This window comes from Nothoprocta perdicaria, unplaced genomic scaffold (genome assembly GCF_003342845.1).
Source record: "Nothoprocta perdicaria isolate Ctin4 unplaced genomic scaffold, notPer1 scaffold_60, whole genome shotgun sequence".
NCBI classification, from domain to species: Eukaryota; Metazoa; Chordata; class Aves; order Tinamiformes; family Tinamidae; genus Nothoprocta; species Nothoprocta perdicaria.
In genome coordinates this window covers 1,364,132-1,435,375 of record NW_020455866.1, presented here as the reverse complement: position 1 = coordinate 1,435,375, position 71,244 = coordinate 1,364,132, and the positions used below count along the sequence as shown (strand labels likewise).

Sequence of the window (71,244 nt, the reverse complement as noted above, 5' to 3'; positions counted from 1 at the left end):
GCGGCCGGTGCGCGGCCGTTGGGGGCGCGGCCGGTGCGCGGCCGTTGCGGGGCCGTTGGGGGCGCGGCCCCGCGCTCAACAAGTCGCGGACAAAGCGGCGGCGGGCGGGGAGGCAGCGGTAATGGCAGGGGGTGCGGGACAGCCTGCTCTTTCCCTCCCTCTCTCCTTCCTTCCCTCCTYCCTTTTTTTCAAACGCTGGAGGGAAAATAACGTTTGGGGGAAAGCGGAGGGGGGGGCTTTGGGGAAGCGGCTGGGACGGCCGCCCTTGGGGGTGCCGTGGGCGGGCGGGCGGCCGCGCTGCGYCCCAGGAGCAGCTCTGCGCTGAGCCCCTGCCTCGGTGGCGTTGCCGCCCCGCAGCGTCTCCCGCCACGGAAAGTTTGCCAGAGTTGGAACAGCGCACGGAGACCCACGGTGAAGACGGATTGTTTGCCTCGTCTGAATTTGGTGCTGGGTGTGCGCAGGCGGGGATCCCACAGGTTTAGGCTTAATTATTTTATCGGGAGGGGCTCTCTGCCATTACTCTTCCCTTGGGATATGCCAGGGTGGTAGAGTTCAGTCTGTGTGCGGGTCTACAGAGGATTTGTGTGATAGATGTGCAGTGATTACAGCGAATTGGTGTGCATGAAAGGGCAAAGCATATCTGTTCTGATTTGTTTTAATAGTCTGTGTAATGATGCTTAATTAACAGGAGCTGGAGGTGGCCTTGTTGCAGTGCCCTGTTGACACTGGAGTCTTTCCTGTATCCGTAAGAAAAGCAAATGGAGAGCAGCAGAAATCCAAGTTATCCCTCTGTTTCAGAGAGTTTGGTGCAGTGGTGACAGAGCARATAAATCTGGCCAAGTTTGGTCACTGAGCTCTCCAACTGTTTGGCGAGCTTGTCAAGTACCGTGACACAGCGTTATGGTCTGCATGGGTCGGGCCATCGTGACTCCCAACGCTGCCACCCTGACCCTGYGTTGCCACTGCAGAGCTATCGGGGTGGTGCTTGAGCCGCAGCCTGAGGACGATGGGCTCCGTCAGGGAGCTTCTGGGGCCACAGGTCTCCTGACGGTGACATTGCCGCTGCTGCAGAAACATAGGGTTTTCCCTAAGTTTACCCTCTGCATTTGATAGGAGAAGCAAGTAATGCTGAATCCTCAAATGGAGAACTGCAATCTGAAATACCACTTGGATTAYGTAGCTATTATCTGAGTAAAATAAGAGTTATCTGAATATATTTTTTTTCTGCTGCCACTCATCTGTTTTCAAATAATAGATGCGTTAACAAAGCCAAGGTAGTTGGGCTCTTTCTCTTGCACTTAAGAGCATATGTTCGTGTACGAACATGTACTTATTCCTCTGGAAACTAAATCTGCCTTGCAGGTGAGATGACTGAAGTAATGTGTATTAGGCTCCTTTTAGTACACAGAATCTTATTCTAGTGTACAGAGTCAAATATTCTATGTGTTATAGTTCAATAAATAGGTGCTGGCATTTGCTGTTCTTAGAAGAGTATTTCTGACTGTCATGACATGCTCAATTTTTGGTTCTGGTATTTACGTTTCTAAATAAGATAAAGAATGGAAACTGTTACAATTTAACATTTTAAAGAAATTAAAGCATCTTTGCTTTGTGTTTATTTCTTTAGGGAATAATAGTGTAGGAGTACATAAAGTTTAAGTGCTCTTTTGAACAGTTTTAAAAGAACAGATTAAAAGTGAATGAAGTAGATAAAAACAAATGCAGAGAACTGACTGCAAAACTAGGAGAGGACTATAGGCCTTGCAGAGCATATTTGTCCCTTGTTAAAATGGCATTTTAGGTCTTTTCATAAAATCACTCCCACAGGGTGCRTCACAGCAGCACAGTTCACTGTGGATATTGTGGATATGATGTCAAATGTATCGTGAACCTGCCCTGGAACTAGTAATTTAAAAAGGTACCTGGGAACTTCACAGCAAAGTGATAAGTATTTGGGCCATCAAACCTCACAGCCACATTTTGTTGTAGGGAAGTCTTCTGCTTGCCYGGGGTAGTGGCACTGGTTTCTGCTGCTGTCAAAGATGGGGAGAGAGATAGGAAGAGGTAGTTCCTGAAGACAAGTCTTTCCTTTCCAAGGCTCTTATTTGGGCAGAAAGAGCTTTTTGCTTGATTAGCAAGCGCTGTTTCATTTAGCTTTCATATATGCATGGAAATATATTCTAACAGGSTGTTTGCAAGATGCAGAGTGCTTCAAACACCAGATTTACTTGGTGGTGGAGAGATCTCAAAAACCCTTCAGGAGGTTGCATACAAGCCTAAAAGTGAGCTAAAATGCTCCCTCTTAGACTATTAATGGTGATAACTGTCAGTGTTACAGAAAATGAATTTATAATGTCATAATTCCTGGTCTCTTATGTGCCTGTTATGTGGCCTGAACCTGTTATGTGGGGCTTCATACAAACACAGAACAAACAAACAACCTTGCTCCATGTTCTTGAAAGTTGAAGGGTAGCACCCGAGCTAACAAGCAGCTGTTGGCAGGCAGTTTCTTAAAGGAAACTTTAAGACAGCAGATTAAAACCAGGAGCTCAGCCATGTGTCGGTAAATAAGCAAAGAATTTAATTTTTAAGTTTCARGCATCATATAGTTTCCTTGGTGGAAGCTGTGGCTAGCTTGATATGAAAGCAGTGCAGTTGACTTGGGATTTTTCTTCCTGATTAGAAATAAAACATTTGTACATGTATCTCTGCGTCTGTAGAGACACCTCATGGGAAGTGGTGAGATTGTAAGCAGTTGTTTTTTTTTTTTTCTCCACTCCCATAATAAAGAATGAAGGGAAATAATTTGCAGCATATTTTAATGTATTTTTTCCTTTTTTTTTTTCCCCTCCACAAACAGTGGTCATAACCACATTGTTCTTAAAAGGAACTGTATTTGAAAACTGTGGCTGTGTGAGAATCAAGAGGTATAATACAACCACTAACTTTTTTTTGGTCCTTATTTGTTAGTGTTAGACTGCTTGCAGTCTAGGATGAATTCAATTGAGGATGACCAATGAGTTGCCTTCCTGTATGCAGTAGATCCCATTAGGTGCGTGCAGCTCCATCTTCTTGTGCTTGAGAACTAAATGCGGAAGCAGCATCCTTCTTGGACCAGGCAGCAACATTTGCAACATGTTGTGCTGAATTTAGGGACTCATAGGCCATCTGTGCCTGGCCTGGCTTGTCCCTGTGCTGCTATTCCTAGCCTGCATTCTGWCCTGAGTTCACCAGGAAGCCTCGTGAGTCTGTAGATCATCTGGGTATGCTCAAATCACCCTTGACCAAACTGTTRAATTTGATCACTGAAGTGCACTGGAGTTTCTGAAGGCACCAAAGAGATCTTAAAAGACCATGGGATTAACCTGTGCCTCAAACTCTGCTGCTTGGTCACATCAGAGGCGGGGAGTTTGGCTGCTTGGACTATCGAGAGCTTGCTGGTCCCAACTGGTATCTCCTCTGGAAGCACTCCTTRGGATTGAGCAAGGGAGTGATGCTGGTTGGTTGTGTTTTTTCCATCAGGATAAGAATGCTTGTTGGTTTTCTGGTCCTTACCCTCGAGTATTTGTAATACTTTCAAGTCATTTATCGAATGACTTACGGCTAAAAGCAGTAAGCAGCTTGACCCTTCCTAGTGCTTGAGGTCAACCAAGTGCTGGGCTAAGAGAGACKGCAATCTCTATCTCTGTTTATTTGGGAAGATTAAATGGCAAGTGGGCAGTAAATAGTGTGTGTTAACTTCTGTGATGTTCCCTAGATTCCTGGCCTTGTGTTTGGCAYCCTGAACCGCGGGCTGTTGTGGAGCGGAGCATGTGAGCGTTTGACGCTACCAGCAGCGGTGAAGTTGCAGCTTGGTTGCTCTCACCATCGGGCAACTTGCCAAACTCTCCCATCTGAAATGATGCTTGTGGTGACATTTGTCTCATTGTATTAAAAAGTACATGTGTGGGTGGTATTTGTTGTTTGACAACACCACTAATGAAGACAGGAAGCTGAACAACTTCTGTTAGTGGAACTGTGGATAAAAATGCAGATCTTTTGGCTGTTGTTTTGATAAGGGGCAAAGACTCCAACCTCCATAAAATCCTAATAGAGCTGAAGTTGGTGGGAAAAAAAAAATCTCACTAAAATAAACAGAATGGGAATTTAGCTCAATTACTTAACTGCATGTGTGAATCCATTAGTCTCCTAAAACCTTTCCCCAACCCTGGTAAGTTTTAAATATTTCTGCTAAACACCAGGGGACAGTTACAATTACTGGACACAGAGAAGAGCTAAAATGTCTCCATGATTAGATACTGAAGTGTGAAATTATATGGCTCATCATTTTGCCATCTTTAGTTTGTGTGTTTTGGGGTTTTTTTTAGCATAATGGTGAAAAGGTTACTTGAGCTTTAGAGAGGCAATGCAGTTATGGCAAGCAGTCATAAGATCAGGTAGTTACTTAAAAAATTTTTCTGCTTGAGCAAATAAAGTGGCTAATGCTTGTAAAATACTGACATAGAGAAGAAATTTTAATAACCTTATATAAATTAAATGCTGTAAAGTTGTTAGCCAAACACTTAAGCTAACTTGACACATACCCCTTTGAAACAACCAAAGATACTGTATTTGGATTAAAAATGCCTTTGCATGTTTTTTTTGCAAGTCCTCTTTAATTGGTTGATARTATAAGTACTGTCAAAGGAAATTCTGAAACCAGTTTATTACTGCATTATTCTGTGGCTTCCATGCGTAGCTGTGGCTGCCGATCAGTGTTCTCACACGAGAGGAAGCTTCCCAGTCCCACCTCTCTGTGTAGTTAAATGTCTCTACTGCCACATCTCCCACGCAGCCAGGAAAACCAGCAGTGCCTTCACCTGGAGGCACACACAGCCTCAGGAGAAGCTCTTAGCTGGTAGCCGTGCGTGTGTCCGGGCACAGTGACATTGCTGCATCCTGCACCCTTTCTTGGCTAGCCCAGCTGCAGTTTCTTTCCCTCTCGGCCCTTCTCTGCACAGCCCAAGCCAGGCCCTTTGCATTAGAGCATTATGGAATGCCAGGACATGGTCTCTAGGTGCTGGAGAGATGAGAAGACCACCTTATTTCACAGGGTATTTCCCCGTCACAAAGCCACTTGGCTTCCCCGCCACCTATGCCACTTGGAGAAAAGGTGATAATTAGTTTAGTTAATTTTAAACTTACTGTTTGTGAAGCTAAGAATTGGAAAAACCAATTAGGGCTTCCCCTCCCTGGCTAAGCAAATCCCTTTAACTTCCCAGGAATTCAATGTTTAACATATTTTGTAGTGTTTAAAATGCAGTAAAAAGGTTGCTGGGTGAAAAATGTTTCTGGTGAATACGATGCTTCACTTCCCTGTAGTTCAAGGCTTTCCAAGCTAGTATCTAACTTTTTAGAAATTTTGGGACAGTATTTTTTTTGTTTTGTTTGTTTGCTTTTGTTTTGTTTTAAGCAAAAATAGGGTTTAAGTCCTCTTCTGAGATTTCTGAAAGCCTTCCAGAAGCCTTCTGTTTATGGCAGACAGCTCAAAGAGAAATTCAGCTATCCAGGTTTTCAGAAATTCAGAGAGTTGGAATGTATGCTTTTTTAATTATAAGCATTGCAACCAAATTCTGAAAATAGACTTATTCAATAATTAGTATTAATCATTAGTATTTTGTAATGATTAATGCATTTGGKCTGGAAAAGAGAAACTGTCAAACTTTCACATCTTTTTCCCTGTGATCATGTGTTAGAGGAAAAACTGCTGTACTGTGTGCAAATCAGTTCTCGTTCAGAACCCAAAAAGATGTATGCGAATGCCCATGAATTCCTAGTTTTCCTATATCTTTCCCTCTCTTTCAGTACTGTTGCCAGCTCACTCTGCAGTCTAACATTTATTCTCCTTCAGTCCTCACAGAAAATTTTGTGCATAAAATAGCATTTCTGGTATCTTAAGTTTGTGATTGTTCAGTATGGAGTACAAGAGATAATCACACTTGAAAGTCTGATACTCATCTGGGTATGGCTGGGTATGTGTTTTGGTCCTTCATCTGCATTTATGCTGTATAATTCATGAGCACCTTATGTCGGTGCTGAGGGGCACCCTTTTTGTGGGTATATTAATGTGTAGCCCAATGAGTGCACGTTAAAATGAAAGGATAGGAGCTAGGAGCTTCTCACTTATTCCAGCTGTTGCACYATTATCAATCCTTCCAACATAAATATTTAGATTTGTATTTTAATAATAGATATATACTCTAGACAGCTTTGTATTCAGTCAGGTGATGATATGCAGATTTTGTCCTAGCCAGGCTGAAAATGAATCCTGAGGTCCCACTTACCTATTGGAGAGAGCACTTGCAGTGACCTTAAAATGCAATTTCTTTGGTAGTGTTGGACAGCAGCACTTTACAGATACTCAAACTGAATAGATTGACACAGTTTGTGCGTAATGAGCAACCGCTTGTGAAACAACCAACTAAATGCAAAGTATACTCCAAAATGTAACAATGCATTGAAATTCAGGGCAGAGTCCTTCCAAGCATCACTGCAACAATCCGTCTTAGCTCTTTGTATTCCTGTATGAATGGAGATTTGTGGAGGAATAGGAATTTGGTTTGTACAATGCAGTCTTCCCTTCCAGTGATAATGCTCTTTTGGGATGCAAAAATCATATTCTTCTCATGTAAGAACTCTAAGAGAACTTGAACTGGAAATAGAACTTGAACTTGCAAAATAGAAAACTTGCAACTTGCAGAACTTGAACTTGCAAAATCAAAACTTTTAATCTTTCAGGGGTTTATTGTAAATATATGTATTTTTTACTTGTGCACTTATCTCGGTAAGTTTGATGTTTCTCACTCCTGCTTGCTATCCTTGCCTGTGAACTTTACTCATTATTTCTGTCTCATCCAGAAAAATAGGTAGAATTGTCACAGTTGCAGATAGGACTGACCCTGAAAATAGGCTTACAGCTTTTGACCWCTCATTTTGGACAAATAATATTCATTTAATTGTTGTTTGTGTGTGTGCATTAATGCCCCCCATTAATGCTGCTAGACTGAAATATATTGATTCCTATTTCCTCTCCCTCATCAAGCTACATTTTTATTCTGCAGCAGATCAAAAATGGTGTTAAAGCCTCATATCAAAAGAAKCTCATGACTTGTGTTGTCTTTCCAGGCTGAATTTTTATGAGTGGTCCATTCCACACAGCATGCTTACACCCATTTTAGAAAATGAAAAGAGATGGTCATAAAGCTGGGGTGGAAGAATTGCCTATAAAATAAGAGACATATTGTGGGTTGGCCAGTGCTGAGCTGACTTAKCGCTATTGGTTTCTTTACTCTTAAATGGAATTAGACCTACTGATTATGTAGTGACTCGAATAGAAAATAGGAATCCTCGTCTTTAATTCCTGTCTTTAGCTATATGGTTTYAATGTTGCAAGTACATCTAGTTGAAATGTTTTAATATGAACAGTGTAGATTTATCCAAAATAGGTACAGTGTGTAGAGTGATTTTCCTTTTAGAAAAGAAACACATGTCCGAGACTGGAAACCAACTAGTGCGGCTTCTGAGAGAGAGTGGGGGTTCTGGGAGCGACGCGGGCGCTGAATCCGCTTGTGGCTCCTTTGGGTGCAGTTGAAATATTAGGGTGGAGAGAGGAAAGGAAGTTTGGGGAGGGGAACCATGTGTGAATATGGCAGTGGCATCAGGAATGTTAGGATGAAGGTGTTTTCTTTTAGCAGCTAGTTTCCCAAAACGTATTCCTAGTAGGATTTTATTATGAATTTTGGATGCAGTTAAGTTTCATACAGATGCTTCTGTCTCCCCATGCAATATTTTTTATATGTTTTAGAAGTGCTCTTTCTTTTGTAAAACGAGCCCTTTCGCCTATATGAAATAAACATAATGGCATAAAGAGGTCGCAGCCTTGAGATGACTTAATTTACCCATCAGAATCCCGGGATTCTCAGCAGAGCTGGGAGGAAAGGCCCGAGTCAGCGAGCGTACCTGGAGGCCGGAGCGGCCGGCWGCGCTGCTGCTCCCGCCCCACCGCCCGGCAGCGGGACACGAGCTGTGCCCTGCGGAGCTGCCGCCCGCGGGGTGCTGTCGTGGCACGCAGGCGCTATCGCCGTGCGCCAGGTGTTAGCCTGGCCTGGGATCCCGTAGCTTCCCTGAGGGAGCTGCGTGGGAGCACGTGGCTGYTCTCACTCACGTGCTGCTCCGGGCCGTCCAGCTGCTTTCCGTTTGTGCAGTTCCATCTTGACACTGCCCACAGCCCAGTGTCTTGTTGGCAAATTAGCCTGGGAGTTGTTTGTAAGATGGACAGCAAGTATGTGCAGCATGTGACAGAGCAGTTCTTCTGCGTGCGTTGCTGTTAGCATTGATCTGTGTAGGCCATCGCAGTCTGTGTTAAAAATAAGGTGAGGGCTACCAATATTCCCATCTGTGTCAGCAGGTACTGCAAGAGAAAAAGAGAACTTTGAAAGAGCTTAAATGGGACTCGGTCAGTTCTTACATTGGAAGGTGTGTTTCTATATATGTGGGTCACATATACATAAGTGCAGCTAATGTTCTGTGGAGATTAATACTTTGTATAGTATAGGGYGTCTGGTAAAGGACAGTGAGTTATTTGAAAGTATTTGAAATATTTGAAAAGTCTGAAGAAAAAGYACTTTAAATTCCCCGAAACTTCTGTTGATGTTGAGCGTGCCCAATCTGTTGATGTTGAGCCTGCCTTAATTTGGGCAGGACTTTGATTGCAGCCCGTGGTCCTGTTGGAGTGTGTGAGTTTCAAGACTGACAACTAGGTTACTTAGGGTACCTAGGTTACCATAAGAGGTTATGGCTTTACCAAATGTAAATTTTTAGAGGCRGGTTAAAATGGCAAATGTCATGAGAATTATAAAGAAAAGTGTGGTAATCATTTAGTCTTAATGCAGAATATTAAACTTTTTGAATTAAAAATCTAATGAAACAAAGAAAAAAATCCTAAATATATAACCCCAACCTAAATATATGCTATTGTCTTGGCAACCTCAAAACAGAAGTTAAAATTGTTTCTCCTTTTCAGTAAAATTCCTGCCTAGAAACCAAAGCAAGCAGTTGCCTTCAGGTTTTGCGGGCACAGGTTACCAGACTCCCCAGGCGCCAGGTGTGTTGGGGTGGAGCTGCTCCAGCACCAAACCACGGAGCGCAGAGCACAACTGTTTCCTAGGGAAGAGGGAGAGATGACTCCGTGACCCTGAAAGTTCAGGTCTTTGAAGCGGTTCCTGAAAATGGTCTGGCTGTTAATGCTGAAAACTTGGGCTGGATGGGAAGGCCACCTAAAGAAGCTTTTTTTTTTTTAAAAAAAAAAAAAAAARMAAWAGAAAGGTTAAAGAGAGCAGAACCTAAGTAATATCCGCATGTGGGAACTGAACTCTAGGGGAAGGCAGGGAGACCAATGAACTGTCCTTCCGAAGCGGTGGCAGGTCAAAAGTTTCACTTATCCGATGACAGAGGAGGAGAGTTAGCAAAGAGATGGGGAGTAACAACACCAGTTGCAGATGGAAACTAAAAATTAGAGTTGAAAAGGGCAGAGCATTTATAACTGTTACATTTCTCTAGCCAGAATGTGAATTTTCAAGCAATGTCAGGTGCCTGAGGCCAGTTTACAAAGTATTTGGTTGGAAGCAAGTTGAAAATTACATRTAGCTTGAGGGTGGAATTATGCAGTGAACTACATAGAAAAGCAGTTACCTTGATATCATTCAAGCATGCCTATTTTTATAAGTCACCATGTGGATATGGAAAAAAATGGAAGATTTTATCAGCAGTAGATACTAGAGGCAATAACGTAGCAAATGCTGTGGTATGATGAGAGGAATAGCCACCCCATCGTCAAACAAGGTAATCCTGTATTTAACAATAGCTGCTCAACAAATGAGAGAAATGCAAAGTGCCAGAAGTAAGTTAAAATCAATTGATCTTATTATGTTAACTGCTCCCAGAGACAGGTTGATTTTGCGTGGACTAGACCTAATGCTACAATTTTGATGAAATTTGWTCTAGATTAATAGCACTACCAAAAGGCAGACATGAACAAAGTTCCTGATAAGAASAGTTAAAAAGCTTAGCTGGAAGAATATATTAAAAATTGGCTACGTTGTCTCTGTGCTATGAGTAATTGTGGTGTGGAGTTTAAGGACTAGTCTGTTGTCGTGGTTCAGTATCAAGGCATTTACCAAAACTCGCTCACTCGAGGTCCACTGGCACTGGATGCTTTCTGAAAGGAACAGCATCCCCAGCTGGCTGCGCATGTGGCTGGGTTTCCTGAGGAGCAGTTCGTACCCTTTCAGATATGGCAGATGCACCAAGAGGAAATTATTTGTGTTTGCTGACAAACTGAAACCTGCTGGACAGGGGACATTTGCAAGGCACTGACCAGTGAGTGACATTCTTGACTTCTGTTGTGACCACCTGCTTCTAAAGTACAAAAGGCCTTTTATTTGAATATTTTTCTTTATTCTATTAAGGGAAGGTTTAGCAAGATGGTGATAAATACTTTCAAACATGCATTGCACTGAGGAAGAAGGTTGATACAGGCACTGTGCAGACCTGGTCTTCATTTTTAGCCTTCTAACCGATGGACCTGAACTGCTTGGGCGCAGCTCTGCAGCTCTTGGAACACCTCCATTTGTGTGRGATGGGCATTTTTTCACCTCGACTTTTATACACTTGTATGGGTCTGACTGTTTATTATATTGTACTGAACTAGGAAGACCAAACCATCATTTGGATATATACAAGTGGCATATAGAAAAGCTGGAGCAGAGGGAGTGTGTGATGGTGCAGTGGGAGATGATGCTGTAATGGGGTGTGTGTGTGTGTGTGTGTATCTGTGTGTGTGTAAGAATTCAACCTGCATAGGCAGCTTCCTTTGGTGTGAGCAGTACCTTTCTCAGCTATTTACATTCATAAAGGGACTGATCSATTTTTGTTCTTGAAACAACTGCCAGAAGTTCTTCTGTGCTAACRCTGCAATAGGACATATGAAGTAATCTGTCCTGAGTGTTTACGTGTTAGTGATGACGTGTTTAGCTCTCAGAGCTAAACAAAGGTACTTGGCAAGACTGCATTGCTGTGAACTTAAAATAACTTGCACCATTTTTAAACCTGCAAAGGCTTGGAAGTAGAGTTGTGGGGAGAAGAACTTTACATATTTCTTTTTAAATTTATATCTGTATTTACATGCATATATACATATAATCATTTTTTGGATGATAAAAGGAGGTATTAAAGTACTGTGGCTTACATAGGAAAGGGTTTGTGTTTAATCTCGCTTGGCAGAGTTCTGCTTGGTGCAGGAGGAGGCTGCTGCYGCCCCGGGTAGACTCGGGAGCTGAGCTAGCTCCTCTGGGACAAGGGCAGCTGGGGTTTCTTTTGTATGAAGTTACTCAATACAGATGCRTGTGCATGAAGTTATCTATACACTGTGGCTTAAAGCATCCCAATTCATGTACCTTTTTGGATTAGTGTTAAGACAAAGCTAATTATTTTATCAAGCAGCCAAGAGCTGCTACTTTTCCTAGATTGTCCCCAGCACTGGGGAGAAATTAATGCCAGTTTCAGGATTTATGAAGGGCAAAAGAAAGGTGTTCTTTGATTCAAAGAGATAATTAGAGGAAGTTTTTCCCCTTCTCTCCTACTTTTTAGTAGAATTATAGGAAGGAGAATTTAATAATTGCTTTTAATTTTGCAGGCAGCCAGCATCAGACGTGAAATGACCTTCCCTGCATATCAACAGGAGGACGTAAAAACTGATATCAGTCAAAAACTGCCAGACCCACAGTTTCTCCTGTTTGCCACAAAGGAGGGAGATTTAAAAACAGCAGAGACCAAAAAAACAAGCAGAGTTCATGAGTATGAAAAGGAAAACACTCGCTCTATTTGTCTTCTTGAACAGAAGCGTAAGGTGGTTTCTTCAAATATTGATGTGCCTCCAGCAAGGTAAGGGGAGACTTTTTTGCTTTATTCTGCTTTTATTATTTTTTTCATGCAGTGTTAGACGCAAGTTTGATGACTGGTAAGACTGTTAATTCATTTCCAAGTAGTCCAAAGTCAATGAAATCTTGGCTACGTGGAGGAAACTTGTTGGAAGACTGCAAGAACCAGTAACAGGAGCTGAAATGGTCTGAAATGCAGGACTTTTGTGTTGTCTTTGCCCTCTGTGATGTGGGAGCTGTGCAGAGCCTGCTGTGCTTTAGTCCACTGACTAAAAKGAAAAGGAGCTAGAAAATAAGTAATCTAAAATATTCTGAACTCTRGGGAAGGACTGATTTGCTTTGACAGTTAGGGAAAGAATAAATAMCCTAGAAAATGCCAAAAATCAGTAGAAACTAAACGTATTCAGGAATACTAAGAAGAGCAACTACTGTCTTTGATGAAATACTGACAATGAARTGTGCACTTTATGTTGCAAGACAAGAAGTTGATGGGAGGTTATTTTGGTTGTTTGTTGTTTGTTGTTCGTGTTGGCATCAGTCTGCCTGCAAAGATGATCTTAGCCTACCTGGGAAATTTGCTTGTTCTTACTTTTCAGAGAAATGCCTTTCAAGTTTATTTTTTTTATGGTGCCTCTTTAAAAATATATAGTCAAACTGGATATTTGTTGTTTTGGATTTCTTTCTTTCTTAAAAAAAGAAAAAAAGACAGCAGAAACCAGCAAATTTTGCACTGCCCTCCAGAACTGGATCGTTGTTTTCCTAAAGTCTGAAGGTGAAGGTTTTGCTGATTTTGCTCTGGATCTTACAGATGATAGTTGCAAAAGAGACAAAACCCATGAGCTTTTAGACATTTGTTCCAGGTCTATCTCTGATAAAAAGCTAAGCGTTTAAGACTTGAAAAATCTTGGGGTACTTATTTGGTATTTCCAATGGTGATTAAATCTATAATGCTTGAGTATGAAAATTCACGCTTGTATATCTCAAAACACATGTGATTATCAGAAAATTCCTGTTGGAAGGGACCTGAGGAAATCATCTAGTCCAGCCTCCTGCTTAAAGCAGTTTTATAGTTCTGGAAACTCAGATACAGGGGTAAAGGGCTTTTTAGTCAGACCATGCAGAAAATCAGTCTGAGGAAGGAGCAGAGCTCCTGTGGTTTGTAATTTTTTCTCAAACACTTTTTATTGAAACTGTAGAGAGACAAAGACAAATTTAGAGACTAAAATTAATCACTGGACCATGGCAGATACAGGATCACATTCTTCTTTCGATATATTTGGGACGATAACTTGAACTGAGGTCTTCTGTGTGCAGGGGAGGCATCGTTAACCATCAAGTTCCTGGAGCGTTCAAGCTGCTTTGTAGGGCAGCTCCATAAAGTAAGAGTGTCAGAGTATATGTAGCAGGCCCAAAATAAGTGTTTAATGCAGGCAAGAGAATTTTAATACTGAAATGTAAACTAGCTTTTAAATTTTATTCTTGACTTTTTATATTTCATCTTCTGTAGTAACTGTAGACCTTGTTTTCTGTCTCTGCATTATGTGCTTTTTTGGGAGTATCTTTCGGGTAAGAAGAGGGGAAAAGTCAGGATTTTTCTCTTTCGCTTTATATTTTTGTCTACAAAAGTGACATATGACGTTGTCAATAGGATACTTTTCCATTTAACTAGAATCCCTGATTTGGGCATGACCTGCAGCTTAGATTTGAGTGCTCCAACATGGACCAGATCCACCGTATCTGAGTAGCAGACAGGTATTTCCTAAGGAGAGCGGTATCAGGGAAGCAACAACAGTGTGGCACTGTATGTGGGAGCAAGCACAGGTCTGCTGGCATTTGGGGCAGCTGCATCTGCAGAGCTTGTCTGGTCTTTTGGGTTTCCATTAGTTACTTGCAGTTTCTGCCAGAGGAAGCCAGCAACAAAAACATGCCAAGGCCTGGGCTGCCCATGCTGATGCTCACAGGCACGAGCCCCTTAATGGAGCACGCCCGTGTAGAGGCTCTTTTCCTTCACAGCAAAGTACATGGATGAATGCCTGAAAAGGGCAGTGGGGTCATCACTCCTTTTAGACAGAAGTGTTTTGAGATGCCATGTCTGGACACCCTTCATAAGTTAAATTTTAGTTCTGGAAGTGGTGTCTTTTTTCATGTTTCAGATAAGAGTAACTTGAAACACGAAGAAGGTTTGGAGTCAAGGAAGGGAGTGGGCAGTTGTCGTTCTTACTCCTCTGAGGGCTGAGCGTTTTGCTTTGTTTGTGTTTTGCTAGATGGTCTCCAAATATATGAAATTTGTTTTAGCCCTTTGCCATCACTTTATCCCTTCCCGGTCCTTCTGTATCCTGTCTCCCCACAAAAAGAAAGAAAAAACCCTCAAAACTTTCTAATTGCCTCACTTTTTATGCATTTACTTTGTGCTTCCGGAGAACAAGCTAAACCTTCGGTGATTAACCGGTGATAACCTTCTGTTAGTGTGAAATTAGTTCTTTGGTTTTCATTAAAAAYCTATATTTTCTATATTCTTTTGGTTTATTATATTCACTTAAGCAGTATTTAGCAGTGTCCTTAACCACAATCATAACCTACTGGATTTTTCGCTATCTTTCTTTAAAGCAGTTGCTTTATTACTACTTTTTTTCATATAACTGTGCTTTTTTCTGCTAATGAGTTTATATTTTAATGGGAAAATACATTATTTAATTGAAAATAAATAAACACAGTATCGTTAGCAACACTCTCTCCCATTGTCTTTTTATAGTCTGCTAGAATAGCTACAAACAACTTGTACCAGAATAAATTTAGCTGTATTTTCTGGTGATCAGCATAGGGAAACCAGTATTAGCAGACAGGCATTTTCATGCTGGAAGGTTTCCTTGCCCAGTTGCTGCAGGAATGCAGCCCTGGGCAACCTGCTGGTTCGAGAGTTTGCCCTTGATCCGCAGGGCCTGCCGAGCATGGCGGGTTATGCCCCGTGCTTCCCAACAGCAACACGTGCAGGGTCTTTGGGCCACAGCTCTCCAGGAGCCTCACTCGGAGATCAGAAGCAGCCTCAGTCTCGCTGTGATGCTCTCCCTAGGAGGACTTCACAATCCACTTGGAAGAGGAAGAACCTGATGCTCAAGTTGTTCTTTTCTGTTTATGCAGAAGTGATCTACTTAATGAGGGATCGTTKTATATGGGTTTTCCTAATCTCTTCTATGAAACTGTGGTGTTCTCTTGGGAGAGCAACTCTTCTGTGRTCCCCACATTTTGGGCAGAATAGATTGATATTGTTAGAAAGAATCGACTGTTTGGTGGCTGCTGATGCTTTTCAGTCAAATGGATGAAAGCAGAAGACCAAGAAATGGAGCCTGTACTTCAGTCTCACCAAGTGCAGCATTGTGAGCCGCCGAGCTCTCTAGCCTTCTAGCTCAAAACCACTTGCAAGCGCTTTTCACCACCCTGTAGATTGAGTCTTCTCATCTGGCATTTTTTCTGTGCTGTTTTTTCTTCTTTTTACTTTCTTTATCTATTTTGGATAGATTTTTCAAAATGCAAACCATGTTCTTTATGGTAYGAGAGTTATTCCTAGGTTAAAAACTTGAAGGGAACCCTTTATTTTGGAGCTTCTGAATGTTAATTGCTGGAAAAACTGAGTGTTTAGAATTGGCTTCTCCAAATAGCCACACCAGCTAATCATTGAAGTATTAAATTGTTGCTTTGTTTTGATGGACTTCATKGGTTGATTGGATTTCACCCAATTTAGAGCTTTATTATGTGTAGCCTATTGGGCTGTTAGCACATTTGAAGTATAAAAATGATGCATTTCTTGATGCTTTTGAATACTGAATTTTCTTTCCCTTATAGAGGGACTGTATTTGTTCCCGTTTATAAAGGGGGAGGGACAGAGGGATGGTTAAGAGTCCTGTAAATACCATCAATAGACCTGGCTTTCATAGCTGGGGGCTGAAGACTCATAGCTTAAGAATCAGAAGTCCCTATTGCTAAAGAGTCACGCTGGCATGTCAGATAAGCATTGTTTTCAACAAATTATCTTATGTGCAGCTTAACTACTGCAGGAAAATCTACTTTGAAAGTATGTCTCATCTGTTCTTTTCTTTTTCAGTTATCCATTTCTAACCTGTGTTGTGGTGTTTGTTCATCTGAGAGACTGTAGATCTCTCACTGTTTGTGACTGTGGCACTAACTTTACCACAGCCTTGGGTCACACAGGTATCAGCTTGCAATGGAACCAGTTACATGAGGTTTACAATTTATTTTTAGTCTACCTTAGATGGACCAGCTAGTCTGCCCAGAAGGATTTTCTTATGATTTTGTCCGTGTGATATCCTAGTTAAAGTGAAGATTTTGAATGAGATAAAATTACCCTGGGATTTTTTACTTACACCTATAGCTGAATGTAAAATTAATCTCGTTGACAAAGCAGACTGCCTTTTCTGGCTAATTATGTTTTGCATTTGATAGTGGTTTTCACTCAGTTTGGTATAACACCAACTCTGTGTGGCTGTGGTCTTTCAGCCTGTGTTGCTATTGCTGATCCTGTAAGAGTGGGATGTGATTTAAGAGTGATCCAACTACTAGGAATATGAAGTTTATACATCATGAACAGGTTTTTTTCTTGTTGGTGTTTTTGTTGTTGYTGTTGTAGCAACTGGACATCACAAAGTTCCTGTTTTCGTAGTTTTCAACCTGTACCCATTCTTCTGCTATGTACAATAGCAGTTGTATTAGGAGAGGGAATATCTAACGCCGTTAACATATCATTTCAGGTGTTCTGGGTTTTTGCCAGTGATATTGTAAAGCATTTTTACATAATTTCCTTCCGAAAAAATGAAATCCCAATGAAAAATAAAAGCACAATAATTTCATTATGCTATTAAAATGGCGAGGCTGGCTTTTCCCAGTGCCTGGTATTGTAATCAGTACTTTTTTTTTTTTTTTTAATGTTCTTTATATGTAATTCTTCAAAAGTAGAATTCATAGATAGCTTTTTGCATCCATGCACTGCGTACATACATATACACACATATCTGTATGTGCATATATATATTTCCTGTTTATCAGTTGTCATACTTAATGTTTTGAATTTCAATTCTTAGAGTCAAACACTGAGGGAAATTTGTTCCCATCTGCAGAAGTGTAGTTAATGTTCCTTAAAATCACACTCTCCTGGTAGTCAAGAGAAAGGGCTGAATTATTTTCTGTTGGGTCAAAGTTGCTGAAAGGACAGTGATCTCAAGCAAATTTCAGTTTTTTTTTTTTTTACTGTAGCATGGAGGAGAAATGTCTCCCTGATCTGCAGTGGACATTAGGCAGTGGTTCCTGAAGGGCTGTGTTCAGTGGTCAGTGCTGCTTTATCTCTTAGATATCAGTGCGACTACACGTCTTGCTTTCAGACTTCAGCGCCCTTAAAAAAATGGTGTGTAATTTCAAAACACTTTTAAACAGCAGGCACTATTCAGTAAAAGTAATTTCTTGGTGGCATACATTAGCCGTAGCACCAAAAAAATCCTGTTGAAATGCCATCTGTGCTGAGAAAAAAAAAGGCAATAGATATGTGTTTTTTAACTCGTRTATCTGTGAAATATGCAGGAACGAGTACCCTCTATGTAGTTGTGTGGAAGCATGGTCATGGCTGGATTTTATTTAAATGCTATAAAATTAAAATATTCTAGCCAATTCTGTGATATTTCACTGTCAGGAAAGACACAAACCTTGACCTTCAAAGAGATGTTCTATCACTGATCATTATTTAAAAAATATTTTTTGAAGTTAACATCTTCACTTCTGCAGCACCATCTCCTTAAAATAYATGTTTCGCACATAATAAAAGCTGGAGGTAGTGAGACATTTCCATGTTTATAGTAGTATGCTTGCATTATGTACACAGGGATTTTTCAGTGTCTTGTTTGTATCCTTTGGCCTGTTYCTCTGCAATAAAAGTCATTTGGGCCTATTGATTTCTTTGAGTAGATAGTGTGTAATTGGTTTGTAGAGATGACGGGCTACTCTTGCAGCACCTTTTATTAATTTTTATWATAAAGATTTTCTCTACTCTGAGAGTTTTATATGAGTCAGACACCTGTTTTGCCTGTTAGTTACCTCAGTTTTGTGACAAGAAGCGTGTGAAAGGATGGAGTGTAAACAAGAGATTGGTATTGCAAAGTGGCTGTGGTATGTACGTAGGGAGAACATGCATTATTTTTCTAGAATGTTAATAGTTAGTTTTTCCTAATTGGCTAGATTTACTTGAAGCAGAACCACATCTTTTTCTGGTTTTAGCCGACTGAAGAGATTAATGTAAGCTGAATACCTTCAGTCCTTCTTGTTTTTACTCCTTGATAGTTTTAAAGGAATTTTTGACCAGAACTATTGTTAGATAAATATGGTCGTTAGATATGATCTGAATACAGCAACTCTAATTTTTGGTGAGCTGCTAGTCTTTCCAAATAAAACATCTTTTGACATAGTTATAAGAAGTGCACTGGAGATGGCAGTGCATTACACAGAATAGCATTCTGTTACTGGCCTATTATTCCATATGGAATGCATAATTGTTTCTGCACGGCTAAAGGGCTGCTTTTTGCAAGCTTACAAGTGTTACTGTATTATGTTCAATAATGTTTTAGTACATACTAAATGGTTGGTTCACAGTTAAATTCTCCTATAGGAATTCCCTATAGGATTGTGCTTTTAAGCCTATCAGGAACTTCCAGTCTCCTGTGCGCTACACAGACATGGAATGTCCTGGGAGAAAGCTATGGGTGAAATGTGAACTTCTGCTGTTACTGGCTCCAGGGGAAAGGACATCTTGTAGTACCGGGCTAATCCATCTCTACAGTGAAAGCAGATGCAATGAAAATAATGAACATGCCCAGCAAATGTTTGTTTACACTTCCTATAGAATCAACATGTAGAAAAACACTTTTTTCTCCCCATTTTGGAACAGAGCTTTGTCTGTTAGTGCCTATGTATATGATATTGTTTATTTGGTAACCACATCTTCAAAACAGCCTSCATAGGGATCTGAAATGAAAGGTACAGAATAATGTTACCAAAATGCAGTAGCGGAGAGTTTYCTTTTTTAGTTATTCTTCATGGTAAATTCTAGGAATGTGAGCATTACCTTTTCTACTCTCAAGGAGCATATGAAAAGCCCAGATATTAGGATTGTCCTTTCCTAACTTCCTTCAGCCCCAAGGWCTGTGTTCTGAAGGACAATGACCCGAGTTCTCCTTTTGTTTTTGAAAATGCSCCCTTGGCTAAAGTGATTTGGTGCCCTGCTCCCTTCCAAACACTTGATTTCTTACTTACTTGCTCCTTTGAGTAATGGTGTATTTTCAAGCCAGGGTATTCCTTTTCTAACATTATCAGGTTTAGGCTTTGTCCCTTCTCACTTGCACTCTTCTGCTTGCCCTTTTTCCCTATGCCTTCTTGCATCTTTGTCCCCATGCCTCTCCCAGCGAGGCAGCTGAACCAGAAAAGGAGCAACAGGGAAAAASTCCAGCACATCAGCAGGATTTCACACTAGCCAAAAGGATGTTGCAGCAAGTTGACTTGCTGGAGCCCATCACCAGGAGAGAGAAACGAAGAGCAACCCAAAATATCCAGCATTGTGCTCATGCAGTCTCTTACTGCTCTGTCACTTGGCTTACTTTGCCTGACTGTGGTGGTTGCTTATGTAGGGATGGCCAGGCCGGCGCATGCGTAGYTCTGATAGCGAGTGCCGAGCAACTGTCGAGTGTTTCATGTAACGAGCGGGCGGGCGCCGCTTGAGCGGCCTCTGCTCGTGGGCACTCGCCCCTGGTGCCCAGCGGTGCCTCCTGCCCGTGCTTAACCTTCCTCCCCTGCAGTGAGCAAGTCGCCTCTTGTAGTACCTAATGAGAGCACTTTTAGATCACATGAGTAATAACAATAGTAAAAATATCATCACTGTTGAAAATCCTTTAAAAGCCTTTAAAATACAACTTAAGGCTGAAGATTTTTGKTTTCTGTAAAAACTTGGTCTTCATGTCCTCGCGTCATTAAGTCATGAGCATCATATCCTTGTCTGTTTTTCTGCTTTTTAAAATTGAAGTTTGTCCTAGCTAAATCTGTCCCTCGCTATTGTGCAGGCTGACTAAGCGTGTGGCCTAGAATTGTCTCCTGTTGACTCACGGTGCTCTGCAGCGTCCCACGTAGCCAGGCAGTGCTGCGGCTTCTCTGCCTCCCACGTTTCTCCCCTTTCTGCTCCTTTAGTGACTAGGCCGCTGCTCTAGCCAGCCCTTAAAAACAAGCAGGCTCCAGACCTCACCCCCTTTCAAGTATTTGGCATTTTTTGGTTGGACTTAGAAAACGTTCCCTTCAGTTCCAGCAAGGAACATGTTTTCCTTCCCCTTCACTGTTAGCTTTGTCCCCAAAAGATGTAGTTCCACGTTTGTCTGAAATTACTCTCTTCCCTTGTTTTGCTGACATGCGTAAGTGATGTTTGAGATAAACTGTGTTGTGCTGAACTAAGGAATTGCATTGTTAACAGCTCCTGTTCTCATGTTATGCATGGAGTATATTTGTGTGCATGGAAAAGGTCCAGATAACCTTTTCCTGCCCTCGCACGCTGGAGAGGAGGCTGCTAGAAGCAACACAACCCTATGGCGGGAAGGAAGTAGCTCAGTGAACAGCCAGCCTGCCTCCCTGAATACTTAAACCCAGGCACCCCTTCTCACTACTGTTTTTGCAAAATCATCGGCATTTGTTGTATATGCTGCTTTTGGGCAACTTTTGTTTYTGGAGGCGAAAGGAGGCACTTTATTTAAGCAGCAGGCCGGAGTTCTTACCTGCTTTGCTCGGTGATACAGCTCTTCCCCGCTCTGTGAGGCAGCTGGGAGCAGCAGCACGCCCCGAGCCAAGGCAGATGCATATCCGTGCCAGGGTATGTTCCTGCGCAGCACTAAATCACAAACAGGGCGGGTGAAGCTCGCRGAGTAACCCCTGTGGTGAGACCACAAACAACAAACACGTTGTGTTCTGGCTATAAGCGGTGATAGACAAATTGTTCCTGACTGCTGTAAACAGAACAGCCTGGAGAAAGCAGCAGACTGAAGCAACTTACCTTGCTAGTTAAAAAATAAAAATAAAAAAAGCCGAGTGAACAAAAAGCCTGGGAGCAACTGTTATAACTAGGTGGCCAATTTTCCCTGTTCCTGAGGCTGCCACCATGTGTGGCGAGCTCTAACGAGCTCTTTTCATTTTATACTACACTGTCTTCAGTTGTGCAGTGCAAATGTGCTTGGTTATCCCTGCTGCAGCGTGGAGTTCAGGAGAGCCCTTTCGCCGGAGGGCAAGGGCCACCTCAAGGGAGCCGCGCAGCCTCGCGCCCGCGGCCAGGATGGGGCTCTCGCCTCCTCTGGAACACCCAGCACCATCACGTGAAGTTGTGGCGTTGTAAAAAGCACTAGAGAAAGCTGTGCTGGGACTGGCAGAGATTTATTTATTTTCTTGAAATGTATGTACATAAATATACATATATATATGCTGTATATATATTATGTGGTCGTTACTGCTAAGCCTTTTTTTGTTCATAGAATTGCTGTGATTTTAATTGAAGATATTTAAGCGAGTTTTGAACAGCCTTAAACTTGTGTCATGTTCTATTTTAAGATATGCTGAATACTCTCCCCGGCTGCTCCCTTTAAGAGATGCGCGGCTGCTTGTTTTCTTTCTGCTCCGTTGCCGCACTTCCTGTATTGTCACCTGTGCCAAATAATTGCTCACTTATTATGCTAGGCGTTTAACCAGTATTGCCACAGCGATGCTGTCTAGGAGCAATTAATGTGGTAGATAATGATATTTTTTGAGTTAAAGCACTGAAATAATACAAATAAGCCTGGGAGGCCCTTCACAGTAGTAGTGTAGTTCTTTTCTCGTTCTAGAGTATGATGAGGTGTAACCCCTTTAATAACTGTTTYTCTAGCCTGTTCTTAAAAAAATGTTAATTATTGACAGCACATCGTTCTGCAAGTTGGTTCCAGGGTTCAAATACTTCTCCTATCAGTTTTCTATTTACAGTTTGAACTAAAACCTCCCTCATTCCTTTTTCCATCCATTACTTCTCGCCCTGACCTTGGCTGAAGCAGAGTTCTAGGGAACTTCGCAAACCCAACTCAGATGCCTGGAGTCTTTTTGCTCCCTGTGAGGAATCTGTGGATCCTAAATCCAACTATGGATATATATTTAAACATCCACATTTCTGTGGTCTGTTTTTTTTTTCTCCTTCCTCTACCACAGTTCTCCAGTTTCAACACAGAAGGTAAAATAGAATACTACACAAGCTCCTTATTTGCTCAGATYGAACATTATGTGAGATTAGTAAGTAGAATAAACAGGCAGGTCTGCTAGGATTTTCAAGTGGTAACAGAAGTAACAGGTTCTGAAAACTTGCATGCAGCATTTGCTTCCCAGCAAAGGGAGTGCGCTGTTTTCCACATTAATGCATTGTATGGGCCTGGCTGGACCTAACCCAAGCTGTTGTTGCTCATGTGTGGCTGGAAGCCCAGAAGTGCCACTGTTGCTCACTGAGGACGGTGCTTAAACCCGTTTCAAGAAGCTGTATCCATTGTTCCAAATCTTGCTGTAATCACTGCTAACTCTGCGGTTCAAACTGAGGGTTTCTGTTTGTTTGTTTTTAAATATATGTTTATATTGAGTGCCTGGAGCCTAGACGGAGGCCAGCATCTCTCCTTTTTCACTCTGATACTTAATATCTGTAACCTAGGATAGCTGTAAATGGTAAATAGGCTTTAGGGGCATCTTTGGCCAGTCTCCTTCCCGCCGTGCTGCCCCGAGTGCCTGTGCAGGCCTCCCAGAGGGGYGCTGGCGGCAGGGACACGTGTTTGCCCGCCTGGTGCCTCCAACACAGTTTGTTTGCAGGAGGTGTAAAGGCGACGCCCTGTGTTGTGCTCAAAGGGAGGTGTGGGGGCTACTGGCAACCAGCCAGATGTCCAGCTTGGAAACACAGCGACTGCTCGGTTGAATGCTGGGGCACTGGGGTTGCTTCTTGCAGCCTCCAGAAACGCTCCCTGCAAACCAGTGATGAAGCACCAATTTGTATAGCTAAATACACACGCACCCCGTCTAGTTCCTTGTGAATGGGGGTTTGGAAAGCCCGTAGTTGGAGGTGGCTTGGATGAGTTACAGAAACTCTCTGCTCGGCTCTGGTGAGGCCACATCTAGAGCACTGTGTCTCATTCTGGGCTCCCCAGTACAAGAGAGATGTGGWGCTGCTGGAGAGGGTTCAGTGCAGGTCTATGAGGATGATCAGGGGCCTGGAACATGTGCCCTGTGAGCAAAGGCTGAGAGAGCTGGGCCTGTTCAGCCTGGAGAAGAGGAGGCTGAGGGGGGACCTGATCAGCGTGTATAAATACCTCAAGGGAGGCAGTGAGGAGGAGGGGGCGGCCTCTTTTCAGTGGTGGCCAGCGATAGGACTAGAGGAAACGGCCACAAGCTGAGGCACCCAAAGTTCCACAGGAACTTAAGGGAAAAAATTCTTAACAGTGAGGGTGCCAGAGCCCTGGCACAGGCTGCCCAGGGAGGTTGTGGAGTCTCCTCCTTTGGAGATCTTCAAAACTTGCTTGGATGCAGCCCTGTGCTACGTGCTCTAGGTGACCCTGCGTGAGCAGGGGGGTTGGACTRGATGACCTYTGGAGGTCCCTTCCAACCTTAAGCATTCTGTGATTCTATGAAATGAGTGTTGTTTTCTCCTCACAAAGGTGCTTTAATGGTTCTGTATGGGAATTGCTTGAATTTAGAGGATAGTTTAATCAACTTCTCTGTCTGTCTCCATAAAAGTGAAAGATGTTTCCTTCTGTGTGTTTATAGATGTGTTGTGCAGTTGCAATTTTGCTAAATAGATCTGAAAAGAATAAATTCCTATCTGCTTTTTCTTGGCCATATATGTGTGTATTCGGTATTTATTCTGCAATGTGTCTTTTGATGTGATGTATAATATAAAATAGAAGGTATTTTCTATTTTATAACTGAACTTCTTTGCACATGCATGGGCAGATGGCAATTTATTTGGTGAAAAGATGAAATTGGATGCTGCTGTCTTAAGAATTTGTCATGTCCACAGCAGTTTGTCCAGGATAGTAACTGTGCTTATCCTAATAATGCTTAGCAAGGCATTTTTATGATGTGCTGTTTTATTAGCATATTTGGTGCATCAGAATATATTTAAATAACAGAGAATAGTAACGAACCCCACTCTAAAGATGTTCAAAAAGTGAGGCAGSAGCAGGAGATGTCGACACAGCAAGGCAGGAGCTCTGCACAAGGATTAGAAATRGAGAATTCCTGAATCCCATCTCTGCCCTCCTGCTACTTCAGTTTCCCAGGCACCATCTTCTCCTGCTTTTCTACTCCATTTATCACTTTGTCTGAGGCCCATGACTGGAGATTCCACCTTCCACATTCTCCATATGAAAATCTATGCTCCTCTTGGAAGAAAATCCAAGGGAAGGAGAATCCACAGAAACTCTAGCTCTAGTCATGAGCGGTACTGTTTTAAAATCAGAACTTTCCGTAGTAGAATTTAACTTCCCGTCACTGAGTTTTGTGACGTGTTTTACACAATCACACAATCAGGTAGGTTGGGTGGCACTTTAGACAAGGCTCTTGCCTGGTCCAACCTCCTGCCCAAAGTGGCCCAGCCAAGCACTACCAAAAAAAAAAAAAAAAAAAAAAAAAAAAAAAAAAATATATATATATATATATATATAAAAAATATAATATAGAAATTTAATTTAAGAAAGAATAAAAATCTTTGATTTGCAGAGCTGATGAGCAGCCCTGCCAATACATCTTTTTGACCTCAGCGTTGTTCCTGGATCGTATGTATGGATTTCTTGTATAGTTTCATGGGCTTCCGTGTTTAGTGTAGAATTAAATGAAGTCAAGCTCTTAGCATATACCACATGAAAAGGAACTGCAGACAAAAAGCAATGTGTATAAGTTAATTGCTTTAAATTAAATACAAACCAACAAAGTGAGCGCCTGTGGAGAATCATCTTGCTCAGAATCTGATGGTGTTTGTGGAAGAGGTTCCGAGCAGCCGCCAAGGCCTCAGTGCAGCTGCTAGACCCTCCCATCCAGCAGGATGGGCTTGAAGAAATGGGCTGCGAAGCTGCTCTGTTGGTGACCTGCAGGTAGTGCCTCTGAAGAGCTGTGAGGGAGCTGGTGGCTTCCTACAAGCTCTGGCCTGTTCCACAGCCTCTGAAAATCCCTCTGCCTGCACTTGGGAGGAAGGTCAAAACTCAGACTCCCGAGCTGGTCCACTGGTTTCTTCCAAATGTCGTTATTCTCCCTGAGATCTTTAAGCTAGGGTAAATAAGCAAGTTACATTGAGTCATTGTGTATTTAAATGTACAGAAAACTTTTGAGCATAACATATGGGAGAAGTGGTTTGTTTTTATAAATGTGGAACGCAAAAACTGCCGAACAGATTTAGCTGAAATGCTCCATATAAACAACCCGCCCGTCCCTCTGGGTTGAAACCAAATCTGCAAACGTCTGGGCTAAAGTGGATTTGTTTGAGAAGAGTTTTCAGAGCATCTAGAAAGGTTGGGTACCTTTTTCCATAAGGCTAGTTTGTAATGCACAGTGGGTCATTTTGAGTTGCCCATAAAGTGAATTGTGTTTCCAGGCCTGTTGTTGCGGAGGGCAGGCATAAGCCGTGGAGCTGGAGAGGCAGGGCCTGGAGCAGCGACCCGCTCGCTCAGCCGCCATGTCCCGTTGGACAGACCCCTTGGTGCTGAAGAGGACGTGAGGAGTTGGAGGCGGGTGCCTTGGGGCCTGGCCGTGGGTGCTCTGGGGCTGCTTGCGCGGGCGCCTGCCCGGCCTCCACAAAGGCTGCTCTGCGCTGGGAGGCCCCTCRGGGTGCCAGGCCTGGGGGAGCAGCTCCCCAGCCCTATTGGGTCCGGACCTCCTGCGGGGAAGAGCCGGAGCGGGGCTGCTTGGCCAGGCTGCCCTGCTCGGGGGCTGCCTTCGTCAGGGAATGAACCCGGGCTGTTAGTGACGCTGCGACGGCGCTTGTCAGCCAGGGCTGCGTTGCGCTCAGCTCGGGAGCCCATCCTGCTGCAGGTGCGTTTTCTGGTAGGATGTATTCTGTCTTTCCCGAACAGGCTTTGTGCTTCTCAAAACATTTTGCTGTTACAAAAGAGSTTGTAAATGCTCTGCTTTGAAAGTCTGCAGATTTTATGTATCTCAATGTGAAAAAAAAATCATTGCTAAATTAATGACTGAGTAATATGCATATTACAGTGAAGTAGGTCTTTTTTTTTCCCCCTTATCTTAAGGCTGGAGACTTAAGAGAGAAGATGAAGAATCTCTTCTCAAAGCTATATGGATGTTATAAAAAATCAGCATCAGGCCATTTCTCATCTGTATTAGTGCAACTCTTGTTGCTCTAATTTTCCCAGGTTACTTTTAGCTTTTTCAGGTCTTTCTTGGTTTGCTGCATCTCCAGTACTGATATATCTGCAAATTCAGTCGTGCTATAAAAGGTTCATGGAAGAAGCATCCAAGAGAGAATACCTAGTATTCTCTCTCCCCGTTTTTATTACTGATACTTTATGATGTTTCACTGCCAAGTAGAAGAAAACCTGTTCCTTTGAGTGAAGCTGTGCAAGCAGAGAAATGAAGGAGCTGGTGAGGAACTRGAATCTTCTGTTTGTCAAGGTCTTCTGAAATCCTGTTCTAGTCTGAGGTCCCTTGTGTTTCACCCACAAATATTACAAACCTGTTCTAGTGGCTCCGTGTCTTTTCTCTGTCTCTCCTGCCGGTTGCYGATTTTAGTTAGCAGCCTGGAAGCGTGTTGGCTGGCGCCTTCCTAGATCCATGGTGATGACTGTGACTCGGCCTCTCTGTTCCTCAGCAGGCCTGTGAGGCCTGTGCTGCTCTTGGCTCCTGCGCCCCGGCTGTCGCGTGGCCCTTGGCTCAGCCCRGGAAGGACCAGCTCCCTCCTGGCTCCCACACACGGCACTTTGCTGCAGGTGCCTTTGYCTCATGCACCATGACCACTCCACTGTTTGCCTTTCAGAATCTCTTCAACTTGTTTTTCCTTTCCTCTTCTGCTCTACCTTTATTTATTTGGGACAATTTGCCTTTTTTTTTTTCCCTCTTAAACTTACTGTAATCAAAAATCATTTTCCTGACAATCATTTTGCTTTCTGTTGCTTAGCTCTCTTAAAGCCATCACTCATACAGCAATCTCCTCTCGTTTTCAGATTTTTAGGAATAAAGCCCCAAGTCTGCAATCACTTCTGTACCATCTGACCTCTTAACAGGTTGTTTCATGTCTCTCTTTTTGCATATTATTCCTGAACTTGCCTGTATGAAGCTCTAGCACAGCCTCGCTTGTTCTGCTTCTCTCTGATGGCCCCTAAAGCTTCCCTTAAAGCTTGAGCACATCCCTTCCCTTTGGGGTGTGCACCAGCTTTTGCAAGCAATGAAGGTGCCCCTGTCCAGCCTCAATTTTATGTCTTAGGAGTGTTTATAATAAATAATTAAAGTGAGATTGTCAACTTGTCTATCAAAGTGGGAATCATTTTGCACTTTTGAAAGAAACAGAGCTACAGGGCCTTCACACATGTTGTTGGGTGCCAGTTTTAGTGCASTGGTCAACAGAAGCAGCTGTAACAGGTTTTGTCCAGAAGAAAGATGTCCTGGATTGTAATGACTGGATTGCACCAACACGAATATGCTCAAGTTACTGTGTTCTCGGATTTTCCGAATCGTGACTCTTCATTTATATGTTTTTGCCCAGAGAAGATTATCTAACACAGAAGACTAAAACTGCATGGCATTACTTACTACCTTACATTAATTCATTTGTTGGGGCTGTTTAGACATGCAGGGAAAGCTTTTCTTTGGATGAAGAGGTTTATTTCTAAGTTACATATCTAAAAYTACTTTTATTAAGCAAAAGCTCTCCTGATGCATTTGTCAGAGCTTACGGCAATGGAGAGGGGTAGTTTAGCGAGATGAAGAGATCAGCGGTTTCGTTTAAACTTCCACTTTCTTCTTGGCCTTTGTCCAGACTAATTTAAAGCACCTTTTTGCAGGGGGTGGAGAAGGAAGTTCTGAAGGAGAAGTATGTGTGTAGTGCCAGGAAGCTGCCGACCTTGGATCCTGGGGCTAACTTCCCAGGAGCTTTATGTTCACCTGGGAGATTTCAGAACGGTTCATTATTATACGAAGGCTATTTATAAGATTCAAAATCTAAACTTGGATCAGAAGAAATGTTTTGACTTGCTYTCTGCTTCTTGTTCTCTGAGTGCATCAGTGTGCAGATGTTTACCCGGTTCTGGAGGATCCCTTGCAGTGAAAGGAGATTCAGAGAGTGGGATGTTTATGTGCACGTTGCTGCTTTTTGTGTTCCAGGGCTATRATTTGTCTCAGGCCAGAGGAAGCAGCCAGTGTTCAAGGTATCCAGTTAGGACAGGCACTGGACTAAAGGGGCTGTGCTTGTCTGTGTAACACTTGTTATTTCCCGAGGCGTTTTGTTTAATGGGCAGAGAAGGAACAAATTCCTTGGTCAATGTGGTCAATGGTCAAGTGGTCAATCTGTTTAAAATTCCTGCTCTTTCCAGTGCTAGGATGTGCCAAAAGAAATGCTTAGCTGGCCTACCTGCTGCTTGTGGCGAGTGCTGGTGCTGGTTTCTGACCCGCAACAGCAGCCACTTGACACTGCAGACACTGCAGACACTGCAGACACTAGACACTTGTGAAGTAGATCCTGCTTTTGTAGCAGGAGCACCTCTGTCCTCTCCCTAAATTGTCTCCCCGTACCGTACAGCGGTACCGGCTTTGGCTGCTCCCCTTCTCAGGCACAAGGGGCTTTCGGCAGCTTCTCCGTACAGCCTGGATGGGAGAGACCCGCGACGCTTCGCTTCCGAAAGAACATCGGGCTGTAACATTTTCCAGTGCAACATTAGCATGAAGGAGCGCCGTGTTCTCACATTTCTCACATTACTGTGTCATCGCTGCCAGATTTACTGTGTTTGTGTCTTGTTTATATTTGTTTTCTTGTCATGTTGATTTTTTTTCGGTTAGTCTAAAGAGATGGGATCTTCTTCTTCAGAGTCCTGTTTTAATTTCCATGTCATTCTTCTGTGTAGGTTGCTGTCTGCAGAGCTTYTCTTGCATTACCAAGAAGCCACTCTAAGCATTTTTCCTTCAAACAGAAACACATCCAAATCTCTGCTAAGGGTTTTAGGTAGCAAAGCTCAGTCATCAGTCTGAATCTGAGAAAATCCAGTAATTGAGAACTGTGACTAGCAAACCTGTGACCTTCTGAGAGCATATTCTGTCCTTCTTACACTGAACAGAAACTTTGAGTTGGATTTTTACAAAGCAAGAGATGAAGTAATGCACATTGAAACTACTTTACTTAGCTTTCAGTAAGCATGCTGATTTATCTTGTTTTTTTATAAAAGCTCCTGCACAATTGGCTTCAGAGCCACTACAGCACCTGGCTTTTGCTGGTGAATAGAGAAATATATATATAATCCTTGCCTTTTTTTTTTTTTACATCCGTGTCTCTGGTATGTAGAAATTACAGCAAAGATTTCTTTTGTGTGTGTGTGTGTGTGTGTGTTTTAAGAGGCATACAGCTGAAGTTTTGAACTCTTCTCAGAATATCCTTCCTCTGTGCATGTGTGCCTATTTCATTCTACACAGTCTGGATTTATGTAGTGAGCTCTTACTCAGAAGGGAGGAAGAAACCTGCCCTTTCATGCACAGGTTCCAGGTCAGCAGGTGCCATGAGACGGAGAGGAGCTTCCCGTTTGGTTTTGCTGAGCGGAATTCCAGCTGCAAGGAGCACCCGAGCCGTGCTCTTTCACTGCCATTTTGTGAACTTCTGAAGCCAAGTAGCAACATKAAGGTTGTGAGGACTATGTATTAGTCCTTGCTGAACTTGTTAATATTTTTATACACTTTGTGGGCTCACGAAGGTTGGGATTGTTATTGACCTGAGCTAGCGGTGTACTCGTAAGGAGAAACCARTGCAGCCGGCCCCTCTGTTTAGGTGTAGTTAGCAAAGCACAGCAGTATCAAAATTACTCCCTGAGCCTATTACTTCAATATATTATTTTTGTCTCTGGACTTTTGATTAACTACTTAGTTACCCATCATTAATAGGCTTTGCCTGCTCGCCTGTGCTGCACGTTCTTGTGTCTGATGTGTAACTGGAAGCACCGTGTTCGAGAGAGCAGAGATGGACGGCACAGCCATAGAAACATTTTCTTTTTCAAATACAGTTGCCCTAGTGTTGGTGAGACTTGATTTTGAGAGTGGTTTTGCAAGCAAAAGGTCATGAAAATGAATGATGAACATCAAGTGAAAGGGCTTGGCAGTCCTTTGAGAAGTATTTGTGGGTTTTATTCAAAGGCAAGTCTTTTATTTTATTTGTTATCTATTAAATGGAGCTGCCAACCATGCAGTTTCTTTCTTCTGTAGACAGAAGAAACGTGTTCCTTTGTGTGGGTGCAGGAGCTGTGACAGACCTAATGGGACCAACCCCCCTGGATATAAGGGCAGTTCCCCTGCTCCSGTTAGCAGGAATATCTGGATGTAAAGCTCCTGTGTGGGATGAGCTGCGCGAGAGCAGCAGCCGGAGCGCGTGGCTGGAGCGGGGCCCSTGCGCCTGCGCCCGCTCCCCCCTGCTCAGCATGCTGGATCAGCGACCCGGAGCAACCGGCACCACCCTGGGAGTTACTTAAAGACCCACAGAAGAGCCTGCTACATAAAATCAAGCACCAGGGCAAAAGCAGAGAGGGGTGAACTCCATATTTTGTTTTCACTACGTTGGTAGAAAAGGGCAGGACTGCGTTCCCAAGAGGATAAGCATATCCTTGCCTGTTGGCTCCATGGTTTTCTTTCTTCTTCCATTCCCTATTTTTTTTGTGCTTCTCATTTTAAGCAACAAAAACTAACTTGCTTTTTGGTGGAAGATGGATAATGCAGATCTAATATGTGTGTGTGTGTGTATATATACATGTATATATATAGATATATACACTGTGTGTRTATATATATATGTATATACACACACACACACACACATATATGTGTGTTTATATATATATACATACACACCCTTCTTACTTAGATTTATATATATACATACATATATACTCACACTTCTTGTTTAGGTATGTTTTAACATTGGCAAGACTGTATTATTCCACTCTGGACCTGGGTTCTCTTTGTAAGGGGAGTTCAAATATAAAGCTTGAACTGCTAGCAAAAAAAAGCATATTCTTGTATTTCTAGAAGTCAAGGATAGACTCAGCAGACTGTTTTTTATTTGTTTGGTTTTTAAATAAGCCATGAGAAAGTATCTGAGAACTAGTCTGTTTTGTCATTCAGTGTTTTCAGAAATACGAATACATTGATTATAAGTCAGTTAGGGTTTTCAAAATCCATGTTAAGAAATAATTACAAATTCTGCCTCCATCATGAAGGCAGTTCAGCTGCCTCCTGTGGCTGAAGATCCAGTCTCATTTTCTCACAATGTTCAAGCCATTTTGAAGGGGATCAGAGCAGTTGTTTAAAGTGAAGCAAATACAGTAGCTAGGAGCTCTCGCTGCGATGCTCTGCTTGGTGCTTGCCTGCCCTTGAGAGGTGGGTTGGTGTATGTACAGCCAGTACAATCGTCCTCCAAAGGGCATAACAGATTTTCCCAAAGGTTAAAATACCAGGTTGAGATTTGCTGTGCAGTTGGTGAGACYAGAATTTTATCTGTTTATAATAAATAAATACATTTGTAAATAAATCAGAATTTTATTTATTTACAAATATACAAATTTGTAAAATATTACGGGACCTTTCTGAGAGGCAGAACACTGGATAAATTTTTGACTCCATTTTGGTTTCTCTCAGAGACTTATATATATACATATATATGTGTGTGTGTGTGTATGTATATATGYATTTCCCTCAGCATACCTCTCTCTGAGATGAGGATAGGGCTAACTTCACTATTTCAAAAGCCTGAATTATTGCTCCCTGTCAGGAAGCCTCATCTGCTCTCTTTGGGTGAGCGCCATAAGCTGTGCAGCAGTGAGCAACCCAAATGAAGGGGAACAAGAGGTTAAATAGAAGTAGAGCTTGAGCTGTGCCCAGTTCATCCCTGTTTCAGATGTTGTTTGTGCATCTGGCTCAATCCCCCCAAAGCAAACAGACAATGGAACATTTCATCTGCAGCTTGGAAATACTAAAGAGGGTGCTATGGGGTGAAGTAACTCAGTACAAAGGCCAGGCTGTTTTTACTGGTATGTTCACCCAGAAAGTTGCCCGATTAGAAAATGGTCATTTCTTTCAACAGCAGCCMGTTCGAATATATTGCCACCCTCTTGCTCCTCTTCCCAGGGTGAGAAGGAGTGGCTTCTGCATACACTAGTGCAGGAATCCCCATGGAAGACAGAAGGAAAACTGAAGCAGTATAAAAATAAAAGGAAAAATTTGCTACTGGGAACAGAATTGCTACTGGATTTACTTTAACTCTTATATTCTCAATATTTCTGAGAGATGAAGAAACAACTTTTTTTTTGCCCTTTATTATTTTTTAATCTTTATGAAGATCTGCTGAAAACACAGCCAGCACATAGAGAGCTTTCTGTGGCCACAAGATGCTTCCAGGGGGAAGCCTCCCCGTTTGCCCTGGGCTAAGGCAAGCAGACTTGCAGCAAGGCAGCCCCTTCCAGCTCGTGAGCAAGCAAACCGTGAGCTGTGCTAACTTGGGTACTTGCAAAATAGTAATCACAGGCATGAAGTAGCCAGACATGCACAAGACCATTAATTTTAGCACATTTTTCTTAAAAAAACTTCAGAGGGAAAAAGATCATTTGGATGAAGGAGCAAATTTATTGCAGAAACTTCTGAAGTCCTTTGCATTCCCAGCTGGGAATTTCTCCTACAGAAAATTAATGGAAATTAAATCAGGTAGCAACTCACCACGATTGTCAGCTGATTTCTGAGTAGAGCAGATTTTTCCTCTAAAAACTACGTTCTTGTCACAGCTATAAGTGAGTTTTAAGAAGTGTTATGTAATCAATTGTTACTGCATGTTAACAAGATGTAGATCAACTTGTTAAAAATAATCTTGTCAAGTTTTATCTTGACTAAGTGATTGAAAAGATAGAATATAATTTCATAAAATAAATCCGAAGTGTGAATGTAGGGGAAAAAAAAAGTTCCCCTTTTTTTTGCATCTACTTGTTATTTAGTAGCACAGAGTTGTGGGATACTGAAACAAAATTCTCCCAACAGGGTAACATGGGAAAATGTAAGTCAGATGAAATCCTCTAGTCTGTATGTAACATTATGAAACACAGCTTGAACATGATAAATGATTTCCATCTGCTAAAGAAGTAGTGCAGACCACAGCTTTCATAGGGGTAGGTTTGCCAGTTACTTAAAAAACATGATTGAAGTATTTATCATTTGATTAATTTATGCAGCTTCACAGATTAAGCGGGAAGGAGATACTCATTTTAAAGCTTACTTTTAAGAGTTTCGTTAAAATATTGGATGTAAAAAAGCTTCTCAAAATTTGTAAACAAACAAACTGTTCTGGTCACAGAACTTAAAGTGAGGCTTGGGTTAAATTCCAGCCTTTCAGCTGGAAAAATAAACATTGGCCACAGATTTGGGAACAAAACCTATTCAGTTTACYAAAAGAAATCATGAGATAAAATAGATCTCTTCCGTGGTTGTTTCCTCCCAGCTGAATTTACATTTTAATAACCTCCAAACAGCCCAGGCTTACTGGATTATACCTGCAGCTGCCTATGCTTTCGCTGTGACTTTTTTTGTGTGGGGACCTTTAAAAGATGACAACATTCTTCAGTGACTCTTCTGTGATTTTGAATAACAATAGCTTAAAAAAATCAACTGAGAAATGACCTTCTTGAGTAATAAAGATGGAAAGAAAGTCAAAAAGATAAGGCTGTATTTATTTTTGATTACTATATTTGCATTATAAAATCTTAATTATTCACCTTGGCAATAATACTTCAGTGAAGCGTGCTAAACTTTTCTGCTTCCTCGTATAACCCAGGTGTTCTGTGGGCTAAAGTGTGAAATGAGTTTTTCTCTGCTTCTGATTTGAGAGAGCAATCGCACCGTGGGGCTGCAGCAACCGAGTGCAGCAACTTTTCCGTCTCCTTTGCTTTGGCAAAGTTGCTGCTTTGATGTTTTCTGAACGACAAGTCTTTCCAAGCTGCTGAGTTGTGTGGTAGCTGAAGAGCAGGGCTCTACACACACATGCAGCAGTATAATTTTGTTTTCTTTTGGTTTTTCTGAAATATTTTAAACCTGATGTTTTCAAGAGGCAGGGGGCTTCCACCATCAGGTGGTTCAAATGTGCTCATCTGAGCCAGAATATTGAAATAACACCTATCTGCTAAAATTCATGCCACACAGGTATTGAAATAGGCCATATACACATTAGAGCATAGCATAATGTTACAGCAGGCCTTTCTCATATCAATWTATAAATATTTATATGTGTTTTAAAGATGTAGCTTGGAGTTGGCTGTGGTGGAGGAAGTGTGAATTACAGGAGTTGGCCAAAGCAGCTTCCATGTTTTTCGTATATTTTACTGTGAGTTTGTATGAACAGTATCCTTYTGAAAATTTGTGTTTTATAAATATTCTTCTTTGGCTATGGGCTATGTATTAGGAGTGTTTTTATCTAAATATAACTAAATAGGGGRCAAACAGGTAATGGACTTGTTGGTAGCCATGACAAGGAGGCAACTTGAAACCAGCGGCGACTTCGGTCGGCCAAGTGAGGAGGTGCTGAGGCTCCCAGAGCGGCGCCGGAGGAGGAGGCCGCGGTTCCCTCCCCTTCTTCTGAGCTAGGACCTGTGCTCTGAGACCGGAGTGCCAAGATCATTAGGTCATCAAAGGTCATTAGGGGGTGGCAGGAGGGAAGAGGCAGACAGAGACAAACTGTCAAGGATGAGCCCTTGTTTTCAGCACCCGTTCAGATTTTGTGCTGAGTTTCTTTGGAAAGGTGGGAATTGGCCTATTCCTGGATTTGTAGTTCCACAGGTGAAGTGGTGTGAAGTGCAATGCCAGGCCTGCGGTGTTTCTCTAGTCTTCTTAGGGCAGGTAAGTGCCGTACGGACAGGATTCTTATTTAAAGAATAAGGAAAGCCGTTTAAGTACAAAGCCAGGATATTTGGTGAGGTTCGGGTTTCAGCTGGACATGTTTGGCCTTCCTAAGGCAAGCAGGCAAAGGCAGCAGACAATTCCCAGATGGATATGTTGCATAACAGCCTTGCGGATCCACTAATTGATTTATTATTTGTGACAGAATATCCTTTCAGTGCTGCATTTAGTACAGAGTACAGTTAGTAGATGTATGGAAATAGTCCCAATTTGAGTCTGCCCTTGAGTTTATTTTCAATGCTTAAAAATAGGGCCTGTGTTACAAAGCAAGGAAAAAGTCAGTCCTAAAGCACATGTTAGTGTTTCAGTAATATTTGTGCTCATGAAGTGTTTTTGGTGAAGGTTGTGACATTAGATACGTTTGTTTCAAATTGATGTTGTACTTTGCCTGGGATTGGGTGTAAGAATAATACCTTTTCAGCGAGTTCTGTTTGTGGATCATGTCCAAACACAAATTTATGTGACTCCACGAAATCTCCTGGCAATATAAACTCATGATTTTCTTCTTACGACAGCCCTTTCAAAGTAGAGGACAAATACGCATCTGTTGCATGGTTCATTACCTTATTTTTTATGACATTAGTATACTAAAAATTCAGTTATAAAGTTTACTGAGGAGGGTAGAAGATGGAGGAGAACAAACAAAAATAAGAGTGAACATAGAGCGATGCCCATCTGCGTTGAGTTTCTGTCCTYGCTCTCTCATGTGTGTGCATGTTTGCTTGCCCTCTGCCAAACTGAATTTTGCACATTTTCAAAGTGCTGGTAGATGTCGTGGCCAATGCAGTTACTGCAGGCCCTGCAGCAGCCTCCAGTTGTTCACTAGACCGAGTGGGTCACTTAGGTTTCCAGTCATTTTGCCCCGGGTGTTGCTTCAGGCTGCCTTAGTTGGCCAAGTTAAGAATCGCTGAGAGTGTAGCCACAATGGTCAGGGTTATAAGAAAGGTCTTTTCCTTCCCTGTAGAAAGGGAGTATTTGGGTTCATTGATGAAGCCTTCCACAGTCCCAGCAGTAGAAGGGTAGACTCCAGTGTTCAGAGGGCATCCTTTTCACTGGGAAGCTGTTGCTAATCTTCTGTAGTGCACTTAAGCTCACATGGGATTAACTACTAAAGCTTCTTCCTCTTGACTTTCTGAGCCAAGTACTTTGACATGAGGTAAAGGAATAATTTTGCAAATAGAAGATGTCACAGTTTCTTGAGATAAACTTGTGCTTATTAACAGTATGCTCTGAAGAGAAATGTGGGCCAAGACGTGCTCATCTGCTACGATTAGCTGTACAAATGCCAATAAAAGGTGTCTAATTTGGGATGGAGAATAATTCCTGCTGCCAGGGGAACCCTTTCCTGGGACAGCAAAGAACCAGACGTTCATAAACTATACTGTACTGGTACATAAGACGTACATAAGCTATACTGTCATATAGCTTATTACAGTACACAGCTTATACTGTACACTGATTCCAGTGGGATCAAGGGGGGCAGCAGGAGAGGGAGGTGACATGGGAAGGGCATTTGGCAAAACTTTTCCACCTCCAACTTTCCATTAATGTAAGGTGCCCTGGGCTTGCTAAGCCTGTATCAAAGTGTGCAAAGGAGAGAGAATAACTTCAGTAGCTTTCTTTTTTTCAAAATAATACATCAAGAATTAAGAAAATTCTAAAGCAAGTTTGTTCGATAATAATGTTGAATTGTGGGAGCACACAAATGTTCTCCAGAGAGAGTCAACTGCAGTGGTCTGGCTTCACAGGCACACAAATACAGCTAGCGTACKAGCCCAAATGCAGATTTTATCAAAAAGAGGGTTTCCATCTAACAACAAATTGGAGAAGAAGCTGTAGCACTAGAGGAGTCTGCAGGTTGTTCCCTGCAGGATTCTCCTGCTCCTTTCAGGATTCGGCATTTGTCTGGCACATAATGTGCATCATACATGTGTCATTGGTTTGATTGCTCTGTTTTGAAGTGGACTGTTTTTATGTCCTGTTTCAGCTTCTGCTGTTGCCCCGAGGGCTCTTCACCAGATATGTTTTGCTGATAAATCAGAGCTGTTTGGAAAGCAAAAATTATTAATTGGATCAGCTTTCCCAATGCATACACTAAATTGTTCATGTAATCAGGTTTATCTCCCCATGCTGAATCTGGCTTGTTTAGCTATTTGCATGTATTCAGACTGTAATTAAAAGCTGTAGACCTTGGTCCAGGCCCGTGATTGCAGCAGCGATTTGCTGCACGTGCTCCCTGCCCTGCCCCAAACACACTGAGCTGCAGGGTGCTGCATTTGGAAACCGGGGAGGGAGACCCGGGAAGGGCTCAGTCCCCTTCCCATTTGAGTGGGTTCGGAAYTCAAAATGACTCCAAGGAAGCCAGTCTAGGTTCTTTAGAAACAGTGAGAAACAGACCTTGATTAAAAAGATATTTTTTCTTTGGCAAGACTTTTCCTTCAAAGGACTCTTCTGGTGAATCTTCAGCTTCAAAGCAGCTACTACTGGGGTGGCACTGTAGTGCCCCAGAGGTTGCAGAGGGGCTCTTTGGGGTCTCTTTGCATCGGACGCAGCAGAAATCGCAGTACCCTGGGCTGGTGTCGGGACAGTGCCAGGCTCYGGGGGCCTGAGGTGGGTTTTTTTAAAAAAAAAGAAAAAAAAAGCAATAGATGATATTTTGTAAAATGCTAGTGCCTTGAATGATAAAAGCTAGGAAAGATAGGGCTCCCTGTGAAGAGTTGGTGTTCTTGTGGGTCAGAGGGAAAGTGATGGAATTGTTTGATGCGAGGAGAAACAGCAGCCTGTGGGGAACACTCCTTTATCCCGAATTGCCTTTGCGGGATGCTTCTGTTCATTCCTCTGGAAAGTAGGCATAATAGAGCAGGCTTCTCATTTGCCCTAGACCAATGCAGGGTAGATGGAAAGTGAGTTACAGCCCCACCGATGGTTCTTTAAGCTCTGCTCCCTCTCTAATAGGCAGACCAAGGAAGGTCCTTTGATTAATTGCAGCACCAAATCCATCAGCTGAGCCAGAGGGAGGTGGAGACGCTGAGGAGGGGGCYTTGATGCCTTTTGTCATCATTAGTTCAGGTATATGGCTTTTCAGTTAATTGCTAGAGCTGTGGATATCCTGAGAAACTGCAGAACAGCAGAGACGGGGCCCTTGCCCTGTCCTCAAGTCCTTGCTAGTCCTCAMGTATCAGAAGTTAGTGTGGAAAAGGTGAGAGATGTTCTGCCCACAGCGAGCGAAGGCAGAGCTTCCAGTTCATGCATCATGTTCCTGTTTTGTCCCTTGGATATCAGCCCCCCCGCTTGGGAGCCATGTAAATTGGAATGCGCCTCTAGTTCTTCAAATACAGCATGGTAGCACCACACTGATTGAATATAATCTGTGAAAAAATATTTCCTGTGGCTTTTTGCTGCACTGTAAGTTGCTTCAGCTCTTACCAGAGAGTGCTCAGGATCTCCCTGGCTGTTTACATGGATCATTCTTTATGTAATTTTTGCTTTTTCTTTGCCTAGCAGGTTAATTTTTAACAAGCAAGTAAAACAGCAATGAGCAAGGTTAGCTCATTTATTTATCTGCTCTCTGACAATGCCCTGGATTGTTACATGGTAACAAAGTATCATTTTAAATGTAAACTATTTAATGGATTAACACTATTTTGCAGCACGACTTTGTAGATCTTTGCTCAAGATGGGAGAGTGGTTTCAGTGGTTACATTAGATATATGGAGCTATTCTAGAAAACAACCACAGTCTTTTCTTGCTGATTCCTTGTTAGGATGTTGACTTTGCTGTTAGTAATCAATTGAAGAAATGTAAAATCCTTTTATTTTACCGGTAACATGTAGTGCAGAGTTAGGATTTTCTCTCCTTTGGAAATACTTATTTCCAGCACACCAGCTGTCACGATTCATTATGCTGCAGCCCATAATTTTGGTAAGYGAAGCCTCGTCATAGCATATTTGGCAGTGCTGGCTGTGCTCGGTTTGGGCACATTGTCGTGGTGTGCTTATACCTAGGCAGTCAAGGCTTCTTCAGAGGCTTCTTTAGGAGCATTTAGGAGTACAGATACGGCAGGAAAAGAGCAGGCTCAAAGTGCCAGTACTTGGTCCTGGCTGTAGCAAGGTGCTGCTTGCTCGTTTAGGCTTCCTTCCCTCACAGAAGCCGAGGGGCTTTGCGAGCCGCTGCAGTAGGTGCCCAGGGGCTGGGTGGGTGTCACGGCCCTGCCCCAGCGCAGCCGCCGCTGCAGGGTGCTGCTCTAGCCCCTGCCCGGCTGCAGCCAAGGCCGGCGCCAAGGCCGGCCTGATAAAGCCCTCGCGGCAGCTCGGAGCCCAGCCTGGCCGCTGAGCCTCTGCCACACTGATTTCAGCATCCCCCGGCCAGGAATGAGGGCTGCAGGGTAGGGAAGTAACCGAAAGGGGTGCACTTGGGTGCAGGGAAGGCGAGTTGGCAGCTCTCTGGGTTTTTCCTGTACTTGGAAAGGAGAACGTAATGTATCCTTTTGCTTAATGTCACATGCATCAAAAACCCCGTTTCATTACCACCTACTTTGCTAAAAGAAGCATCTTTCAAGCCCCTTACAAAATGCTCGAGTAAAAGTACCAGGCCTAGACCTGTAATACATATGTCCYGTATTGAATGAACTCATAGTAAGGAGTGAGAAAGTGGATTGGAGAAGATTCCCGTGACTTTTCACAAATGGGGGATTAAGAAAACTCAGCTTAACCACAAAATTGCTAATAGAGATGAATTGCCTCAAAGATTTGCACCAAAATTGCATCAAATTGGCATCAAAAGGGACTAACTCAGTTCCAGAAGGAAGCAAGGGCTGTAATGGAGTCGGCAGCTGTCTGATGAAGCGTGGCAGTTGGCAATGAGGTGTTTGATCGCTTCTCTGGCTGGCTACCAAGCACCCTCAGGGCTGTTTGGGGAGGATAGCTCAGGCTGGCCCCGTCAAGACAGACAGAAGCAAAAGGCTGTGCCTCCCCCAGARCTCATTTAGGTCCATTTGGGATCCAAGTCCAAGCGAAGGCCCCAAGGGGCTCTTGGAAACCCCAGGCGTCCTGGCGCGCTGCGACATCAGCTGCTCGGAGAGGCCCCTTCGGGGCTGCCCCCTCTGCACGCACTGGTGTTGCTGCCCTGCTGCGGTACCTGTGCAGACCCCTTGGCTAAATCAGCAGTGTGGCACAGCTAGGCAGCCTTGGCCTTGCGTTTTAGCTTCTCCTGCTCTTCTTCGGGATCTCAAATCCAGCCTTTCCACTCCTCAGAGACTGGTGGCTGAGTTGCCAGCAATGTCTTAACATTAATAAATGTTTTTTGAAAAAGTGGTAGCTTTGTCACCAAAATTAGGGAAAGGAACAAGAATGAGAGGCTCAACTATATTTATTTCAAGTTTGGCTATTAAAAAAACAACAATAAAACAACAACAACAAMAAAAAAMCAACAACAACAACAAAAGCAGCAGCTGCCCGAGCAGGACTGCGGTTCTGTGGACCTCTGCACAGCAGCACTGCGGTTAATCCTGTGGCCACACACAGAAGAGCCTTGTTGGAAGAGTGAGTGGAGTGAATGGGAGCGATTGGGTTTTCAAGCATATTGGGACCTGGTGGTGTTTTTTTCCTCATCACATCCTAATATTCCTGGTTCAATCCAGAGCAGGATAAATGGGTAGGGGCTGTCATTGTAAGGTTGCGTGGGTGGACTCGGGACAGCCAAATGCTGCTGAGAGAGGACTTCCATGCTAGATGAATAGATAACTGGAAAAACATCCAGCAGGACTGGGCTCCAGAAAACATTGTAGCTCCACATCATCCCTGAGTAAAATGGATGGATGGGCCCAAGGACCTTGCCAACCCAAGTGAAATATTACTCTACAGATGAGAGGAACTAATGGGTGGGGGCTCCAGGTATCAGCAGGCTACAGCAGATATCCAAAACCTTTTCAAGTACTCAGTCATGAGCATACAGCTGCTGTATTACATTAAAAAAAATAATGTAAAGGTGGTCCCAAGAACTAAGTSTTTGTACAGCACAGGGAAGTCTTGGTAGGCATCTGTGTGAGGCATCAAGCATGAAGTAGGTAGGCTGTGTTTCACCAGAGAGTTTGTTGTTTGTTCTGAAAGATGACAAAACTTTTGACTATAGCAGAGTTCTGGGTAACTGAGACATTCCCTCGGYTTGGAAGAGCTCACGGGTCAGCGGGTAAACTTGACACCTCAGAAGTTTTGGGCAGCTTGTGAGCATTATTACACAGCTCTGGTGAGGCCACATCTGGAGCACTGTGTCCAGTTCTGGGCTCCCCAGTGCAGCAGGGATGTGGAGCTGCTGGAGAGGGTCCAGCACAGGGCTACCAGGATGATCAGRGGCCTGGAACATCTGCCCTGTGAGCAAAGGCTGAGGGCGCTGGGTCTGTTCAGCCTGGAGAAGAGGAGGCTGAGGGGGGACCTGATCAGCGTGTATAAATACCTCAAGGGAGGCAGTGAGGAGGAGGGGGCCGGCATCTTTTCAGTGGTGGCCAGCGATAGGACTAGAGGAAATGGCCACAAGCTGAGGCACCAAAAGTTCCACAGGAACTTAAGGRAAAATTTCTTGACAGTGAGGGTGCCAGAGCCCTGGCACAGGCTGCCCAGAGAGGTTGTGGAGTCTCCTTCTYTGGAGATCTTTGAAACCCGCTTGGATGCAGCCCTGTGCCACGTGCTCTRGGTGACCCTGCGTGTGCAGGGGGTTGGACTAGATGACCTCTGAGATCCCCTCCAACCTTAAGCATTCTGTGATTCTCTGATCCTATGATTCTGTGATTATGTACTAGCCCAGCACACCCTGGTTTGAAACAGCTGAGAACAACAAGGGAGCCTCTGGAAAGGCACCGCAACCAGCCTAGCTGGCTCRTCTTGATGACTTAGAGAACGTTTTATTTAGGAGAAACATGAGGTAGCTGTTCTCATTTTGAGATATAATGAAGACCTCTACTTAGTCACTTAAATCAGGTTCCTAAGAAGGAACAAATGAAAGTCTAGAAGCACTGCACAATAATAAAAAAAAATATACACAGATGCACAATAACAAAAATGGCCCTTTTGTAAGAACAGATATAACTTGGTCCCTAATAAAGAAGACAGCCTTGTGTAGTCAGGTGAACAAATGCTTAAGGGAAGCTCTCTGTCTTGATTCCACATTCCTRAAAGGATGGAAGGGAAAAGTCTGCTAGACTTGATGGGTTTAGATGTTTCTTTGATACACATTCACTTATCAGAAGCTGTACCTTTTACTGTGAATCTGCCAGGGGGAGAGCTGCATCACTTCCTTTTCCCAGATGTTATATAGAGAAATGTTTTTACAGACCCCCGAAATTCTTCATTGTCAGGAAAAAGAAGGTAACTCCTTGACCAGTGGATCACGGAAACCTGTTTTCCTGAGACARCCTTTCTCTCCACATCCTCACCTCCTTCTCAGAAAAATTTCCCTGCCTTCCTGTTCCTCATTATCCCTTCCTCCTTTTCCTCAGGGAAGAGATGCCATGAGCTGTGGTGCTCCAGAGGCTCTTATGGAGAGGCCAGTGTCTGTGACTACTCCTGGCTGTGCACGCGTCTCTTGACTTCAGTGCAGCGCACTGAAATGATCCCTGGCCTCTGCCTGCCTCCTGATTTGCCCAGAACCTGTTGAGTTTAACTGYGAGCATCAAAGCAGTGACTTAGGGTTGATTCACAAAGATGAGTGAACTAACGTAGCCTTTTGCTCTCTTCCTTCTGCCCGCTCCCTGCATTTGCTTTTCTCACAGCTCAGACGCTCAATATTGAACCTTTAATGAGCTGATTCGGCCCATTAAACCATCAAAAACTTGTTCTTTCTTAACGCTACAGTAGTTTACTGCCAATTTAATAAGCTGAATTTGCCACAGAGTGTGTGAATAATGCCTGACTTAGCCCAAGGATCGCAAGGGGAGAGGTGCCCGGGGCTGGGTGAAAGGAGGTCAGAGCCCACCCTGCACAGCAGCAGCACCTTGTTGGCTCAGGTCGTCTCGTGACATCTTGCCCCTTGATTGTGGCTGGTTGTAGCATCAAGATAAATGTTTAAAATGAATGTCCACTGAAGATGAAGTAAACGTGATTTTTCTGTGTGTGGACTTCAAATAATTGATCTATAATCTGATTAGGGAACACACAGTAGTCTTTCAGAGAGAGTACAGGGAGATTAATAATATTAAGCAGAAGCAACAAATAAAATATGATCCCTGAGTTCTAGCTCCTTGTTCTTCCTCAGAGAGGAAGTGTCAGAGAATAGTGTCTGTTAAGATTGTTCCTAGTCATCTCACCTAGTTCTACATCTCTGTGTCTTCATCCAGAAAGAAACCCTCAAACACCCACTTAGCTTTAAGCACATGAATAGCTAAAATTCCAAGATGAGGAGGTGTGTGAAGGTAATAGAGGGTCACAGGAATCCTGACAACTTTATGTGAAGACCTGTTCTCTTTTTCTGGTGTTTTTCCCATCTACACTGAGCTGATTTCCTTACAATTCACAATACACTCAGGCTGGCTGAAGGCCAAGTAGTTCAGGACACCGCTAGCGAACTTTGGTTACTGCCATCTTAGGGTTTAGTCTGTTGTGAAAAGCGGTAAATAAAAATTAAAAATTGCTAATGTGCCTCCTGCCTCCCATTCACTGTGTTTCAGAAAATCTTCAGAAGAACTGGACATGGATAAAGTAACAGCAGCCATGGTACTAACCAGTTTATCCACCAGCCCTTTGGTTCGCAGCCCTCCTGTCCGACCCAATGGTAAGAGAGGAATGCATGGGCAGGGGCTGTGGAAGGGAACGGGATTGGGTTATACTAGGAAACTGAAGACTTTGGAACAGAGGACATGAGATAAAGAGGAAGAATCTAAAGTCTTTAGCTCTGCAGACTCCAGGACTGGTAGAAATTCGAATGGAAAAGAAAATCATGGTGACCTGTTGGCCTCGGTGACTAGGAGCATTGGCAGTGGCAGTGCAGCTGTGAGCAGTTGTCCTCCGGCAGTGGCTCCTACCTGCTGTGGTGGTGCTGAGATCTGGCCTGCCCCAGTAGCGTTCTTTGTGGCACTGTTGGCAGAAATGAGAGCAAAGCTCTTCAGAGACTGCAGAGCTGCTCCGGATTATGAAGTGGTGGGTGCTCCTCTCGGGGATGAAGTATGGGAATGGGGAATTGGCTCTCTAGAGGATCCYCTGATGCCACCGCAACGCTCCCTTTCCAGCGCATGTGCCTTTGCATGTCTGTAGCAAGTTCAGCAGCAGTGCTCGTCCCCACGCCRTGGAGAGGAGGTCAGAGAGAGCCCAGGGAGAGCCCTAGGCCGGGYGGCCACGCGCTGCGGCCCGCGGCAGCGGCCGCCCCTCCGCACAGGAGCAAGCGCCAAGCGGCCCTGGGGGCTTCCTCTGGGCACTGCCCTGATGGGCGGCCGGCAGGGAACTTAGTATAGAAACGAGTCTAAAATGAGTCGTACTAATGAAGCTGTTGAGAAAATGTAATTAGTTTGTGTAAGCTTGGCTGCAGTAAAAAGACATCTTAAAATTGTTACATTTTAAGGAATAATTGAAAGTCGTATGTCTCGGGGCTGTTCACATAACTGGCTTTTCTTTCTCRTTTGCTGCTGCTAAATAGATCATAAGTGCTTTGCAACAGTAAATAATAGGAGCACTGCAAGGTTGTTTACTGATCACGAATTAATAGGGAAGTAGACCTTGCAATTTTTAATGCAGTTGGGATGATCCTTTGGCTGATGTGTGAATTAGAAAAGAATCTGTACTATGAGTCATGCCCCAGCTTCAGAGATTTTTGAAAAACAGAGATTTTTGAAAAACCAAATATTATAAGCTAGAAAAACCTGCAGGATATCACTTGTGCCTCACAGAAAAGCYCTGGGCAATCCCTGATGAGAGATCCTCCCAATGACTTGTTCTGCCTCAGGACTGGAGGTTATCGGGGCCCTGGGAAGGTCAGTGAAAGAAAGAAGACAAATGGGCACTCAGCTGCTCTCACTTTGCTTTCCCAGCAGGGCCTGCAGGTAACTGCTGTGGGACAAGGCGCCATCAGTCACCTTAAAGTGTTTRTAGACAAGAGTTGTCAGGAACCTCAGTGCACGTTAGCTGGAGCTGTTGGTTGGGAGGATCTCCCAGAGAAGCCCTTTCCAATTGCTTATAGGTGTTTGATATTTCTTCATGCAGTTGGAGAGCTGCTTCACCTAGATGGCTTGCATATATCCTGAATCTGAAAAAGGAATTCACATATTTGCAGTAGTCTCACACAAAATATTGGAAAATATGCCCAAGGACAGCTTTGTGAATATCCTAGTTTTGCCTTAGTTAGATCTTATTAAAGACTTTCTTAAAGAGTGACATCTGGTTATTTAGAACTCAGTTGGTTTCACCGAGCTAGGTTTTTCACGGTTATCCAAGATACAAGTTCGGTGACGTAGAATTTTTTGTAGAACTCTATATCCTTTTCCAAAAAAAAAAAAAAAAAGGCAGTTGGAGCACTGTAAGTAAGGGAACAAATATTTAAAGGCAATACGGAAGTTGGCCTAGCAATAAAAAATTAATGTTAAAGCCACTTATGGTGCTGTGAAAGTCAGATTCCGAACTTGGCCGGCATTACTGGATTTGATTTCCCATGCAGACTGGTTCAGAATTTGGCCCTGTTTTCCCTGCAGCTCTGTAGTGTTTGGTCTGGTTCTCTCTCACGCAACTCCAGCAACGTGAAAAGAGCCCAGAATAAGAGTAAGTTACATTTATTTGTATTTTAAGCTCCTTTACACTGCCAGATTTGTTAATGAAAACCAGTGTTTGTTTTCTTCCTGTTGTCAGCTTTGTCCTRCCTTTTTTATATTACTTTAAATTGATTTAAATCTCTTTCTCAGCAAGGTGAAGAGAAGCTGTAAACTTGAAGAATACAAATACCACCATAAATTTGTCAAAAACAGTTTTAAAGAGTACTGATTCCTTTGTTTYTCTGAACAAACAGGAATTTTAAACTGCGCTAAGTCCACAAGTTGATGCCAGATGTGCTTCCTAACTTTGGCATGAGACTCAAGTACAAATGCTTGAAAACCAGAAACCGCCTCAATTACAGCTGTGTGAAACTCTGCAGGGCTGCGGTCAGGAACCAAAACATCACATTTTCATATATTAATTTATTAGCTCTAAGAAACTTAAAGGTTGTTTCTCAGTTAGGAATTTTGGTGGATGTTGTTGGTCAGTTCCAGGAGTTTGCACGGAGTTCTGTTCTGGGAGAAGGGAATGATTATGCTGAAGAGCTTTGTCCAAAACCAACCAAATGGGGGATAAAAAGTTACTCATTGCATTGGTTGTGGGTTGGGCTTTTGGTAGCAGATGGCGGAAATCACTTTCTTGCGGGTGTTACTGAACAAGCTTGTTTGCAAGGCTCTGAGAAGGAATGAAGGAGGGACTTCTGTAGAACCCTTAAATGCAGGCAATGACTTGCAAAGACTCTTGTCTTGCACTTAAATAACTTTTCACTAACAAAATAAATACAATAACAAAATAAATCCTTGCCAACTACAAGGCCAGGTATTGCACAAACCATTAAACATTTACAGTGTCAGTTAGAACAACATTGGGGGCCTGAGTTCTGGAGAAACCTACCCACACCATCCCCATGTGCATGCCCAAGCCGTGGGAGCACCTCAATCCCTTTAGTCACTGGCAAGAGCGGCATTCTGGTGCCCACCACCTGAGGACCTCAGGACATGCCRTGTCAAACCACAAACCTGAAGCTTTGTGGTATCCAAGGTGAAGCTCTAGCTGTGGTTCTGTAACCAGCACTCTTGCTCCCGCTCACCTGATCATATAATGAGCTACTAGTTAGTGGATCTGCTTCAAATGTCCTGTCAGGGCAACTGCTGCAGGGAGGAGGAGAGGCCTCCTGGTGAGCAGYTCTGGAGGCGATTCGGGGCCTGAAGAGGCACCTGCCTGTTCCCCTGAGAGAGAGGGGGTTCACATACATGCCCAGCTGGTGTGGTAGTATTTACTGTAAAGTGCTAAGGCAAGGCTCTAATTCATGCAGGRAAACACGAGGCTGTGGTAAATGGCTATGAGTTCTGGAGCCAGCTGCCTGATGGTGCACCTTTCTGAAGAAAAAGTGATGTCAGGCTAAGGACAGGCACCACCTGAATTAGAAAGAGATTCAAATTAGACAAAGCCATATGAACTAAGAGCCGGTGAGGAGGTGTTTGGCGTGTGACTGCGGTTTTCTTTGGTGTTGTAGCACTTGGCTGATGATTAGATTTTTATAGTTAGTGCCCTCATACTCAGAATACACATCCGCTTTTCAAGGGACCTCCTACTGACTGCGCAGTGACTTGAAGCTTGCACTTATCCCCCACTGCAGACCTGTGTCCATGTTTAAGGTTAAAAATGTGTTGGAAAGTTTTCTCCCTAAGCATGCCTGTAACATCCGAGTGCTTATCATGGTCTGTGCTCTGGAAGAAGTTGTTTTTCCAGATACAGCATTTGTTTTTAGAAAAAAACTTGTTKTTTTTTTTAAACATTTGTAATTCAGATGTGGAACCTGGGAATTAGTAAATGGCATTTGAATGCAGTGCGACAGATGTGCTCACCCTCCATGCATCCTGTGTTTTCACTTTTCCTTGCTGAAGTAGAGTCAATTACTAGCACAGCATCTAAGCCTCGGATAAAAGAACTCCATTGCCCTGCCACGTGGTGTAAGGTAATTTGCTTTAACGCCTGCTGTTGTTATTCCTCACAGAATCCCTAAATGGATCTTGGAAAGAAGGAGGATTTGTGCCTTCTAGCACCAGCAGTAGTGGATACTGGAGCTGGAACGCTCCCAGTGATCAGTCCAACCCATCTACCCCATCTCCGCCTCTGTCAGCTGATAGCTTCAGAGCTTTCCGAACACCTTCCCAGCCCGACGACGGCATCGATGAAGCCGAAACAAGCAACCTTCTCTTTGATGAACCCATTCCTAGGAAGAGAAAGGTTAGCCTCCTGTTAAGTTCTGTGTAAGTGGGCAAGGTGGGTGTTGTTAGACTTGCTCTGCTGTGAAACAGGAGTAAGTAGCTCAGGCAGCTCTTCGGGCAGGTCCCTCCTTGGCATCCAGCTGATGCAGGTCCTCAGCCCAGTCACTGTCTCGCTGAACCCAGTCGCCTACTGCACATGCTGCCATCAGCAGCACATATTTGCTGGCAGATGGTGAGGTTCTGCAGAGCCTCCTGCTCAGAAAGCAGGGAAGCCTTTTCCAGAAGGTGTCGCCTCTGGCCATTCAAGGGGGATCTGTCCTCCTTGGGCAAATTCTTTGCGTGCAGGATGCAACAGGCAGCCTTGGCATGTCATCACTGAGGCTGGCTGTGGCCTTATTACTTCTTGTTCCCTAGAGTGCTGCCAGTCTGACAGCATGTCACATACCTTGGTACTGGGAAGCGTTCTCCGCACAAACATATGGGGAGAAAAAGGGGGAGAGAGAGAGATCAAACCTGATGGCTTCTGATACACTAGTAACAGTGGCCAAATTTATCCTTCGTAGGAGCCCCAAGTGGAATACATAAAACACAGTGTAAAAAAAGTCCAAAAGGGAACCCAAAAAAGCACCATTCTGCTGGCAAGCTGGCTCCTCCCGAAGAAAAAGAAAACAAAGAGATGGCACTGGTCCAAGTTTTCCTCCCTTCCAACACAACGGGACAGATTTTACATAGCAAGATGAGAAAGAGCTTTCTGCAGGGAGGAGACAAACAGAATTTATTCCTCCTTAATGACTTGCTTTCTGGCTCAGACTGAGAGAGTTAATTTTTTCACCACCAGCAGGAGGAAGTTTTATTGATTGTTTCAACCTGTTCAGATTTATCATGTTGCGCCAGAAGTTGCTCATTTGCTGACCCACAGAGCTCTGCCCTTGTTTGTGTGAAAGGGAGGTAAAATGCCTTTGCCTGATGCTAAAAATTAAAAAAAAAAATGTATTTTGGAGGACGGATTTGTTACAAGAAAGGAAAAGTTAGAGCTGAGTGTTGAACAGAGGCAGAGAGGGTTGGGTGGGAGTGCAGGATGGAAAGGGCAGGAACACACAAGTGATTTGCCTTTTACTTCTCATTTAAAGTTACAGTTGTTGTCATCGTTCTTACTGTTCAGCTGTGATTAGACAGATGGTTTTACAGCTGCCATCTTTATTGTTATGTAAGTTGGCTTTAAATATTTCTACTTACAAAGCCTCTACAGATATATTACAGTGCCTGTTCTGGTTCTCATGGATTTTGCTTTGTATGGCGAGTGTTTAGTTTAGGTGGATTATTACTTGCCATACAGTATCAAAGCCAGATACTGTATCTGAGTACGACCTTGTACCTCGTCTCTCTTTCTACTCTGTGAGCTTTCATTTGGTTGGTTTGGAAGGATGGTAGGCTTTTTTCAGAACTCCCGGCATTGATAATAGAACTAAATGAGACAAAAGAGACAAAAGAGATACCTGTTTTGACAAAAAACCAATTTGCTCTGGATACTAAACATTCTGGCTCCATAAAGATACATTTAGGATTCCTGAGTCATACTGGAATTTCAGGTCAAGCACTTTTGAGGGAAATTTGTGGCCAATTTATGCTAAGGTGGAAGATTTTTCTAGAATCARTCCTGACTGATGATCAAGTATCTCAAGTAATGAAGCACTTACTTAGCATATATTTTTCAGACAGGAGTTGTTAGACTGCCAGGTGGCTGTTTGCACATGCTCCTGCAGTCAACTCGTGTTTGAAGAATTGGGATCAATTGCAATGGTTTAATTGTATTCTAACTGTTGTTTCTGAGGCAAGTGCTCAGACTTGGCTTACGTTAGCATGGGATTCTATAAGGTCCAAAATCAATAAGCATAAAGTTCAATTCTCATATAGGCTGAACATTGTGTATTCATTTAATCTTTTCCTTAATTAAAATTGTGGGATAGTATTTTGAAGCTGTTCCTCATGTTTTCTGTGCTATTGTGTGTTCTGTACTAGCAGARACAAAGAAGRACAAAATTTARATTTGAATARCAAGAGTTAAATAGTTAGKTTTGATTTTCAAATTAARTGTGTTACCTTTAAAAATATATATACAGTTCTTTAAAATCCATGCTGTTTGCTATCAGATACTCTGCTTTAAATCAGATTATTGGTCAGTTTTCTCCAGGCTCTTTCAGAATACAGAAGGTGGAACTGGTTACGGCCTTGTTTTCTGTGCTTTGAATCAATGATAACTCATGATAACTTACATGTGCAAAATAATATTATACTGAGAATATACACACATTCTTTAAAAATGTCCAAAAATTTTCCAGATGAAATTGTTCTGTCTAATTGAGGGGCATGGGAACTTCTGAATGTAACAAAAGTAGATTTGCCTGCTCTTTGGGTGGATATTATCTTTTGTCATAGCAGAAGCTACAGGTTTATGACACTGTTTTTTTGTGTTGGGAATTCATGAGCAAAACTAGCCTTTGGAGCATACTGTTGGCTTTAGGAGGAAACCCTGTGTTAAGTGGGAAGCCCCAATCAGCCATTATTTGAGAATAAAACTCCAAACGTATCAAACTTGTCTATCTTGTATAGATCCTTTTGTGGGAAGATAGAAACTGATACTTGCACAGTGAAAAGACATGGAGAAAGATTAGAGGGAGATCAGTTCTTGGCACAGGCTGCTCCTGTTGAATTCAGAAGGATTATACTGTAACAGATACACTGCCTGATTATATACTCAGATTTACAGACTCTGGACTTGGGCTGATTTCAAGTGCAGATAAAACAAARTGCTTCGTAGCTGTACATCTGTTTTGTTTTGGTGTGTTTTCCTTCCTCTGTGCAACTAAGAAGACTATGTTGTTTTGCTTGCAACTTTCAGAACTCCATGAAGGTGATGTTCAAATGCCTGTGGAAGAACTGTGGAAAGGTGCTGAGCACRGCTGCAGGGATTCAGAAACACATACGGACCATTCACCTTGGGTAAGAGAGTACTGCCAGCAGGAGCTTACAGGATCTGGTGGAGACTGGAAACAGGCCTCCTTTGCCAGGGACAGGAGCTGTCTTGGTCCTTTCCRTCTGATGAAATGGCAGGACAGTGCACTGAGGTGAACGGGAACCCATCCCAAGAGGAGAACACTTTATATTCCCTGGTGAACTTCTTTGGAGCTTACTAGGAGCTCGAATACTGTGCTCCCCTCAGGGCATYGCAGCCCAGCAGTGAGGGGCAGCTGAGCACTTTTGCTGAGGGGGAGCTGCCTGCGAGTCACCTCCACRCTGAGGCGCTGTGAGATGTGGCAGGTGTTAAGGCCTGTGTGAAGGCTTTCCAGCTCTGTTTCACTTTGGGCTGGATTCTGAGTACTCAAAAAAAGAAAAGAACCAGAAAATGACACAGCTGCCATTTCCATGTGTGTGTTAGTTGGGGTAGAAGCAAGATTTAGTCAGTCTTACATGATACAAGTTTTTTTGKTTTTGTTTTTTCCAGAGCTCTAGTTTGTAACTAAAATCTTCTGGGACATTCAGTGAGTGAAGTAGCTCTCTAATCCAWGCTTACAACAGGGATTCATGCTGCCTCATGCTGCCCTTGAGAGAGCAGCCTGAGAGTCCAGATATCAGGGAAATGGAGAAAGGAGGGATGCCCAGGTGTTGGCTTCCATGCCTCTGTATTCTTCAAGTTTTTTTTCTCACTTCCTCCTCTCTGCTGCCTTCGCCTGTTAGACACGTGGAAATCATAGAATCAGAGAATCATAGAATGCCCAAGGTTGGAMAGGACCTCAGAGGTCATCTAGTCCAACCCCCTGCACACACAGGGTCAMCTAGAGCACGTGGCACAGGGCTGTGTCCAAGTGGGTTTTGAAGATCTCCAGAGAAGGAGACTCCACARCCTCCCTGGGCAGCCTGTTCCAGGGCTCTGTCACCCTCACTRTTAAGAAATTTTTCCTTAAGTTCCTGTGGAACTTTTGATGCTTCAATTTGTGACTGTTTCCTCTAGTCTTATCGCTGGCCACCACTGAAAAGAGAAATGTGTCTCTGTTCTGTAAGTCTCTGTTATCCAGAGTTTAAAAATTGAAGTCACTGGGAGGAAGAAACAATTCTGGTATGGAGCCCAAGAAAGTCTTGCAAAGATGGTAGTAACTGAGCCTGGACTTAGGCTCTGAAGAATGAGGCTTTGAGAAATAGAGAAAATAGCTCCTACAGTGCAGTTATAAATTTTGCTCTTTGTCCTTTTTATGGCTTGGGCAAAGAGGGAGAAGAGTGAATGGCCAAATTTTACTAGAGATTGGAATTTGTAACTTTGCTGGAGAGAGATGTTTTGCTGAAGGACTTGGTTGAATCCAGCAGAGCAGTTTTAGCAGAGCCATTCAGAGCTGCTGAAGCCAAGGCATGCTCTCTCTGTGAGTTTCATTGAATAGTTGGTGGCTAGAGGACCACAGATAAAGATGTGTATGGGCAAGCAGGCTGTGAAAACCACTAGGGCTGAATGCCAGGAAAAGCAGAGATGTCGTGTGGCAATGTTGTACCTTGCTAGTTACATGGGAGCAGGAGGACCTGGCAGGGCTCCCATATTTCGCAAGTGCAAGATGCAGGGCAGAAATGTGTGCATTTGAGCCATATAGTTATATTTGTAAGTCATGTGGGTTGGGAATGTGCCGGAGGAGTGTGTTGTCTGGGACTTCCAGGTGATGTGTAGCCTGCTGGGAACCACATTCTGGTAGGCCTGATGTGTCCCTTCCCTGTGTCCCAATGGCTTGTGTGCTGAGACTGTCTAGCAAAGTTTTTTATTTGTGCTAAGTAGAGTTACAGTGAACCATAGCCGTGACTATATTTGGTTAGTAACCTATGATAAGATTACATATTATTTGCTGTTATATTACTGAATTATATCTTGCCCATGTTTGCTGTCTTTACCAGTATTCCTGTGGCTGCTCTGTCATTTCTAAGGTCAAAGTACTTTGAGATTCTTGCCAGCTTCAATAGTTAGGAGTGAGAAGCAACTACCTGAGGAAATTCCAGCTCAAGCACAGAAGTTAAATATCTAGTCCCAGGTCAAAGAACAAGTCAAGAATGACATGGAGAAAAAAAAAATCTGATTCCTACTTTTTTTGTCCAAAGACTAGGTGATTTTCCTTTCTTCTCCCCTTCCCTGCAGTCAGCATGTTGATAAAGCAGGTAGGGTTGAAACTGGGAATATTCATTTATTGCCAGTATGAATAAGTTTGCTCATGTTAAAATTCACTYCAGGGTTCTTGCTCTCATTTCATCAGTCCCTCCTTGTTTGTCTTGAAACAGACGTGTAGGGGAGTCTGACTACAGCGATGGAGAGGAGGATTTTTACTATACAGAAATCAGGCTCAACACGGACTCGGTAGCTGATGGCTTAAGCAGTCTTTCTCCAGTCTCTTCATCTTTAGCATCTCCTCCTTCCTTTCCCACCCAAGATGCAATCCGTCCCGAAACACCCTGTGCCAAAACGGAGACTAAATTGATGACACCTCTGAGCCGCTCAGCTCCTACCAACCTCTACCTCGTACACACGGACCACGCTTACCAGGTAATGCTGGTGAAGGGGACTGCATTGCTCATGCTGACATCATTAATATATTAGCAAGTACCTAAGGATTATGCCCTTATCTTAAAAATCAAAGTCCATTTTCAGTGGGTTAACAGGATTTGTGGGACAGCCCAAGGGTTCATGTCACTTAAATTGAGATGTACCCTTCCAGACTTAGTGGTCCTTAAGCAGTGGACTTGGGACTTCAACCAGTGGACTTAGGGGTACTCTTTTTCCAACCACACACTGGAGCTTACTTCAGGTTGAGAGCATTGCCCTGTGCTAYATTCCACTGACTAAACCTGCAGTATATTCCACTGACTACATCAGGTAATTCTCTACTGACTGCGAGGAAAGACAAGCCCAGATGCAGTCCTCTGTGCTGTAAACAGCCACATCCAGGCAGCTGAATCCCTTCCAGAGCTTTAGTTTCAGACCCACTTGTACTGGATTCTTCTGTAGGAAAATTCCCAAGGGATGCCAGGAACCATTATTTTCCATTACTTGTACAGAGTAAGATGTCGGTTTGCACATGTGAAGTAGAGCAGGAAAAATGGAAAAGCAAACAAGGTCTCCTCCTGCTCTTGGAGGTAATTCTTCGCAAATGGCAAAAGGCCAATCAGATCCAAGGTGCTGTTCCAAACATTTCCAAACTAAGTTCAGACACAAAGCATTAATTGTAAAAGYGCAGTAAAATCTGACATATTTTGGTCTGGATACCAGATGAGAAAAGAAGAACAGAGGCTTTGAAGTAGTGTGGTCTGTGACCTGCTCATGCACCAGGGAAAYGAACTGTCTTTTCTCAGACACAATAACTGGCATATACAGCATGATGTACCTTATTTCAGGTGTGCAACACAAATGTTTAGACTTTTTATGGAGACAAAGAGTTCATGGGCTTGTTTTAAGCTCCTGGGACTGCAGAGGGCCTGGCTGGAGCTTAGCACCTTTGCTAAGGRGAGGTCCTTGTGCTCCGCCTCTCAGAGAACAAGGCACCAACTCCCGGCTCCTGGGAAGCGCCTCCCTACATTGCAGATTGGCCGTGTAGTGGCCATCCCAGAATTGCCACTAAAATAGAAAAAAACTATGTGGAAGCCAAGGCTGGGTCATAAAAATCCTGCACAAATTTGGTAATTTGAATTTCCACTGTGGTTGGGAAATGGCAAATATAAGACTTGAAGTAAGAAAGGAGTAAGGCGGTTTTCRAATTTTTGATTTACCTTGGTCTTTTAAGAGCTACTACTGTATTTTTATTAGAGAAGGCTATTTTAATTGGGTTATTTTAAAATTTTACTTATAAAATAAAAGGTTTTGTGTGGATTCTCAGGAGATTTGTGGTTTGCCTCTAAACAAGATATAAAGATGGTCTTTCGTGACTGCCTCATCCAAGATTATCCTGCTCATGAGTAGGGCAGAGCGCTTGTCACTACCAGCATGGAAGCTTTTCACCTCTGAAGGTCTCTTGTAGATTTACAGTTTCAAGCAGTGGAAGATCCTTTGAAATGTTTTGGAAGAGGAATAGTTCTTTTTACTGGAATAATATTTTCTTTCTGGACAGGCCACTCCTCCGGTGAACATTCCAGGGTCAACAAAATTCACTCCTAATGGCAGTAGTTTTAGCATCTCTTGGCAGTCGCCTCCAGTCACCTTCACCGGCATTCCGGTAAGTCAGTGACAAATAAAAATAAAAATAAAAAGTTTTTAGAACTCTCATTTTTTTTCACAGTAATTCTCTCATGATAGATGTAAAGTTCATGTAACAGGTACAGAAGAAACCAGATTAACTGGTTGCCCCAGTTTACCTGCATGACTGATTTTAACATTTCTTTGCTGGTCTCTTGGGCTCACTGTAGTCACTTTTCCTTTCTTTTTTAATCTTTCTTTTTTTAAAAAAAAAAAAAAAACATTGGTGTGTGCAAAGGAAGAATTGGACCCATATGTATATATTTATATATTTATATATTTATATATATTTATATGTATTTTTAAAGCTGTAGGCTTGCAAAAGAATTTTTTGGTAGATGCAGAGCCTGACCCAGCATAGCCTTTTGCTGTGCCGTTAAAGGGTTACTGGAAAACCTCTCAGCCAGGGGGTGGTTATGCTGTCAGGCTAACTGGGATCAGGCGGTAGTGCTGGTATCCAACTCTGAACCCTGGGAGCAAAGTACATTTGGAAGGCAACAGGAAGYAGTGGTAAGATCAAATGCTAACTCTCATTCAGTAGGCTGCATACACAAAGCCTCTATCGAGAGCAGACCCTTCTGTCCTGTTCTACAGCAGATATGCATGTAATGCACCCTGCCTTTTAGTAGGATTGCGTATTRCAGTTTGATAACTTTTGAATGAAGTGTTAGCGATAAGTGTTATATGTCAACCTTCACATTTTATTCAGAAAAACTAGTGTACAAGGCCTAATTTCAGAAACAGGACTCCAGAAATACAGTGTTTACTTAGGTGCAGACTTACCATAATCTTAAATATAATAAAACAATATTGCTATGGATATGGTAATGGCAGTTAAAAACTTTTCTAAGTTCAAAGGATTAGAAATCAACGAATTTCTATGTTCAAAGGGATTAGATGTATGATAGATGTTAATGATAAATGTAATTGAGAACTTTCCAGTAGTGTAAAATCTTCTGCATAATAAATAGAAATAAATATGCATAGAATATATTCTATTTTTTATAGGAAAACATATTTTTCAGCACGTCAGTGATTGTTCTCTGACTATAAACCTGCTTGATATCATAGCCTTTCATTTAAAATTACACTTCATGGATTTTTACAGTGTGGTACATAAGACACATCACTCTCCCAAAGRACCATATAGCTTTTTTTCCCTCCTGACGGTGACTATTAGACATGGTGATAACAGATACTATTTCCCTCACTTTTCTTCACCAAATGACTCTCCAAAGTTTCTTACTGTCAACCTTTGGCAAATCTTGGAGATTTTCTGCAGAGGCTGAGGTGTCCGGCAGGGCTGCTAAAACATGAGAGTGGCTGAATCGATTACAGTGTGCCCTGCCAATGAATATTTATTAAATGGCATGAGGGAGCACCTCGCAGGAAAGGCCTCACGCTGGCAGCACTTGGAACAAGAGCGCCCCGGCGGAGCGCCCCGCCGGCGAGTTCCTCCAAGGCTGGATTTCACAGCAATGGGGCTGATACTGAGCGATTATGAAACTGGCTCCTTGTGTGCACTGGCAGAAATTGGCGCCAATAGTGCTGGCAATCTAAAAAGTGCAATTAGTAGCATTGTGAATCAGCAACTGAAGAGGGCAGAATTAGACACAAATGTGTTGAGTTTACTTGTTCAAGCAGTAGCATCAATCTGTAGCTACAGAATTGCGAGTTCTCAAAAGAACTGAAGAAATGCTAAATCACTTTCTAAGAATTATATCAAGATGCCAATGCTTTAAGTATAGTCTAAAAATAATCCCAATATGAAAATATGGAGAGCAGTGATGACAGCAGAATTAGCTCTCCCAGGTACCTGGGAGAGCCGTATGAGCGGTTTTTATATCTGTGTCTAACAGCATTCATAAGTCTGCTTAGCTCAAAAGAATCAAAACCTTTAAAGTTTTCACGCTTCTCCATGTTCTCACATTTTTTCCCTGTTCTCTCACATTTCCGAATTCTGTCATCTGCGAGGCCATTTAAGAATGACAAAGGCCTGCATTCGATAGAAAATTAAGTGTAGTAAGTGAGGGATGTAAATGCAAAATAATAACTCACTGAATGTTAAATGCATGTTACATCTCTCCAGTTTCAAAGCAATGTAAATACTGCGTGGTAAAATGAGGACACTGTCATTCCCAGCAGTACCCTGAGTGCAATAACTTCTGTGCTGTAGGGAGGCTCTACTGGGTAGGGGGCCACTTCCTCCTCCTCCCCTGAGGTGTCTGTCTCCTCAGCACAGAGCATGGGATTCTTCCTGAACATATTCCCTGAGATTGGAGGCATGGCTGTACCGAGGACGGGGATGTTGGAGGGCAAGGGTGAACAAGATGGCTTGCAACATTCTTCTTTGGTTTTGGCTTTTGACACCCACCTGTGGTGCCTCACCTCTGTGCAGGACAACGTCTGGATACCTTTGGGAATGTGGCATGTGCTTCTCAACAAGTCCCTGAACTGCTCTGAACATGCAGTACCTAAGCAGGGATCAATCGGAGGCTGATTCAATATCAATCAGCCCAGATTAGATGAGATTAGAAACCATATCAATTAGCCTAGACAGCTGCTCAGAGATACCCCACGCATGTAACCAGAGGTGTTTATTTGGAAGTCTTTACCTATCAAGTAGGAACATTAGGGATACCTTCAGCATCCTTAATGTTTGTGCTCTGAGCCACGCACACGTTATTTCCCACCTACTCTGCTCTGTCCTTCCCTTCTTGCAGGATAGTTTTTTAGGTACAAGAGGAGGCTGACCATTGGCACAGCTAAGAATCCACACTACATATGATTCTGCACATGGGGCAGGGATGTGCTGCCACTTGATAACAAACAATCTGAAGACAGGGTACAGCTACCTGATGTTGTGGCTGCCTAAACAAGAGGCTGGACTAGATGGTCTCCAAAAGTCCCTTCCAACCTCAACTGTTCATGGAAGGCATGTATGAGGAAGCTGAGCGAAATGGTGCAAGCCATTCTAATGGGGTGAAGAGCAGTGGAGTCTGTGTCACTTAATCCTGACTGACCATACAGTTGCACCGTCATTATTGTAAGACAGAGCTCATCTTGCACTCCAACTTGATCTCTGCTTTGTGGTATTGATATTTGCCTGGCAGTTCATGTAAGCCCAGAAGGTTGAAGAGAGGAAAATCTTTAGAGTTTTATTATTTGATATTTACAGATCACAAATCTTCTTTGTAACTACAGTTGCCCTTAGGARCTATAGCTGAAACCTGTAAGTCTTCCATTTTGGCAAATGTATCATTCACATTCATTCTCTGCATAGACAGCACTGCAAATGTGAAAGTCTCCGAGGTGAAGGATTGAATTCTAAGGCCCTGCTCTTACGCACGTGATGCAATGGGCTATAGCAAACTGGTGTTTTTTAGACCCATTGAAAAGGACATTAAAATACACTAAAGCTCAAATTCAGAGCAGTATTGCCTTCATGGTGAGTTAGTGCACAGAAACCATAATGTAAAGRCCCTCCCTGGAGTATGTAGGAGTATGTATTCCTGGAGAATGTAGGGAGGAAGGGGCYAAGCTCTTCTCATTGGTGGCCAGTGACAGGAYAAGGGGAAATGGGTATAAGCTGAAACACAGGAAGTTCCATCTGCGTGTGAGGAGGAACTTSGTTACTGTGAGGGTGACAGAGCCCTGGCACAGGCTGCCCAGGAAGGTTGTGGAGTCTCCTTCTCCGGAGGTCTTCAAAACCTGCCTGGATGCCGCCCTGTGCCCCGTGCTCTGGGTGTCCCTGCTKGAGYRGGAAGGTTGGACTAGATGATCTCTAGAGGTCCCTTCCAACCTCAACCATTCTGTGATTCTGTGAGTACGTGAGGTGAGACTGTCTCAGACAGGGAGCAGTTACTACTCAGCTCTTCTRCCTTTGGAAGTGATCAGGATAATACTGTGGTGCAATGATAACTGAGGAATATGTTGAATAACAGGTAGGTTATTCATTTTGGATAGGTATCCAAAATTTGATGGGGGTCAAAATGTTTAAGAGCCATAGCAGATTTGACTGAGATCTCCTGTTGCTGGTAGCTACCAAAAGCAGTGTAGTGTGTGTTAAATGCCAAAGACTAGAAAGGTGTTATTGCTTTGCCAATGATAAAATGAGGAAGCATTTATCTGCTGTGTTTCTATCATTCTATCATTCAGCAAAACAAGATAAGTAGTTAATAAAGGATAGAAAAATCATGTCAATCAACATGCTTTTATGTAAAGCACAATTTGTCAAGCAAACCTTATACCACCAGCCTTTATATATTTCAGGTTTGGTTGGCAGAGGCAGCTACATGTCTAACATGCAGGTTTTGCAAGGCAGCAGGTATTTCAAATGAAAGTAGGCAGTGCCAACAGAGCACGTACTAAGCCATGAAGCTCTGGCAGTCAGACCTGGAGAAGCAGCAGTTAACTGAGAATCTTCCTCACTGGGGCAGCACCACTGCCACATTASGGTTGATGCTTTTAAGCATTTTCATAACTCATCTGCCAATAAAACTACAAAGTAAAAACTGAAGATCTGTTTTCTGGTAGAACACARGGTAATCATCTGTCCTTGCGTACTCCTTTTGTTAAATGGGGCCCTTTTCAGATCAGGTGTTTTAATTGTGCAAAACATTGCACAATTAAAAAAAATGTGCAAAACACATGAAAAAAAGGGAGCTTAGATAATCAGTAGTAATTAACTACTTAGTAGTAGTTGATTACAGTAGTAATTAACTTAGATAATAAGTAGTAAGGGAACTTAGATGATCAGAGGGACATTGACCTTAAGAGTAAAGATTGCTGAGGATCTGGGAGTTGTTGCAGACAACAGGCTGCTTTTGAGGAGTGACAGGACAAAGAGAGCTGGTCTAGTCTGTGAATATATGAAATGAGAATAAGGCAAAGAAAGAGGAAATTTGTTTCAACTCTCAAGACATGAAATGTATTAGTAATGGTCTGAACTTGTGTAGATTGTTATTAGTGGGAGCTTTACATGCTGCTAAATCAGAAGCTTCTGTAGTTACCAGCTGATAGTAAAAGTTGAAAGCATGCCTGCTGTTAAAAATGCTTTATTTATTTATCTATCTATTTATTTATTTATTTATTTGCTGTGGAGTACCTATAAAGTGGATAGTTAAGCTCAAAGCACATTCAATAACTGTCTTCAAGTCAGGTCAGTTCTTCCAAGAAGATGTTAYCAGACTTCAAAAGGGCAGTAGTGAAAAGTAGCAGTTATACAAGGACTTGTGGCAGYGTCTGCAGTCCCTGGCCGCAGTGCTCAGTGGCCCTTCTATGCGCCCAAGTTTGCTGTATTTGTCAGCAAGCAAAATGACATTCTCTATATGTCAAAAAAAATAGTGTTCCTAAGTGTATTTTCCTCTTGTGTTTTAGTTGCAAATGGTAATGGCCTTCGCCCAGGAGCAAAACAAGCCCTTTGCAGCAAATAATCCAGGAATTGCTTAAGGTTGAGCTTTATGCTTTGATACCACTTGGATTATGTTGCCTGCCCCCAAACTGCTCTAGAAAGCTTATTTAGAAAATTTTAGAGGAACAAAGTATTCATGGAAGTACTCAGTACTCATTCRTGGAAGGGAAAACAAGGTGGGTGAGGAGGCTTTGAGTGCAGAGAAGAGGGAACTATTTGGTACATTTTATTGGCAGCCTTGATCAGAAGGACAATCTTGCCCCCTTATTAAGTCCCTAAGGGATGCATTTAAAGTATCCTGTAGCAACCTCCTTCTCCAAAGCCACTATCTCTATAAAGAATACAAAGTCACATACTAGAGCCACATGTGAAATCCGTGTGTTTCATAGGGAGTTGTTGGCACGAATCTTGTGGAACAGGCTGCTGTTTCTTTTCTCCAGCTTTTTTCTCTGCTTAAACTGGAAAAGGGTTTAGTAGGAACTATTCAGAGTTCTCAGGAAGAATGAGTGCATGCATTTTCTGTCTTTCCCCCAAACTGAAATAATGCTTTTCTGTATTATGCTTTGCTCTATTTGGATATTTGAATATTCAAAGAAATGAAAAGGAGCAAGGATAAGGTACCTAATGCTGAAAGGATCTATTTCTAAATAGATTCCCAACTTCATTATGTTTGCTTGATGTATAATAACCTTCTCTGGATATCTTTGCCACCATGCATCATTAATTGCATTTTCTGGAGAATATTCTGTTTGCCTAYGATAACCAGCAGAAACTGCACTGCTGAAGAATTGGAAGTGTGTTTATATTGATCCATACCTGTATGTCCTTCATCAGCAGCTTTTTTTTGTCTGTATTAACAGGTCTCACCAACTCATAACCGTCCTGCAGGGAGTGGAGAGCAGAAACAGGCCCACACAGTTCTCTCATCGCCGCCTAGAGTAGCGTTTGGCTTGAGGTACGGGACCCCTTGCACCAGCAGCTGCAGAACTTAGAGGCTGTTTCGTAAATAAGATGTCAGTGGCCAGAGGAGCAGAACTGCAGCACTGACTGTGATTCCAGTTGTCAGGCAGATTCGCACTAAAGCACTTCAGAATAGCCATTGGAAACCGATTTTCCTTTTCATTTACCCTCAAAGCTAAAGATCTGGGGGAGATTGAGTTGCTGAGAAATACAAAAGGCAGCCTATGAATAAAACCCCTTGAGCTCGCTAGAAAAATTGGGAGTTCAGGTGCAGATCTAAATTTTTATGTAAATGGGTGTTATCCAGATAACTCTTGAAGTTTGAAGAATCCTGAACTTCATTATATGGCTTTGTTTTCTCCTTGAGAGGCCAGGATGTCTTGTGTGTTTATCACCATTAATCCGAGTGGTATGTGACTTCAGTTAAATTATGAAAACRTATCTTACAAAAAAACATGTAAAAGCAAAGCTTTTTGCCTTGTCTTCCTGCATATAGGCTACATTCAGTTATATTAAAGATAACGAGTGTTTGGACCAGAGTCTGCTTTAAAAAAACACTATGTTCAAAGAATTATGTTAAAAAAGTATTTTCTTRCTCATTTTCTTGTCATAATTTCTCATGGTCCTTGAAGGGACTGTATCCTTAAAAGCAACCTAACTGCAAAAGGAAATYTTTACACTTCTGAGTTTCCTCATGTCTCTCGTATTATTACAGATACTACAAACTGAATTTGGCATCTTCCCGGTTCCTGGATTGCAGCCATTAATGAGTGTTCAGGAACCCAGATGTGATGTATGCATCAGCGTAATCCCCAGGGGATTCCCATCCCTCTTTATGCTGTGCAATATTTGGTACAGATACAAAACAGTTTTTTCTCCACTCTTGATTTAAAGATGCCAGGGCTACCGTTGGCACTGCCCTTAGGAGMACTGGTCACTCCTTGCAGCTCTGCTTCTCAGCATGTTTGCTGGTTGGCTACATGTTGAATGAAAAAAAAAACAGTTATTTTGACCATTTTTTAAGCTGTTGTTATGAACTTTAAGAATTTGTAGTATGATGGACTACATGGCAGTTGTCTGGCTTTAAAAGCAAATGCTGCCTGCCTTCCTGGCCTGGAGGTAAAAGAGAAGGAACACACACGAGTGCACTGCTGCTGMGGGCGAGGGTTAAAGCTTGTTTCTATCACCTCGTTTTTTTTTTCCCAGTCTGTTCACAGCAAAGCTCAGAGTAAAGCATGCAATAAGGATTCACAATTTAAGAGTAAGCAGCTTTCCCCCTCTTTTGTATAGCTGCTCTTTGAGGCAGTCTGTATGGGAGAGCTATGCTGCTCAGAGCTGTGTAAAACGTGGACCACAGCTCTGAGCAGAGAGTATCTTSTCTGGCGTGATACAGGCTGTGCTGCAGAGCAGCCACAGTGATAATTATGCCTGCACATTCATGGGGCTTATATCCATGTAAGGATGAGTCACTGGCTGCAGTAAGAGCTGTACATTATTGGGATGAACCTCGGAAGAGAGGAGCAGCCCCAGCAGCTGCAGCAGAGCCTGCAAGGAGGAGGACAGATCCTTCACAGCTGGGCGACCACGGCCACGTGGCCGTTCGCTTCAGCAGCTTCTTGAAAGCAACCAAAAACCCCTTGAAAGCCCTGGGGCTTCCCTCCATGCTGCACTCTCTTTTACTTCCCGTCCTGACCTTAGAGTGATGAAGCCCCACAAGCATTTCCTTACCAAGCTTCCCTTTCTCTCTGACAGGAAGCCTAGAGGGGAGGGGAAAAAATGTCGGAAGGTCTATGGGATGGAGAACAGAGATATGTGGTGCACTGCCTGCCGGTGGAAGAAGGCCTGCCAGAGGTTCATCGACTAGAGACTGGCGTCGTGCCCAGGAGCTGGGGCTGCGGCAGGAGCAGCTTTTGCTGCRTCGCTTCCCGCTTGCCCGCCCGGGATGCACTGTTTGCTTTGGGTTTTTATTTTTGGAAGAGCTTTGCATTTCAAAGTGAAGCACTTGTAGCCAAGGAGATGCACTAATGAAAACCTGTGTGGAGCAATAGAGCAAAAAATAATTTTAAAAAAAGACCAACAAAACGAAGAACATGCAACAAAATTCTGTCTTACTAAGTATTGAAACCAGAGCAGCTGTTAGTGTTTTTCTGTAAAAGAAAGGAAAAAGTTAATTTTTTTGCTAACTCTCTGAACTACTTGCTCCTTCAGACCCCTTTTTAACCATTTCAGTCTCTGTGTTGTGAACGTCTGTATTAGCTAAACTGAACAATTTTTCTTTTCCTGGACAAAGAAACGAAGATTTTTTTTTTTTTTGAAAGCTTTCTAATAAACACTTCAAAGTCATATAAGCTACAGTTTACTCAACAAAAGCTGTACCAAGACTGGAGCCTGCTAACCAGTTCTCCTAATATGAATGATCATGGTCATACGGTATTTTTGGAAGGGGGATGTGGGGAGGAGTTGCCTTTTTCTTTGTTTGTTTGTAGGACGAAAGTCTGAATTCACAAGAAGGACAAACAATGTTCCTGGAATATTTTTAAACCAGATACAGACTGGTCGAGTGGAACAAAGTCATTTAAGTACCAAATTGGATTTTGRTTCCCTAGAGGAAGAAGAGCGGCCATGGAAAGTCACCAGCAGGTGTTGTCACAATGGAAGATGAGGGAAGAAATTCACTGATCCTTGATTGAAACCCATAAGAATACMATTGGGGTCCAGTAGCTTTCCTTACCACTGCCCCCTTTTCTAGGAAGGATTAACAATTGGACCAGCAGAATTCTTGCTATTGCTGCAGGAGCCCTGTAAAGAACTGGTAAACGCAGCCATTAGGATTATAAGAAAGGTTTGTTCAGGGATGTGGTCCAGCCAGCAGTTCTGCTCTTGTTTCCTTGTCTCCYGTTCRAGAGAATGTTGTTAAATTGATGGTTTCCTCAGTTGTGTGGGGTTTTTTTTTTCATTAAAGTTCCTAACATCTATTACGTACAAAAAATTACTAGAGAGAAGAAAGTGCCCCCTTTCCACAASATGATCCCAAAAAGAGAAGTACAGCAGCAGAGGAGCAACATATTTATGGTAAAACTACATTCCTAAGCTCATTTTGGTGTCTGAATTAATATGTTTTTATACTGGCAGTACTTGGATAGGTTTGGATACTTTGTATGTTTGTCCAATAGAAAATCTGTACCTGGATGCAGGAAGCCACTATTCTCTTCCAGCTGATACAGAATTCCCATTAATTGTTGTTTTAGTGGAAAAGTAAGACAAGAATTTCTTAAGATATGAATRTATCCCACTGAACAATCCCTGTTCGTTAAACAAAACAAGGCACCCAAGAAAACCACCTCAAAGTTTCAGAGGCATGCAGGCCCACTGATTTCTGGATTTCTTTTTCATRCCATCTGAAATCAGGCCAGATTTTAGGTATTTCTTTTTTTATTATGTAAGCTGCCTAATCCTCACAGAAATAAGGAGACTTTAATTATCTAAACAGCTTCGTAAAATCTGGTCCAAAGTTCCCTTAGCTTTACTGAGTGTGCATTGCTGCTTGTGCCTGTGAAGCAAGCCCAAAATGATGAAGCAGTCATTAGAACATGTGCTATGAAACTGAAAGTGCTAAGCAGTACACTATATCGTAGGAGCTTCCAAAGGATATCATCTTTTATTTTTCTTCTTTTTGAACAGCTTRATTGGGCAATCAGACGCCTAATTTGAGCGTGCTGGTCTGGTGGTTCACAAATTGTGCCATTTACATGCCCGAGTGGCAGGATGTGCTTGCATGCACCCAGGTACTTGATTTTGTGCCCAGTTGTGTTAAGTCATGGGAAAGCGAAAAAGAGAAAGAAAATAGACTCTGAAATCCAGTAAGGCCCTGGAATATATATACACATGTATGTGTGTATAGAAAATATCTGGGGTTAACAGGGAAGAGAAAATGGTTTTGTTTGTAACTATAAAAGAAGCTAAACTTTGGCTATTTATGTAGCCATTGCTTTATTACCTTTCCTTTTAGTAAAATGTGGGGTTTTCTTTGCATGTTTTATTATTTTGATTTCTGTAGTAAAACACCTCAGAGTAATTAGTAGTCATTTCATCTTAAAACATTGTTTGCTCTTTGTGTATTTACCTTGGGGGAACGTAGAAAATCTGAATCTTCTCAAAGATTTTTGTGCTGGCTTCCCCCCTTTAAATTTTTTTTTTTTTTTTTTTTGCAATGACTCCAAGACTAATTATAAAGAGTTTATAATAATTAATTTCACCATTTTTAGAGTATTTCCCCATTTATTTGTTGTTCTCCTCCTTTTCTCTTTTCACTTCTTTGYTATGGAGAGGGTTTTTTTCTGAAAATAATGTATTAGACGGTATATTTTTTCTATAATGTCGTGGCATCATGAGCACCTTTCCTGAGGGCACTTTACAAATTAATCTAGTAAGATTATTTTTTATAAATTTCTGCACAAAAGGGTAAAGTCTTTCTGGTAGAAGGGAGTTAACATAGTTGCAATGGTCATGGAGCAATGGTTTTGTTGCCAGACTAGTTTGTTCTTTGGATTTGGATTCTCTACAGCCACAGAGTTACAAGTTACCACAGCATGCGAGAAGGTTTGCGTTAACAAACTGAGGGCAGAAACTATTTGGTCTAGCATCAGTCTGGGTAGRTGGAAGGTAGATGGTCAGCATTTTTACACAAATTTTAGTCGGCAAGGTGTGTACGGAACCAGGTTTGGATGTGAGGGCGCCTGCGTTTGATTTGTGGGTGCTGGAGGCAGCGCCTGAGCGGGGCCTGGAGCGCAGGCGCTGCTCCGTGCCGGCCTGCGCGCCGCCGGCTGCTCCCGCTTCCACAGAGACCCTGCCGGCCTCGCGGTGTGCCCAGCCAGGCCGGAGCTGCCAGCAGAGCCCTCGCGCTGCTGCCAGCGTCGCGCAGGCTGCGTTGGCTCTCCCGTGCTGGAACACGGCGCCGCAGCGCTCTCCGAAGCTCCGTCATGTGCCTGGCACCCTGACCACCACTGACTCGGGTCGGGCCTCCCAAAGCAGGCCTCCTTGTCTTGGGTCCTGCAGAAGGGCAAGCTTGAGCGTTCAGCTCGGCCACCCCCATCGCTGCCCTCCGGAGCTCCTCCCTTCCCTTGCTCCATAAGATACAGGTCGTTGTCTGCCCCTCCAAAGCAGTCGGGAGGATCGGACAGATGCCATGAAGCAGAACCTGCGTTGCTGCAGGCCCTTGGATGTCTGCTCATCTGTGTCAAAAGACAGAGTTGCTCCCCAAGATACAAAAATGGAAGGATCTGGTGTAATAGTTTTGGCCACCTGCTAGTCATAGAAGTTGCCAGCACTGATGTCTGGCTTGGCATAGACAGCATAGGTCCCGTATATTTTTCTTGGAGTCTTCTTGCTGTAACAACCCCACTTTGCCTGCTCCCCCCAAAAAATTACCTGGAAAAGGAAATTATTTAAGTGATGGGAATTTTCAGAGGCAATTTTAAAATGTGATTATGCTCCAGCAGCTTCCAGCTGCTGTGAAGTAGCAACTATTAGGCATTAAGTACTCTGGTCATCTTATTTGTAAAGTTATTCCCACCCAGAGCAACGTGCCTAATTCTGTAGTGCCTTGCACAGGTGTACACGGATACACAAGATGCAAAGCGAGCAAGAGCTTTTCCTCTGCAGCCTGCCCGTTTGCGCTTCCTTTTGGGTGATACCCGCTGCCGGCCACGGCTGYGCAAGGCGAGCGGGGAGGCCCCTATGCAGAGTGCCTGCCTGCCGCGTCGCCTGGCAGGACACGAGCCTGCTGTGAGCAGCTGCTCTTCTGTGAATTCCTTGCACCTACTTTCTCTAACGTCCATAAACTTTCTCATCCCTTCCCCACATTTTTGAAGGTGATGAAGAAGCAGGTACACAGCAGAAGGCAGGGCTGTAGCAGAGAGTTCTAGCTGGGGACACACTTAAAGATGGGTTCCAGCTCTAGGCAGTATCCAGATATTGACGCCCTCCTTGTACCAGACCGACYGTTGTTGTTGTGGCTGTTGTTGTTGCTTTGTTTGGTTTCCCGTTCTCTGCCATGCGCTGGCAGCAGCTGGAGTCAGCTGTGAGTGAGGCCACATGAAGGGATCTCTTTTTCCCCCACTCTTGAAGATGTTGCAGCCGTCTCAAAAACTGACTTGAGAAGCTCGCTGGCCATGCGCAGAGCCGCAGCAAATCACCTGTGAGGCTCCTCTGCCATGCTTCAAGCTTCAGAGCAGCCTTCCTAGGGAATAATTACGCTGCTCCTTTTCTTAAAAAATATGTTGATCAGGAAATTTCGTAAAATCTTACATTATTATGACTTATATCTGTACTTCATTATTTTTATATAGGTGGCAGCACTGGAAGTGAGACCTATAAGAGTGTTGGATTTAATGCTTGTCAGGATTCATCTGGTAGATACTGTTGGCCATTGCAAAACATCATAGTGGAGATTTTGTTCCAGTCTAAATTCAGGAGAATTATATGATGCCTTTATCAAAACAACCAGAAAGGAAGTCACTAGGAAAAACTAATCAGGGTGATGGTTTAGATACAGAAGGTGCCTACTAAATGTCAGCGGCTCCTGTCTGCAGGTATTTGAGTCTGAAAAGCTTCTCAGTGCTAACAAAAACCCCAGAATATACAGTTACAGTTGATAGTGTCTGCTTGTACTCTGGTTTTCCATCCGAGACTATAGTACTTTTGCCTAGACCACTGTTTCCTATCAAAGTGCAAGATTAAAGAACATTTGTACCTTCGATTTATAACTTTTTTGAGTTTATTCGGTGATATATAAAACACTACACCCTGTTCTTTCTGCTTTGAACAGACTGTTTTCAATGAGAATCCAGAAAGACCCTGAAAGTAGAGATGAGTCTGTTTCTGATGCCACCAAGCAAAATTGTTTCATTGCTTGTACTTTTGGCAGGAAAAAAAAACTTGTTCAATAAATTCATAAATCACAATGCAAGGGAACAATTTAATGTAGTAACAAACCAGTGTTGTGCTTTTTAAGACTCATCTTAAAACCAAGAGTTTTTTTCCTTCAATATTTGACTCTTAAATATGAGAGATCTAATATACCCTTGAGAGAAATTAGTGTTATTAATATGTTTTGCCATATTACTTGGGATTCTACACAATATTATACTAACAAGGCAGCATTTCAAGACCAGATCCAGATTCTTGATTGAATTCCGTGTTAAAGATAAATACACTCTGATGCTTAAAAGTGTTTGAATGTCAGTGTTTACTGTCTTTGCCAAATACAAAGTTCGAGATTTCTAACTTGCATTTTATGACTAATAGTCTTCAAAAAGATAATATGCTAGATTTTAGAGTTTTTATCTTATTCTGTTATGCACTACATCTATTAGCATATACTGTGCAGTGTCCAGAGAAACAGAAGTTACTAAAATRTTTATAAAAAATACCTTGGGAAGACAGCAAAAATGATAAAATTAATATTAATTTCCTCAGGGAAAGTAAGAGGACTGTAAATGCAAGATGCAGTTCTATTTGAGTGAAAGATGGTTAAGAGATTTTTCTATTCTAGGCAAAATTTAAAGGATCTATATGTTGTCTAATAYTAAACCTTATTTAGATCCAAATAGGAAGAGGTCATTTTATCTGATTAAAATGTAGAAAATGATCTTGAACCATACGTAATTTTAATATAAATCAATAAATTTGTATAAAGTTTTTCAGAATGTATTGTAAATATAAAAAAAATCTTGTTTATACAATTCCTTAGTGAAAATATACATTGTCTGCAATTGGATTGCTTTTTATCAAATTATATATAGCTAGCAGAAAATAATATAACAATGAGCTATCCCGCAGGTATTAAGTACTCTGCTTTGCAAGATGCTCCTTTCCCCTTGATATTAAAAAAATAAAAAAAATGACACCACAAAACCTTTCTCCTATCTGCAAAGGTATCAGCTTCAGCAAAACAAAGTTAATATACATTAGCTGTTATTTGAAGGAATATATATGCAAGTTCTCAATGCTTTCTTCAGTTGTATATGAAGAAATTTATTTTTTGCCCATACTACTTTCTCCTTACCGAATCTTTGTCATCATGGCTAGAGACTCTGTTCCCCAAATWCTTGCGTATTTATACTGAAATGAATAAAAATACATATCAAAAGAAAAGCACCTAAAACTTTAAGTGACACATGACATCAGAATTTTTATTATCATCATTAAATTATGGTAATTCTCACACAGATGCCAACAAATCTTTCAGGAAGAGATGCATATAATCCATAAAGCAGGTGTGTTTACTCTAGAGGTAGGTAGTCCAAAATCAACTAATAGATTCAGATTCATTAAAGCACTTGTGTGTACGTTTAAMTTTTCTTACACATTTTGTGAATGAGACTTTTCTGGTTTCTAAAGTTAGACTCATGTTTTTAAGCTTTTCTGAAGACAGGACTTGGAAAGAACAGATACTCTTATAACTCTTATCTGAAATACGCACTTTGTAAGACAATCTATCTTTTTCTGATTTTATGCAGTTTATCTGGTACTTAGAAGACCAGRAAAAAAAAAAGATTGGGATTTTTTTCTATTTTTTGCTTTGCAACGGGAAAGTGAAAGAGTTGAGAAGTTTATTTGTACATTTTAGCATATGAAATCGTTGCTTAGATTTGTAAGAGTTTTGTATTTGCGATCAAACTTAAAGGAACTTACTTGAGCGTGTCGGGGAAATGCACAACCACCAGGTCGCTTTATCTAAATTTATGTAGTTCCATCTGTATTCCTTGTGTGCTTTTCCAGTGAGTTGAGTACACAGGAGATCTAAAGCTGCAAGGAAATAAGAATAGGTAAGTTCACCAAAAAAAAAAAAAAAAAAATTGCTGTACTGTTAAATGAAAATTATGTTGTCTTGTAAAAACTTTAGTGTTAAAAAAAGCATTAGTACTTTTACTGAAAAGGAATCTAGAAAGTAGCCTTATTAATAAGGTGCAATAATTAAAGGGCTAAATTGTGGAAACAAGTGGTGTGTGTATGAACATCACTATGAAATGTGCACTCTTTTAAAACTAACTTCTGTAGCACTGGGCTCTTATTACCTCTCTGAAAYGATAATGGTGGCATGATTTTATAAGCATTTATTGTAAGCTGTGAAAGAGAATTTGGGATTCCATAAGCATCAAAATAATGAGGRGGGAAATTGTGAAATGCATAGGAAAGTAACGTGCAGTCTAGCATGGAAGAAGTAACCTAAAAATCCATACAAAGCTTTGGAAARTGTGGATTGCTGAAAGAAGAAAAAGTATTGAGCTTGGTTATGGAGATAATTTAGTCTGAAATTGACAGTAATGTCAAAAAAATGCTTCAGAGAAAAAAAAAGAGTTTTATATCTTGGTTTTTATCATCATTTTTTGCTTAAATCTGTATTCTAATTGTGCAAACATTCCTAAATTGTCAATAGTTGGCTTGATATATATTATAGTGTATTATAATCTGAGCACCA

The 71,244-nt window shown here is 42.5% G+C and overlaps 1 protein-coding gene across 1 annotated transcript; it reads left to right on the top strand.

The window, feature by feature from the left end:
• Positions 1 to 11,731: 11,731 nt before the first annotated feature.
• Positions 11,732 to 65,815, top strand: ZNF704 (zinc finger protein 704). The gene is made up of 8 exons (XM_026049653.1): positions 11,732 to 11,979; positions 43,840 to 43,943; positions 47,925 to 48,157; positions 51,038 to 51,138; positions 53,446 to 53,707; positions 55,266 to 55,370; positions 61,664 to 61,758; positions 63,516 to 65,815. Exons 1-8 carry the CDS (start codon positions 11,753 to 11,755, stop codon positions 63,625 to 63,627), a joined length of 1,239 nt encoding a protein of 412 aa, XP_025905438.1. The 5' UTR covers positions 11,732 to 11,752; the 3' UTR covers positions 63,628 to 65,815.
• Positions 65,816 to 71,244: the final 5,429 nt, after the last annotated feature.